This window comes from Sciurus carolinensis, chromosome 17, assembly GCF_902686445.1.
Source record: "Sciurus carolinensis chromosome 17, mSciCar1.2, whole genome shotgun sequence".
NCBI lineage: Eukaryota > Metazoa > Chordata > Mammalia > Rodentia > Sciuridae > Sciurus > Sciurus carolinensis.
The window spans coordinates 24,547,500-24,618,737 of NC_062229.1; the positions used below are offsets into that span (position 1 = coordinate 24,547,500).

A 71,238-nucleotide genomic window follows, 5' to 3' on the forward strand; every position below is an offset into this window, starting at 1 on the left:
AACTGAGCTATCTCCCCAGCCCCTTCTTTTTTTTTTTTTTTTTTTTTTTGTAAACAAATGGGATACATGTTGTTTCTCTGTTTGTACATGGAGTCAAGGCATACCATTTGTGTAATCATAAATTTACATAGGGCAATGTTATTTGATTCATTCTGTTATTTTTTTTCCCTTCCCCCCCACCCCTCCCACCCCTCTTTGTCAATTTACTTCTTGATCTACAAAGCTTAAATACTTACTATGTGACTCTTTACTGAAGAAGGATTGCCAGTCCCTGAGTTGAAGCTACTTGTGTCAAAATGGACATATCTCACAATTATAGATTTGAGTAACAAATTCAAGCTGCTATTGTGTGTGCGCAGTGTGACACACTCACATGTGAGGAAGAAAACCACCACACCATACTCTGTTACTGCATTTGTAGTTAAAAAAACACACACACACACACACACACACAAGGAGTTTCATAAACATAAAGAAGGGTGGATGCTTGTCTGTGTTGATAATATTCTGTTTCTTAAGCTGGAAGTAGAATCTATGATGATGTTCATTCTTTCTTCATTCATGTGTGTTTTAAATATTTTGTGATGCACTAAAAGCACGCAGACATAAGATGAGGGAAGAATTACAGAGCCTCTTCCAGGGCCACAGTCCACTGGGCTACTGGGTGCCGCTGGGTGGCCTGGCGCTGACTTGGGCCTTTCCTCAGGGATCCAGGAGAGCCTGTGCCTGCGCCGTGGCTGCAGACTGCCTGGGACGCAGCTCTAGCTAGTGTTTCCAGCTTGGGTCTGAGAGAGTGAGTGCTGTCTACCCGCTAAATGCTGCAAAAAGCCTCATCCAGCGAAGGAGGCCATGGTTATCTCAGGGAGCAGAGGAAACACAGGACTCAGATGAGAGAGAGTTTATTGTGATTTGGGGTTTCCTTTGAGCCTGGTTTCCTTTTTGTCCCTGCCCCCTTATACCTGAAGGGTCTCAGAGAAGTTGGTCCAGGGACATCAGACACACTCTCCATTGCCACACAGGAGAAGCAGGGAAAGCCACGAGGAAGGAAACCACATGTGTCGGTGTCTCCCGGGGCCAGGATCCAGTTTGGGGTTGCAGTGGGGAGGCTGGCCAGCTGCTCCTGCCACCAGCCCGGGCGCACGGAACACTAGCCCGAGCTTGCAGTTCTCATTCCAAGGTGCTGTCATTGGGCTGCTCTACTAGGACACACTCCTCTAGGACCAAGGCACACCTTCCACCCCAGAGAGAATGTTCTAGGACAGTGGAGGAATTAGTAAGGAGACTCCATGTTGTACCCTAAGCTAAGTAAGTGTTCAGTGACTCTTTCTCAGTAGAAAGGACACAAAACTGAAATGAGCTTACAAAATTCTTTAGCTCTGAGAACCAAGAGGCATGAGACCACAGTCATGTAGGTCATTCTGACCCAGTGTGGCAGGTTTCTGGTAGACTACTTAATGCTATGAAGTGAATGAATAACCTCCTTACAAGTCTTTTCCTTCTTACCGCGTTTCCTCACTGGAGCATACAACATAAGTGACCCACTGCTGATCAATAGCCTGTGTTATTATTGTCAACTGATACAATTATAAAAACCAGTTTGCAGTTTCCTCATTCTCTGCCTTTTTAAAAATCCCAGGCCTATGGGACACCATTTGGAGGAGTGTCAATTCTAAGCTGTGGAAAGTGGATCAGCCCCTGGTCATTGGCTGACCCTGTGGTGTTGGCAAAAGCCAAGCCTGGGGGCTGGGGAGATAGCTCGGTCGGTAAAGTGCTTGCCTTGCAAGCACAAGGCCCTGAGTTCAATCCCCAGCACCGCAAAAAAAAAAAAAAAAAAAAAAAAAGCCAAGCCTGGGAAACATCCCTTGCCAAAAAGGCAAGGCTGTTAGCACTCGGCTAACATCCCAAGGATGTTGACACTTGGCTCTGAGGTTACCAGACATTCCTGGACAATGGGCTTCCTGGGTATAGCAGGATGATAACAGGATGTTCCTAGCACTGCAACAGTCGGATAGCTGCAAAAATTTCTAGCTCTGTAACTTTTAGTGCACAAAGAACCTCTTGATAACTCACAAGCCTTGAACAATTTACATTGTCCCTATAGTTTAACTTCCTAATTATAAGACCCTATAAAATAAACTTGTGGAGCTAGTTCTGGGTCACTGTTCCTCCATCAGAGTGCAGTGTCCCAGCTGGCTCCAGGTCTACTTGAAAATGTCTCTGTGTTTTCTTTGTCTCTCTGTGTTTCCCATCTCCTGAGGCCCCTGCTTGAGATCCTTTGTTAAGGCTGTGTGAGTCACGACACTAAGTGTCTAGAATTTGTCCCCCCTGGGTAATCATCCACATATTGGCTGGAATAAACTTTATCTTTATACATGGTGTGCCTCAGCTCACCTTCCAGGTTGACAACTCAGGGAAGGACAAACTTGGAGAAGGTTCTGACTTATAGGGGCATGGTCAGGCTGGTCCTGGCCTGGAGCTGCTGGACCAGCAATAGGCAATCCTGGATTGAAAACCAGTGGTCTGGGTATTTCGGGGGACAAGAGGTCTTCTTAGCAACTGAGCCATGTGGAAGCTTGCAGAGAGGGTGTGGCAGCTCAGTATGGTCCGCTGGGAGCTGCAAGCTGGGCAGAAGCTTACAGAGAGATGTGGACAGCAGCCATGCAGAGAACACAGGCTACTCTGGGACCCTGGCAGCTCTGTGTTGAGAGGGTTGCTGAAGAGTTCTCAGCACACCCAGGCTTTAGAGTGCCCTGTGGGTCTCCCACTGCGCTGCCCTCTGCTGGCCCATGCTGGACACTGCAGGAGTACCCCTTCTTGCAATGTCCTTCCAGCACCCTCTACCCAGACAGTTATCTTTGTGCTCATTGTAAAGGACAGATGCTTCAAGAATTCATGCCAGAGCATATATACAGTTAAGCACCACTTAAGACTGGGATGCCTTCCAAGAAGCACTGTCGTTGGGTGATTTCCTTGTGTGAACTTCAGCGTAGCCTACGACATGGCCTCTTGATACAGTCAAGTAGGGAAAACACAAGGCCTGAGAGTCTGCCCTGGCAACACAGCATACTGTTTGGTAGTAGGTCACCTTGATCCTGCTCATGGGGCTGAGCCAGACTCTCTTGACCCCATAGCTTTCTTTAGCCCTTCAGGTGGACCTTGCAGGAATTGAGGGACTTCCAGCTCAAACACCTGCAATTGTAGGTGTGGGGCAGGGCGAGTCCTCAGCCAGGCCCCGTGGTCCAAGCAGAGTTGTGAGAATGCAAAACCCTGCACTCATTCCTTCCCCTTCCAGGGCGCAAGCCAACCTCGTCCTCGCCTCCCCTTTCTGTCTTTCTTCTTCTCAGGGCAGCCACAGCCCTGAGAAGATTCCGAGGAAGGTTCTCTGGCACATGTTTTCTTCTAGGTTTCTACCTGTGCCCCTTCTGAGGGAAGCATGGAGAGTGGAGTTCTGGTGTCTGTCTCTCCAAAATCCTCCTGGTTTCAGTCCATTCTGTTGCCTCCATTCCCTCTGGGGAGAAGGAGCCTGAAGTGCACCCCAGGCATCCTCATCCTCATTGTTCAGTGGGCTACAGCACATGTCTGGCCCACATCCAAGGCTGCTCCAAGCGTCAGCCTGAGCAGTGGTGGTTGAATGGTGGACTTGACTTTGCCTTGGTTTCTGCGACCAGCAAACAGTGCACCAGCAAAGTAGTGCATCATAAGCAGCTGGCATTACAGCAGTGAGCCTGGATGTTGAAGCTTGGAGAAGATGGCTCTGCATGTGTGAGTGTCAGGATCCAGGGGAAGCGAGGATGGTCTGTGTGAATGGCTTCTGTGAGGAGTGAGGGGCTGGACAAGGGAAGAATTTGGTTTGAGGGCCTTCTAGGGCTGGGGTGCCTCCTGTGGGCTCCTATAACTTTTCCTAGGAGCCATGTTGGGGCTCTGCTCACTCCTCCCTCTCCAGCCTTGGCCTGTGATCTCAGAGTCCCTGTGATTATCATGAAGTGAGTACATGGTCTCTCACTGATGGTGGCAGCTGCCACAGAACTGTGGGTTCACACCCACACCACACTACATCCTCTTTCCTGGCCCTGAGGAAGAGCTTCCCACCCCGCCTTCCCTCCCTCTGTGCTGGGGAGTTTCTGCTTGTTCTTGCTTCCCAGCAGGGAGCTCTGCCTTGCTCCCAGTGAGCAGCGTCTCCCAACTCTGCCAGCTGACTTGGGTCCGGAGAACTACAAAGCTGGGTGCCAGTCAGCAGACCTTATGATGATCTTCTGTCACCTGCCTCTGGTTTGGCCAGGCTGCACCCCTGAACTTTTCTGCTACCAGCTCCCTTGACTCTTGAAACTTCAACCCTGGATTGCAGTCTAACTTGGTCTAGAATTTAATCAGCAAAGGAAAGGAAGAAGGCTCATTCCCCCTGCCCAAGCAGATGCTGGGGGGCCAGAGGGGTTGCCTGGGTGCTGAAGGTAGGGCTGGGCACATCACCCAGGGACCAGGCTTCTACATCCTGTGAACCTTTCCCCCCAGCCCAGTGTGGGAGAGTTTACCTCTGTGCCCCCAGGCAGTGGTGGGGAGTGGCCAGGAGACAGACAGATTGGGCAGCTCCATGTATCTGCAGAGCACCAGGAATGTTTGCCTTCACTCTTCTTTGTTTCTTTATTTCTCCTGCAGACACCTTTGATTTCCTGCTTCATTAACCACAGGTCACCGATGGACAGCTGCCTTTTCATTTCAGTAAACTCTTTTGTTCACGGAGGCCTGCGGACAAGGCAGAGTGGCCTGTGAAGTAATGAACAAACAATGTCCCACACTGCACACAAATCCTGAGCTTTGTGAAGGTGCCCATTGTCCCTGAAGCCAGGACATTAATTTCCTGCTGTTTCTCTCACCTAGAGGCCACGATGCGGTCACAAATCAATCATAAGTTTAGCTGATACCCATAGGCAAGCTCAGCACCAGATAGGGGCAGTGCAGAGAAACATCTCAGCACCCCCTGAGTCCAGGGGCGAGGATGGAATCATGCAGGAAGGAGGGCAGGTGAACTCCAGTCCCTGAAGGAGAAAGCTGGGCTGCAAGTTTGGCTACATGTGCCACTTCCACACGCACAGGGCGGGAGAAAGGTTAGAGTCTGACTCAAAGGGTGGATAGGAAAGTTGTGGGATCCCAGACTTCCAAAACATGAGGACGATCCAGGGACGTGCTTTGGAGTGTCCCAGAGACCCCCTGGAGTTGGACATGGTATGTGCATTGTCCTAGGGAGGGAATGGACCATGGTCCAGAAAACAATTTTCACTGACATTCCAGACCTCTCCCTTGGCTTCTGCAGGGTCAGTGCCACCCTGAGTGGCAGCCAGGGAGCTCATTCCCTCATCTGGGTGTCCAAGATTCGCCAGTCTCTCTACGTCCAAAACCCGTTTCATTCCGTCTTCCCCATTTTGGTTGCTGCCACTCCCTCCTCCCAGCCTCTCCTCCTCCACTCCTCTCCTTCCCAGCCCACACCGTTCCACCTTTGGGATGCCTAATATCCAATCGGCCTCATACTTCTCTACTACCATCCTCCTCTAAGTCCCTTCCTCTCTCTCCTGCGTTACCCACCAAGCCTTGAGAACTGTCTCTCTGCTCCTCTCTGCCCCTTCCTCTCAGAAGTTCTGTTGCTTACCCACAAGTTCCCACAAATCCTGCCCCTCGGATGCCTCTCTCAGTCACTTGGTTCCAGCCCAGTCCACCTTGGGGAGGTTGCTGGAGGATGCCTGTGGGGGATGGGGGAGCTCTTCTTGCCTGCTTCAGGTCCTGTTGTTCCTCCTCCAGAGCTGTCACAGGTGGAGGGCAGAGCCCTGGGCACCGGTGTGGTCCTTCCTGTCTCTTGAATCGCTGTGGTCATTGGACATTCTCATCTCCGATAGTAGAAACTACCTGCTCCCTTATCTGTTGCCCTTAGGGGCAGAGACTGCGTCTGACTCACACTGGTGACCTCAATGCCCCACAAAGACCTGGCCCAGAGCGAAGCCTCCATGAGGATGTTCTCAATTTAGGGAAAACCCCTCACCGCCAGGAGTCAGGGAGCCTGATTCTACCTTCCCCCTGGAGAAGGTCTGGCTAGCCTGTATGTGGCCCTGGGCTCAGAGACCCTGTTTGTAAAGTGGCAACAAGGAAACGTTCAGGTCTGAGAGAGTTTGATTATCTTGGTCAAAGTATGTCTTAGGAGCAATCTCAAGCCAGAATATTTCCAAATATCCTGGAAATTGCTCACTTTTCTGACTCTTTCCTCCATTTCCAAATAGCCACCAGGTTCTGCCACATCTACCAGGTGCCCAGTCTCCCCGCCTCACTCCCCCAGTTCCTCATTCTAAGAGTTGTCTTCTGCTCTAGGTCTCATCCTGGCCTTTGGGCTTCCATGTTACCTCCTGTGTGACTTCCTGGTGACTTCCCGATGACCGGGAGGGCTGGTGAAGACCCAGGTGGGACTGGGCTCACCCCTTGGATTGACACTTTCCATGGGCCCGCCCATGTCTACTGCTGGGCCTGCAAAGAGGTGAAGTGCATCGCTTCCCCCTACTTACCAACATAGTGACCTTCAGCTCCTGGGGAGGAAGCTTCCTTTGAAGCCCTGAGGACCCCGGGTGGAGAGGTGTGGAGCAGAAGCAGGACTCAGGGTCGGGAGGCAGCTGCCTGGGAGACAGGTTAGATAGTGCCATGAGGAGTGCTGAGGCTGCTGGCTGGAGAGGCGAGGGGCGGGGAGACCTGGTGGCCGAGAAAGAGGTGCAGGTCACAAAAGAGAAAGAGGGAGCCACAAGTTTACAGATAACAGGGTAAGAGTCTGGGAGACGGAGGTGGGTGTCCAAAGAGAACAAGACAGATGTCTGGAGTCAGGACGGGGGCCAGACTGCTTGGTTTAGTCTCAAGAGGGAGACTGTGCGGAAAGTGGTCCCCACTCTGCAAGACCCCCCTCTCCTTTCCTGTCCTCCCTGTAGGTGGACTTGCCTCTCTCCATTCTGTCCCCACACTGGATCAAGCCTCATCTGGAGCCTGAGGAAAGGGACCTCCTTGCAGATCCTCAGGCACTCTGTGCTGGGACTGGTTTGTAAGAGGGCTCAGAAATGTCTGGAAACAATGGTAATAATATATATATTTACTGAGGTTTCAAAATATGACTTGATCTTGTGTTGAACATCCTACTTTCATTCATGTATTCACTCAAAAAATATTCATTGGGCTGGGGATGTAGCTCAGTTGGTAGAGTGCTTGTCTTGCAAGCACAAGGCCCTGGGTTCAATCCCCAGCACCGCAAAAAAAAAAAAAAAAAAAAAAAATTAATTGACCATCCCCCATATGCTAGGCACTGTTCTAAGTATGTTTATGAATGACTTCATTAAATCTAATGATTTTATGAGGAAAGTACTTTATTCCAATTTTAAGCACAGGGAAACTGAAGCTCAGGGCAAGAGGTAGAGCTGGTTGCAAACTCCCATTCCTGTGATTTTTTTTAACCATGCTGGTCACTATCCCTGTCTTTCAGGGCAACAGACCATCTTGTGAATGAAATAAGGGACAAGGAATCACCTGAATGTTGGTGCAGCTTTGGGTTGAAGAGGATCTAGGCTACATCTGGACTTGTAAGAACTGAGGGAGGAGAGCAGTGGGCTCATGGAGGGAGATGGTACCGCCGAAGAATACTTAGAGGATACGCATCAGTCAGGAAGAAAGAGACTGAACCAAACAAACCGACAAAACAAAACAGAACAGAACAAAACAAGAACTAAAGACATGAGCAGCCCCATCACAAAAGAAGGTGTTGGGCTGGGGAGATCGCTCAGTCAGTAGAGAGCTCACCTCGAAAGCACAAAGCCCTGGGTTCAATCCTCAGCACTGAAAAAAAAAAAAAAAGGGGGGGAATCATAATGCTCCGCCCCAACACGAAAAGGTGCTCAACTTCATTAGTCCTCAGGGAAAGCTCAAATTAAAATCATAATGCAACATCATCGCATTCCCTCAAAGAGTGGCTCAAATGGGAAAGATAGAGAATTCTAAGTGTTGACAAAGATCTGGAACTCTCATAACATTGGTATGAGTAAGAATTGTCACGACTACCCTTGGAAATGTGTTTGACAGAATTTTCTAAAGCAGAACATATGCACACAGCTGTGCAAGTCTACTCAGCACTATGGTAATAGCCTCCAAGTTAAAACCACCCAAGCATTGAATGGACAGATAATGGACAGATATGGTAGAGTCACATAAATAAAAACTACCTAGCAATGAGAATACAAGAACTATTTCTACACGGAACAATGAGGGAGAATCTCATAAGTGAAATTTCAAATAAAAGAACTTAAGTACATTCTATACAATTTCATTTATAAAAATTTCCAACAAATAAGAAATAATTCATTGTGTTAGATTGCAGGACAGTGGTTATCTTTGGGTAGCAGCTGGGAAAAGGTTTGTGTGGGGTTTCTGGGGGCTATTTCTTGAAATGAGTGCTGTTTTATAGGGAGGTGTTAAAAACTTATAATCCATCAAACTATATATTTATGATTTGTGAATTTGTTATATTACATATGCTATATATACATATGTATGTTATACTTTAATAAAAAGTTATTTTCAAAAGCCATATATTACCATATTAGAGACTTGATTAGCGCACACACACATACACACACACTCAGAAATATAAGCATTTGAAAATAAGTCATTGCAATTCATCCCACAAAAAAATCAATTATCTCAATAGTTGCTGAAATTCAACATTCATTTATGTTCAAAACTGGGTATCTAAAGAACTTTTTAATCTACAAAAATCTACAAGCCTACAGGAAGCAGATACCATATTTAATGCAGGAAATGTTGAAAGCTTTCCTTCAGGAATCAGTAACAAGACCTGAATGCGGTTATCTCCACATCTATTCAAAGTCGTACTGAAAGTCCCATCCAGTACAAAGTTATTGGAAAAAAGTAACAGAGCTCTTATTATTGTGTTCTTGGAAGTTCCCAAGTAATTAGACTTTACAGGTGAATTGAACAAGGATGCTAGAACTGAGGATAATACAAAAAGCAGTAGTAATTATTACTGTTTTCTAACAGTAGCAATTTTTTTAAAGGAATGAAACTTTTTAAAAAAAATTTATTTTTAGTTGCTGATGGACCTTTGTTTAATTAATTTATTTATAAGTGGTGCTGAGAAGCAAACCCAGTGCCTCACACTTGCAAGGCAAGTGCTCTACCACTGAACCCTAACCCCAATCCCTAACAGAAGCAATTATTACAAAGTGAAATCAAATTAGAAAATTGAAAAAGAATGATCTCATGAACATAATTTTGAATGAAAGAAATCAGATATGAGATGACACATATTGTATGATTCATTTTATATAAAATTCAATCTAGGCAAAACTAAACAGTAGTGTTAGAAGTTAGGGCCGTAGCTCTCTTGGCAGTGGGGAGTGGAGAAGGGTGTGGGGTTTGGGTGAGGTATAAGGGGCTCCTGGATGTAGGCCATGTTTTCTTTCTTAACCTGGGTGTTGGCTACATGAGTGTTCTCTAGGAAATAATTTATTCAGTTGTGCATTTATGTTTTCACATTTTTCTAGGCGAGAGGTATTTTTTAAAAAAGCTAAAAAAGGTTGCTTGGCCAGCATGAGTTTAGATGATCTCTAATGGTCATGTGGTTACAGGGTAGCAAGGTCAGTAGGAGCAGAGAGGAGATGAGAAGAGAGTTGTGTGTGTGTGTGTGTGTGTGTGTGTGTGTGTGTATGTGTGTGTGTGTAGACAGAGATCAGAAGTAAGTGACTGACATCTTTGGGGGTTTCCCCAAAGAATAATGGGGTGTTTTCTTTCTTTTTGTAACACAGGAGCCTCATAAAATAAGTTGGATAATATTTCTTTTTTTAATTTTTGGAGAGATGGTGTGAAATTAGTAATGATTCTTTTTTTTAAATTTATTTTTATTGTAAACAAATGGGATACATGTTGTTTTCTGTTTGTACACGGAGTAACAGCATACCATTTGGGTAATCATACACTTACATAGGGTAATGGTGTTTGATTCATTCTGTTATTTTTTCCTTCCCCCCCACCCCTCCCACTCCTCTTTTCTCTCTGTACAGTCCCTCCTTCCTCCATTCTTGCTCCCCTCCCACTCCCCCATTATGTGTCATCATTTGCTTATCAGTGAGATCATTCATCTTTTGGATTTTTGAGATTGGCTTATCTCATTTAACATGATATTCTCCAATTTCATCCATTTGCCTGCAAATGCCATAATTTTATTATTCTTTATAGCTGAGTAATATTCCATTGTGTGTGTGTGTGTATATATATATATATATATATATATATATATATATATATCACAGTTTCTTTATCCATTCATCAATTGAAGGGCATCTAGGTTGGTTCCACAATCTGGCTATGGTGAATTGAGCAGCTATGAACATTGATGTGACTGTATCTCTGTAGTATGCTGATTTTAAGTCCTTTGGGTATAGGCCGAGGAGTGGGATAGCTGGGTCAAATGGTAGGTCCATTCCAAGTTTTCTAAGGAATCTCCACACTGCTTTCCAGAGTGGTTGCACTAATTTGCAGCCCCACCAGCAATGTATGAATGTACCTTTTTCCCCACATCCTTTCCAACACCTATTGTTGCTTGTATTCTTGATAATCGCCATTCTAATTGGGGTGAGATGGAATCTTAGTGTAGTTTTGATAGTAATGATTCTTTTAAAAATGTTTGTGAGATCACCTGAGTCTGGAGATTTATTTTTTGGGGAGTTTTAAAATTATGATTTTAATTTATTTAGTAGTTAGACTTAAGGCTACTGAAATAATTTGTTTCACTTGGGTGAGTTGTTCTTGTTCTTTTCCATATACGTTATTCAATTTCTGTGTGTTGAGACATTTGTAGTAGTCCTTGAACTGTCCTTTCATTGTCTTAAGGATCTATAGTGATGACTCTTATTTCATTCCTGATATTAGCAATTTCTCTCCTTTCTCATTTTTCAGCCATGATAGAATTTTGCAAATTTTACTTATCTATTTAAAAATGAGTAAAGATTTAATTGATTCTTCCTCACATTTTCAATTTCATTGATTTCTGCTCCTTATTGTTGTTTTTCTTTTGCATGCTCATTTTGCATGCAAAATGAGCTTATTTTGCTCTCCTTCTTCTGACCTCTTGAGGTGACAGTTTAGATTATTGATATAAAGCTCATCTTTCTTTAATGTAAAATTATGGCATTTCAGTGCTATAAATTTTCCTGTAAGTACTGCTTTAGCAGCATCCCAGATTTTGATATGCTGTGTTTTTATTATGTTCAATGTATTTAAAATATTTTTCTTTGAGACTTCCTCTTGACCCATCGATTTTTTTGAAAGTGTGATTAAAAAAATTTTTTTTTGGTTGTTGATGGACCTTTATTTTATTCATTTATTTATATGCGGTGTTGAGGATTGAACCCAGTGCCTCACACATGCCAGGCAAGTGCTCTACCACTGAGGCACAACCCCAATCCCATGTGATTTTTTTTTGTTTCTAAATGTTTAGAAATTTCCCTGTCATCTGTTTGTTATTAATTTATGGATTGACTTAATTATGATCAGATAATACATTTTGTCTGATTTCAATTCTTTTAAGTTTGTTGACATTTCCAAGATGTTTTATGTTCCAAGATGTGGTCTATCTTGGCATATGTCCTGTGGGAACCTGAATGTGTACTGTTGTTGGATGGATATTCTATAAATGTTGATTAGATCCTATTGATTAGTGATATTGAATTCTCCACTTTTGTTGACTTTCTGTTTCCTTGTTCTATCAATTTTTTATAGAGGGGTTTGAAGTTTTCCAGGATAATTTTGAATCTTAATAGGTTGCAATTTCAATCTATTAAGGTTTTCTTTGTATATTTTGCAATTCCAACTTTTGATGCATACTTGTTTTGGATTATTAGGATTTCTTGGTGCACTGACTTTCTTATCATTATGCAACATTTATCTCTACCTATTTTTCCTCTTGACAATGGGGATTGAACCCAGGGGTAGTTAAGCACTGAGCCACATCCCCAGCCCTTTTTTGTGTTTTATTTCTCTCACTGAGTTGCTTAGGGGCTCACTAAGTTGCTGAGGCTGGCTTTGAACTCTCAATCTCCTGCCTCAGCCTCCTGAGCCACTGGTATTACAGGGGTGAGTCGCCACCCCCAGCTCCTCTCTACCTTTTATGATTTTCTTTCTATGAATTTAACTTTCTCTGATATTAATATAGTCACTCCTGCTTTCTTTTAAATGAATATTTATATGCTCAATGTTTTCCTATCTTTTTACTTTCCCCCTATGTTATTACATATTTTATTGAGTTTCTTTTAGGTAGCTTATAGCAGGCTTGTGTTTTTAAATATACTCTTCCAATCCCAGTCTTTGAATTGGAGCATTTAGACGACTTACTTTTTATGTAACAATTGACATGTTGGTGTTATTTTTGTCCTATTTTTACATTTCACTATTTCCTTTTTCCTGCTGTCCTATGGGTTACTCACTCACTTTTTAGAATTGAATTTTGATTTATCTGTGGTGATTTTGAGGGTAGATTACTCTAGGTTTTATTTTGTACAGACATGATTTATCACAATCTACTGACATAATATGATGCATAACAGACCTCAAAGACAACCCTCATTCTGCAGCCTATAAATATATTATCTGACATGACAAAAGAGAATTTGCAAATGTGATTAAGTTAAAGATGTTGAGATGGGGAGATGATTCTGGATTATCTAGGTGTCCCCAGTATAATCACAAAGGTCCTTATAAGAGGGAGGCAGGAGGGTCAGAGAGGGGGACAGAGATGTGATCATGGAAAAAGAAGTGGGAATGACATAGGCCAAGATTCAAGGAACACTGGTCCCCCTCTAGACGCTAAGAAAGGCAAAGAAATGGGTTCACCCTAGAGTTTCTAGAAGGATCACAGTCTTGTGTGCGTCAGTCCACTGAAACTGCTTTCGAAACTCTGATCTTCAGAATTGTAAGATATTACATTATATATATCTATTTATTTGCAGTATTGGGGATTGAATCCAGGAACCTTCCACCACTAAGCTACACCTCCAGTCCTCTTTCATTTTGAGATAGGGTCTCACTAAGTTGTTTAGGGCCTCTCAAAGTTGCTGAGGCTGGTGTTGAACTTGTGATCCTTCTGCCTCAGTCTCCCAGTCTGTTTTTTTTAAACAATATATCTATGTATCCAAGATCTGTATTTAGCAGAAGGAATAGGAGAGATGTGCCTTCTCCATCTTGATCCAGAGCCAGAGGGTGGATGCACTAGTTTAAGGGACTGGTGGGGCTTCCTGGTTGAACTGTCCTGTTCACTATTGAGTCCCCCTCTCCAGAGAGGAGCAGAGCAGAACAGTTTTCAGCACAGAGAGGGGATTACTCCAGAAGAGAGAGAGGATAGAGGAGGAGAGTCCTCAGAGACAGGTCATAGGGAGAAGAGAGGAGGAACAAGGAAAGCTGCCTTGGAATCCCTGTTGGCTCAGTGGTTTTGAAGGATTCCTCAGGGATCTACTGCAGTGGGGGAGACAAGAGGCAGGAAGAGTGGTCAGAAACTGAGGCAGGAACCCAGGGCCATCTTGTGACCAGGGAAAGGAAAGGAACAGGTGGGTACCAGAGGCAGGATGAAGGAAGAATTGAGGGCACTTGGGAGCCAGATGGCACCCAGTGACCGAGAGATAAGGGATTGGTAAGGACACAGAAGTATTGACCTGGACAGCCTGAGGGTGGCCCCAGCCCTGCCCAACAGAGAAGGAGGCCTGGGGAGGAAGATGAGATCCAGAGAGGGAGGAGGGAGTTGTGGAGAAGGGTCAGGAAGGACTGTGCAAGCAGAGAGAAGCTCTTTGATTGCTGAGTTCTCTTTACAAATGGGGTAACATTTGGCAACCACATTATTGGTTCAGAGCCCAGCTTACCCCTAATCTCTTCTGACAACACAAGCTCTGGGGAGGTCAGCTGTCTTCACAAGAGGCTCAACCAGGTGGCTAAAATTCAAGTCTTTTCCAAAATTGACTTTTCTGGAAGTTAATAACTCTCTTGGGGATGACTTTGTTGAGGATTAGGGTTTGCTCAGGGGATCAAGGAAAGGGGATGTCTTCGTTCCATTAGATGAAGTCTGGGGTCCTGTTTAACTCTGCTGGTCCTGATACTCCCCAAGGTCGGGAGGAAGATGAGAGGGTCTTGCCTGTTAGACCTCTCTGCAAGACTCAGATTGGGGAAAAGGAAAGATGGGTCCAGTTCCCCCTACTCTTCTGGAGCTTGACGTTTTAGCTACTCCCACGGGGGGCTTCTCTCTACTTCTGCCAGGGTGAGAAGGCTCTCATCAGTTACAGTTGCAGCCAAAGGATTTGAGCAGGTTCTCAGCCTCTCACCCACTGTCTTTCATGCTGAGCTGGTCAACAAGCTTCAGTTAATTACCCCCCACCTCCACCAGGGACAGGCATTTCGGGGGACCCTGGGGATGCAGAGGTGAGTGGGCTACAGTCCTTCTCCTCTGGAGCTTGGAGTCAGGGGTGAGTGTAGGGTCAGGGTTAAGCAATAAGCACCATGAAAGAGGAGGTTCAGCCTCCAGGGAAAGGCATCCACCATACTTGTAGGCACATGTATTTAAGAGGGATGGGGGTGAGACAGGAGGCTAGAGATGGAGAAGGAAGCCAAGAGAGAAGGGGAGAAGGGGAGGCAAGGATTAGAGGTAGAGATACGGATAAGACCAGATAAGACTCTGAACACACTAGAAAAACTGGGTGCCTGGGGCAGCTGTGTGCTCTGTTTTGGCACATGACAGGGACTCATCAGCGTCTGCAATATCAGGTAGAATTTGCCTGAGCTGAGCGCTGCATAAGCATCTCAGTGTCGGGTTTTAACTCCACCTGGCTTGGCGAGACAAGTACCATTGTGTCTCAATTTTATACACGGGGAAACTGAGGCTTAGTGGGTGGAAAGACTGGCCTGGGCCCAGGGGGTTGTTTAGGGGAGACCTGGTTCAAACCCAGGCATCCAATCCCGCCGCTATATTTCTCATGGTATCTCTTCCCAGCCTCTGCACCCGCTGGGCTATCAGGTGAACAGAGGAAGGTGGGGAGAGGAAGTCAGGGGAGAGGTGAGGCCTCGGAGGGTGGGCCATGCTCCACCTGGAGAAGCAGTGCTTCACCCATGCGGAAGGAAACCCGATGCTCCTGGCTTTTCTGTGTCCATCCCAGCCTCCTTAGTGAAGGGTCCTCCTGACCTTGTCCTCACAGGGTGTAAAAAGCAGGCCCAGAGGCCTCCAGCTCACTGGAGGAGAAACCCTGCTCCCTGGCCAGAATGCAGCCCAGAGGAGGGTCAGGAAATGGGCCCAGGCTGGGGCTTTCCCTGGGCCAGGACTTCATTCCTTCTGGGAAGAAATTTTCATGACTGGCCCTAGGCCAGCTACTGATGCCCTCCAAGCTGCCCTTGGCTGCTGACTTCCTTCCCAGAAGACTCCCCTGGACCTGACCCACTGCACATTCTTCATCCCAATAGATGTGGTGATTACGCGCTCATGTAGTTCAGATTTCTGCCAGGGACATGGGGTGCTACCCTAGCCCGGAGAATTGAAATCTTAGCACTGGGGAAGGGACGGGAAACCTGAGATGTTTCCACCACTGGGGAGTGCTTGGCAGGTTTTTTTTTGTTTTGTTTTGTTTTTAAATCAGCCCAGGAAATTGGTCCCTGTGAAGAGGGACCCCAGAGGGCAGAGGGTCCTGATTATGAGGAGGATTGGGCAAGCAGAGGAGGAGGAAGAGGAACAAGAGGGCTGAGCCAAGAAGACAGAAGCTCTTTGTCTATAAACTGGGTGACATTTGGCAACGAGACCTGTTGGTTAACAAACCACTGTTTTCCTGCCTGTTGCCCTTCAACTGAGCTTCCCCCTGATGGCAGTTCCCCACCCCTCCGTCCTCCACATAGACATGTCTATATACCCCAGGGCCTTTGGCTCTACCCAAGGGACTGACGATGCTGGGCCACGGGCTGGGGTGTCTTCTGCGAATCATTGTGTGCGTGATGGAATCTCTTGAGAACTTAGGGTTGATAAGGAACAGGGAGCTCTCCATCCATCTCTTTCTCCTTCTTGCCCATTCTCTGCTGTTCAGATGACTCGCAAAGGAATGATCAATGCCAAGGCACCAAGTGCCCCAAGGAGTCACTGGATGGATTTCTCCATCTGTCATTCACTAGCTGTGTGACCTTGGACAGGCCATGTCGCCTACATCCACTTGTCTGAGAAGTGCTTGCACAAGGATCGAGAGCAGCAGATATTTGTGGAAGCGGTTGGATGTGCCTGGCCCACTGAAGGGGTACAGTCCTTGCTGGTTTCTTTACTGTTAGGATTCACAAAGCAGAGTCTATTCCTGGGTCGTGGTCTTGGTCTCTGCATCCTGAGCTGTTGGTTACCAGTCCCTTTGGAATAAAAAGCCCCTGGCTGAGGGCTTAATGGAAAACTCAGGGATGTCAGTTCTGCCTCTGTGTCTCATTCAGTTTGTAACTACAGGCAGTTTTCAGACCTCTGTCTTTAGAATGGGAACCGTAAGCTGCAGTTAGAGTCATGTGAAATGGTTCCTGACAGCTGTCTGGAGTTAAAAGCACCATCCAAATGCTGAGGACTATTTTCTCTCTCTGCTAGGGATGGCAGAGCCAGGTACATATGAACTTACCCACACTTAACATGGGCACCACGTGCCACCGAATGATGATGAACTCAGGGAATGTTATGCTGATGAGCTGCTCTCATGGGAAAAATCCTGTTCTCTACCAGTTGCTAATTTCCATGGTGTGAATACATCCACCATGACTGATTTCAGGGTACCCTGGCTTGAGCCACCAAGCAATCCCAGATATTCATTCCACTGCGTCAGCAGTTGGTAACCTGCACTCTACCTACCTTCAGGCTGTTCAAATCTGGCCCAGCTCCTGGCACATGGAAGGTACCCCACAGACCCAGGTTGAATTTATGAATCCGTGAATAAGGCCATGAACTCAGGCTCTGGGGTGGGGGCTTAACCAGTCCTGCCCTTTGTTGTTTCTCAGGCTCTACACAACACAATCTTTTGTCCCCCTCTAAGCCTGTTCCTCTTCCTCACTCATTCATTCCTTTGACTGGTAGTGATCATCAACCGTCTACTGCATGCATGGAGCTAGATGGTGGAAAACTTTTTTTTTTTTTTTTTGGTAACAGGGATTGAACCCAGGACTGCTTAATCACCAGGCCACATCCCCAGCCCTTTTTAATATTTTATTTAAAGACAGAGTCTCGCTGAGTTTCTTAGGGCTTTGCTAAGTTGCTGAGGCTGGCTTTGAACTCTCAATCCTCCTGCCTCAGCTTCCGGAGCTGCTGGGATGACAGGCATGCACTATGGCGTCCAGCTGGGCAAAGGTTTTTGAGGAAGCCTTTGCAGCTCTTTGTTTGGTGGGTTTGGTGGGAAGAAGCAAGAAATATGAGAGAAACCAGGCTGAAGGGAACATAGGAGTTGCATTTTAGATGTGTTAACATCCAAGGGACCTTCAAAAGTCTCTGTCCAGGGGCAGGTGGACACATGATGTTGCGCTCAGGGTAGAGGGGGAGGATTCTGTTTATGCCAGATTTTCTGACTGAAAGTCCAGAGCGACATTTTGTTGTCCCTCAGATAATTGATAACTGGGCTCATGTTCCCAAACCTTCATCTGGTTGTCTCTTCTATCTGGAATACGCTACCTGTAGGAATCCTACCCACCCTTCAGGTACTCAGATCAGATTTTATTCCTCAAACTCTTCTGGAGTTCTCGTGATGGGGACCACTTGTTCCTCCTCTGGGATCCCACCTGGCTTGGTTTATGCTGCACACACCTCCACCTCCTGAGGGCAATGGCAGACCCCTCTTTTCTGTGTCTCTTGTGGCATGAATGAATGAATGGATGATTGGATCAGAGTTGATAACAGGCCAGCAGAACTTCATTTGTCTTTCTGCACATGCATCTTCTGATCAGCTTCCTGAGGCTGGAGGCTGCTCAGTCCTGAGTCTAGAGGAGAGCATCCCTGCCCTGGGACTGGCACAGCGATCCAAGAGGAAACAGACTACCTTGTTGCTTGACTGGTCCTGCCTCCAGGAACCCCCTCAGCTCAGACTCTTGATTGTGGTTCCAGGTTCTCTGTTCTCACCAACACTGTAACATACATAAGAGGGTGTAGGGACCTCTGACCTCCCAACCCATCTTTTTTTTTTTTTTTTTTTTTTTTCCTAATTTGCACTCAGAGAAAGACCTGGGTTGTAATGTTTCTTAATTCTTTTATAATCATGAAAAGGCAAGGCCTAGTTGCTAATTCAGGTACAAAGATGCTTTAGCACTCCTGAGAATTAGTCAATTTTGCATTTCTCCATCATTTTTTGAAACGGCTTATTGCAATTATTGATGAAAGAAACTTTTAATGTTGCAATATCTTGTTTCCAAATGAGAGATCCTGATCTATCACCCCCAAATCCAGCAGGTAGTTCTAGCACCAAACCCCAGACCCCATTCTTGTGCTAGGCAAGCAGGACCTCCAATCAGACTGTATCTTTGTGCCTTGGTGGGATCCACATCCAGGGATGGAGAAGCCCCACACTCCCTTGATGGCCTCTTAAACTCAGGCTGGGTCTGTTTCTCCAGGGCTAAGTGCCTGCTGCATGCCTACCTATGGCAGCTCCGGCTTCCTGGAATATGACCCTTCTGCTCCAGGAAATATTTCCACTACCGAGAAGTAAGCGGAGTCAAGACCTGTCTTGCAGGACAAGCAAATTTCAGAGTCACATATTGGCTAGACTGAGCCACCTAGAGAGTTGCTCCAGTGACCTGTGACTTCCCTCAGGGCTAGTTTCTTTACTTCTTAATTCCTAGGCTAAGTTCACCTCTGTACATGCAGGGTTGCGGTGTTCTTGAGGAGGCCCCCAAGCGTTCCACTTCACGCATGAGCACTCCTCTTTAGGTGATGCTTCCCAGAAGGCACATTTAGTTTTTTTCTAATTAATGACATGCCTTTGTGCCCTGAGCTCTTGTGCACCACTCAAGTGCATTTACAAGTGGCATTCTAGCTTTTGAATTTAAAAATGGCTTCACCCCAAATATGAGATTGATAAAAATGAGATTGAGGTGCCCATCTCACCTCTCAGTAGTGCATAAAAAGGAAGGAAGCAAAGAAGAAAGAAGCAAAGAAAGGACAGACACACGGAGAGAATATGAGCCTGAAAAGAAAGAAGGGAAGGAGAAGAGGAGGAGGAGGAAAGAGAGTCAAGCCATGGGGCACAGTCCTCATTGGCAAATGAGGTGACAGAGAAGCCAGCAGTGGGTGGTAGGCATTCTCCTCTGGGTTCCTGGCTCTGTTTTCTGGGAGTTGAGAGGGATCCCCGGGAAACCTGCGTCCCCCTCGGGGCAGTCTGTATTGTCCCTGTCAGCTTTCCCCGGGCTACTGCTGACTTGGAGTCTGGGCAGTCCTCTTCAGCAGCCGCAGGTCACTGCGGAGCCAGGGCGGAAGCGAAGCCACCTGCGAGCTAACTGGGTCCTAGTTACTTTGGACACTCTCACAGGTGTCTCAGTCTCACAGGGGTCTCAAGGAGCTCCGCAAATAAAAGCCCCTTTGCTGCGTCCCGCCCTCCAGAAGACACTGAGACCAGAACAAGCGAAAGACACAAGAGCTGCGACTCCCCAGGGCTTGCAGTGGGAGAGAAGGAACATCGCCACAGGCCGGCGAACCAGGGCGACGCGCCGTGGGAGCAGGCTGGGTCTCCTCTGGCTGTGCGGAGTCGCCTAGGTTCCGGTCCTACCTGCCCCCGAGGGCTTTTTGGAGCCCGACGCCTCTGGGAACAAGTTACCTAGTGGGGAGGAAAGGAGAAGCCTATTGGGCAACAGGGCGGGGCCCCGGTGAGGTCACCAAGCCTGGATAAAGGGGCACGGGGAGGGCACGGAAGGCAGAGCCTTGGTTCTCCAAGTCGCCTCAGGTCCGCAGACATGAGGGTCCTCTTCCTCGCCCTGCTGTTCCTCGCGGCCCTTGGTGAGTGCTGGGGCGCGCACTGCGGGGACGATCGGCCTCCAGGACGCTGTGCGCTTTGGCGATGGGCGCGCGGGTCCTTGCGCCCGCAGCCAGGAAGGCTGGGGACTTGTGGGATGGGTCCCGCCTGTCCCCGCCTGGGGCAGTTTGGTCCTGGACAGGCCCAGTCTGCCTTAAGGAAGAAAAGGACGACCAATATTTCGGGGAAGGATTTGGAGGAGTGGTGAGAGCAGAGGCACAAGGATGACTGGTACTCCTAGGCTTGGGGTTGTGCGATTGCCTCTGTTCTCTTACCTGCCCCTGGAAATCCGGATGGGGTATGCATAGGCCTGCGCAGAGCTCCCAGAGGCTTCCGGGAACATTGTCTTCTTGTGTGCACCCATTGTACTGTTGCACATGTTTTATTCAGGAGGAAAGTGAGGCTCAGAGAGGGCCAGCGATTTGCTTAAGACACACAGGACACCTGAGTTTAGATCCTAGCAAGGACTGTGTGACCCTGGCAAGACAGAGCCTCTCTGAGCCTTAGTTTCTTCATTTAGAAAATGACTTAACCATCTTTTCCCAGGGTTATGAGGCGGAGGCAGGGTACCAGTGCTAGGCTCAAGTGTATGCACACGTCCCTTGGCAGAGGGGGGAAAGGAGTGCACACCCCTCCTCATGAATCTCTTGTGTGAGAGGGGAATGACTGATTTGCCTTTGAAATGTACCCAGAATGCAAGTGGCTCAATAGAAGGGACCAAAGAGAAGGCTCTAAACATATGTTTTCTGCCAGGTATTGGAGTAGTTCCTGAGGCACTTTAGGGGGTACTTAGTGGGGAGCTTCTTGCAGTGCCAGAGGGGAGAGTCCGAGGCAGCGGCAGCAGAAAGGGCTGTGCCACGCATCAGGACTAGGCAGTGGGTAGGGTGGAGTGGAAGCCCAGGGGTCCTGCCTCCCAGCTCAGTGCTGGCTTCTCCTGTCTTAGGGCATCGACTTGGGGCTGGAGCTTCCTGAACAGGAAGCTGGTTGTGGTGGTTAGAGAGCAGTGGTGATGGAACACCCTGAAACCCAGGGAGCATGAGCTCATCCCGTGTCCCTGTCCTCCTGGACTCTTTCTCCAAAGACCTGCCTGTGAATATTGGGTTATCCCTCTCTTCTCAGACAGACTGGGTCTGGCCAGGACCAAACTATCCTCTTCCCCTTATGCTCCTTCCTGTGCAAGGGCTGCCTTGAGAGGGGCTGGGCAGGAAGGAGGACTTGCTTTCTTGGAATTGCTCACTGGGTATGGTTCAGGACTCTGACTCTGTTGCACCACTGGGCTCCATTTTTATTTGGATTTTTGGTTCTTTTGGTCCCTACAGAGAGGTCTGTAGTTTAAATCTTATAATCAATGGGATGGTGGCCTGCACTCCAAAGTGCCATTGAAATCCTCCTCATCCTTGAAGATGGGATTCCTGCTCTGCTCCCGGGGGTGGGTGTCCAGGCTGGCAGGATTCTGGTGGGGTGGATCCAAGCTGGATCCTTTTTTATTTTGAGACAGATTCTCACTAAGTTGCTAAGGCTGGTCTTGAGCTCACTATCCTCCTGCCTCAGCCTCCTGAGTCACTGGGATTACAAGTGTGAGCCATCACGTCTGGCACGTTTTTGCTATTCTAAATAATGCTGCTATGAATACTAATGTATGAGTCTTTATGTGGACTTTCTTTCTTCTTTCTTCTTCTTTTTTTTTTTTCCTTTTAGGTATATGCCTACAAGTGCAATTGTAGGGTCATATAGTGACTCCATGATTAACATTTTGAGAAACTGCCAACCAACCCGTTTTCCATAGTGGCTGGCTACACCATGTTTCACTTTTAGCAATGCCTGAGGGTTTCCATTTCTCCAGAGTCTTACCAACATGTGCTATTGTCATCTTAGGCATTATAACCAGTCCAGTAAGTGTGAAATATTACATTTAAAATTTTGTATTTTCCCAATGACCAATAATGTTGAACATCTTTTCATGACTTATTAGCCATTCATATATCTTCTTTGCTGAAAGATCTGTTCATATCTTTTATCCATTAAGTATTTGATTTTTTGATGTTATTATAAATAAAATTATATTCTTAATTTTTTTTTTTTTTTGTACTGGAGATTGAACCCAGGGGCACTTAACCACTGAGCCACATCCCCAGCCCTATTTTGTATTTTATTTAGAGACAGGGTCTCGCTGAGTTGCTTAGGGCCTTGCTAAGTTTCTGAGGCTAGTTTTGAACTTGCAATCCTCCTGCCTCAGCCTCCTGAGCCACTGGGATTATACGTGTGTGTCACCGCGCCCAGCCTATGTTCTTAATTTTATTTTTAGATTTTTCAAAACTTGGATGCAAAATGTGATTGATTTTTGTATATTAGTCTGTTACCCCTTGACCTTTCAGTACTTATTAGAATATAATGGTATTTTGTATATTCTTTAGGATTTTTCTACATAGAGGATCATGTCATCTGCAAATAAAAACTGTTTTACTTTTACCTTTTTAATCTTGATGACTCGCATTTCTTTTTCTTGCCTTATTGCTGTGACTAGGCCTTTCACATTTTAGCATGGTGTTCACTGTAGGGTTTTCATAGATATCTTTTATCAGGCAACCAGATAAGCTAGCCTGATCTAACCTCCTCCCTAACTGCAGGATATAGCACCAAGTGATCTTGAAGGAGAGTCAGTCTTTTTGCACAGAGGCAAATGGCAGCCACTCAGACATGGTGACCCATGTGACCCTGCTTGTTGAGCCAACATTCACTGTGGTTGCTGATAGATTCAGGTGTCTTTCACCTTGTTCCCTAGCATCTTCTGGGGAGATGCTTTTAGACACCACAGTCAGCTTCCTTAAGAACCAGTTTATTATCTGCCAAACTCGAGTGATGGTCTCTTTCCTGCCCACCTCCCGGGTTCAAATGGGACAAAGCAGCTAGAAAGATTTCATAAACTGATTTAAGGGATGGATCGTGATCGTTTTTTCAGGGATAGCAAACATGTCAAAGTCATAGGAAGGAGAAGAACCTGAGGCTCTGTTGCCTTTAATTTATTGAGAATCACAGATCTCTGACCAGGGCAGGGTTCCTGTTAGTCCAGCAAGATGTCTCCACTCGAGGAAAACAGCTGGACCTAGCCATGGAATGCAAAGAGATGTGGAGCAGCTGAGAGCTCAGGGTCTGGAAGACTCCATCAGAGGATGACGCAATCACCTCCATGGACATTGGTGGAGCCCTAATGCCTTGGCCTCTTTCCCTCAGGAGTATGTCTGGCTGCTCCTAGGAAGAACAACGTTCGATGGTGTACCATTTCACAACCCGAGGCAACAAAATGCTTCAAGTTGCAGAGGAATATGAGAAAAGTGGGTGGCCCCCCTGTCTCCTGTATCAAGAAGAACTCCTACCTTCAGTGTATCCAGGCCATTGCTGTGAGTCAGTGCTGTGGGTTGGGAGGAACCAACCTGGAGGGAGGGAACAGCAGGGGCAAGAAATGGAATGGAATAGGAACTGTGCTTGTCCTGCTCCTGCTTTGTTATCGGTCACCTGTAGGTTGGGGGCAGTTTTGGTTAATAGGAGCCTATAAGAAGAAACTGGTGTCAAGAGGCCACATGTGCGGCCACTGAAGTCTCAACATGCATGGTTAATAGCTATTCAACACTGAAGCGAAAGCAGTCGTATTTGTTTTGTAACACGGGCAAAAGTCAAGGTTACCGTGAAGGGTAAAACCTCCAGAAGGATCGTTACCTTTAAGCTCTTGAGAAATAAACCTGTCAAGGTCATACATAAGTGCCACATCACATTGCTGGGACAAGGGCCTGCCAGGGCACTGGGCATCAGAAAGACATTTTCCCCAGACAGATTCAGAGAGAGAGAGAAAAGGATATCCTGAATTGTGCATGGTTTCTGACTCCTCTTGTTTGTTGAGATATAGTGATTTCTAAGCTGAAATGATTGTGACTCACTCATTCAACCGATGTGCTCTGTTGCCAGCTGTATGCTACAGTCATGCACATCTGTCTCCAGGGCAGAGTGGACATACCTAGTGTAGGATTGTTTTATAAATAAAATAGAGTTATTAGAATTCTTAGGGGAAAAAAATCTCTTTGGATCAATGTATTAGGCTATTGTTTGATACTGTGTGAATGGACCCTTGCTTTATTTAAATGAAGATTTTAATATCTGAATATCTGTGAAACTGGCCACAAAATCTGCCTTTTTAATAAGAGCCCCATTTGAAATCCGTATCACATACCATTCATCCAAATGCAGTTGAGATAGATTAAATGGCTAAAAATAAAACATTATTGACATTCGAGGGGACAGATTAACTAGCAGAACTACAGGGAGAATAGAAATGTCTTAGCTTGTAAACATTGGCCTAAATCGTGAATGAAACTGACATTTTAAAATATATAAAATAATTCATAGCAAATAAAAACATTTAAACAAAAACTTAGAAAGCACCAGCATGAATGATTATGTACTGGCTCTGACAAATGGTTACTATTTAAACTGGATGATGAACCAATTCAAACTTTTTTCCTACAGAAAAAAGACATGAACATTGCATTAATTACCACGTGTCCTTAATAATCAGACCTAGGCAATTTGTTAGTGCTTGGATTTTCTAGAGTAATAACAGTTCATACACTGATATCCTGTCCTGCTGGTGATTCTACAGTGACCCTGGTCCTCACAGTTGCATGGCCATTATGGATCTTCTGGAAGACAGAAGGGTAGCTGCAGCCAGGACTTTAAAGAGAAACACGCTCGCTGTCATGGTTAATCCCACCCTACCATGACTATCCTAAGGATACAGGTCAATATAGGGAAAAAGGCAGAGGGCAAAATATCCGTGAAAATAGTTTCACAGTCTGTCAAAAATTAGAAATAGTTCTAAAATTGGGGGAATTATGTAATAAATTTTGGACCATCCACATTATCATAAAATATTGGACTAGGGTTGTGGCTCAGTGGTAGAGCACTTGCTTAGTGAGGCACTGGGTTCTATTCTCAGCACCACATATAAAGAAATAAAATAAAGGTCTATTGACAACTAAAGAAAAAAATTAAAAAATATACAGCCAATAAAATCCATAAAACTCTTCAGAAGTAGAAAAGCTATTCAGTTTTAGATGTCCCAAGTGGTCCACAAAATGTTATCGATATCAACCACATGAATAGGTGAGCCATGCCGAGGGGAAGAACATGGCTGATTACAATCGTCTTAAGATATTGTCATAGTTATATTTTCTGTTCAATAGAGAATATAAAAAAAATATGAAGCATCTAGAGAAGGCATCTAGAGTGAACAACTTTGAAAGAGGGAGCGATACAGGTGGGCAGGCACGTGAGGAAGTGGGCGTCAGGAAGTGGGCATGAGCCAACCTGGGAGCTAAACTACTTGGGTGGTGCTCATCGCCCAGAAAGAGGGACCCTTCTCCCACAGGACATGTGGACATGATGGAAAGTGACCCTTCTGAAGACCCTTCAGTCACTTTCTGAAGTCCTGAGATCCCTCTTGCTCTGCTTTGGCTGGGTTTTCTCCTGAGCTGGTCTGTTGTCTGTTTTCTTTCAGGAAAATAGGGCAGATGCTATAACCCTCGATGGCGGTTTGGTGTTTGAGGCAGGGCAGGCCCCCTACCAACTGCGACCTGTAGCAGCGGAAGTCTATGGGACAGAAGCGAGTGAGTTGTCTGCGGGTGGCTGTGGCTTTAGCTTGGGCTCTGTGGAGTCAGGGCAGGTGAGCAGGCTGAGTAGGGTCCTGCTTGGCATTGAACTTCAGGGAACCGAGTCCCTAGGCTCTTTGGGCTGGATGAAGGCTGTTCTTTCTGACACTGAGCTGAGAGGGGCAGAGGAATCACGTCCCCCTCCCTACAGGGGCTTGATAGGGGTGGGTCATTTTTCTCCCTCTGTTTCTAGAATAAGACCTTTCAATTCTCTGCCCCTCTACAGAACCTCGAACCCACTATTATGCTGTGGCCATCGTCAAGAAGGGCACCGGCTTTCAGCTGAATCAGTTACAGGGCCGGAAGTCTTGCCACACAGGCCTTGGCAGGACTGCTGGCTGGAACATCCCCATAGGGACACTTCGTCCATTCTTGAACTGGGCGGGGCCACCTGAGCCCCTTGAGGCAGGTAAGATGGCTGGGGACTCGTGAGTGATCTCGGGCAGGGGTGTCTCCTCCGTCTAGTTACCCGTACCGGCCTCTTTGGGATCACATAGGTGACTGTTGGGTAAATCAAGGTCAGAGAGGCTGACCACTGGTGGACGCTCTGGTGGAGCCCAGCCACCCACAGCTCTTGAGGGGCAGCTGCTGAGTGTGCTCTCAGCAAAGGTGTATCTCCCTGGCTCCCAGCCCCATGCCAGAGGCTGTCTGTCCTGCAGGGTGGAGGAAGGGGCCCTGGGACACAGCTGGGAGGTGTGGGTGCTGTGGCCAGGGCTGGTTTCATCAGGGGTCCACTTCTCTTTGTTTGACAGCCGTGGCCAGATTTTTCTCAGGCAGCTGTGTTCCTGGTGCCGACGGGACACGTTTTCCCAGCCTGTGTAGCCAATGTGCGGGGACGGGGGCAAATAAATGTGCCGCCTCCTCCCAGGAACCGTACTTTGGTTACTCTGGTGCCTTCAGGTGAGTGACATTGTCCTCTTCTCCTCAGTGACCCAAGGGCACTCAGTATCAGGCTAGGAGGCCTTCCTTGGGCCCCAATAGGCTCAGCCTGCTGGCAGGGACCACAGAAGAGACAGAGAACCTGAGTCCAGAGCGGACCCTGACCTAGTCCAGTGCATGCTCTTCTCTGGCCCCACAGCCCCAGCCAGGCCCCCACCTCTAGCCAACCTGATAGGAAGTTGCCTCAGCGGTGGCCTGTCCATCTTCCCAGAGCCGCCCAAATCTGACATGCTCCTTTGTTGACCTGGGTTCTCCTGCTGCCTGCTGACCCCTCCCCTAACCGCGGTGGGATTGAAGGAGGCTTACTGTGAGATGTCCACTCTCAGGCTCCCAGCCGGGCAGGATGGCTGTCCACCGTATCCGGGCTGATGTCATCCTGCCCTGCCCAGCCTCTCCCCAGCGTGGAGGGGAGAGCTGTGCCTGATCTGTGCCCCACTCCCCGCTTCCCCTTTCCCAGTCATCCTCTGGGGCTCAGGCATGGCTGCAGAGGGCACTTTCCTGGCTCCCCACTGGCCAGGATACGTTTGCACACTCAGTCCTTAGGGAAAGAAACACATGGCCAGCCAGGGATACCAAGCCTTTACCCTCAAGGGTAGAAGCTTCGCAACTCTCTTTTACGTAGAAAAAGGAAGTTGCACCCTTTCAGCCCTCAAAGTAGAAGCTGGGGGTCTCTAGTTGGCACTGGAGCCTTTTTCAGAAGTTACCTGGAGGTCCTGCCTCGCAAGAAGCAGAGGCCCATAGGAGCCAAGGCCAGGGCCACACTTCCACAGGGAGGCAGGGGTGGGGGGGAAGGGACCCCTGGGGCTCACTCTTGGGTGCTTTCTCATTTCACAGGTGTCTGAGAGATGGGGCTGGTGATGTGGCTTTTGCCAAGGAGAGTACCGTGTTTGGTAAGAGCCATGGCTTCTCCCCCTTTTATCTTATTTCATCACCCTGACTGTTCCGTTAATTAGATTCCTCAGCTCATGGCACACTATATCAAGGTTCCCTACGGACACAGCTCTTATTTTATGTTCTTTCCTATTTTAAACAATCAGCGTTCTTTCAATCTCCCGTGATCCCCTCTTTCTCTTTCCCCTCACGGAAGCCCATGCCGAAGTGTCTGACATGTGTCCTCCAGGATGGACATGGCTTTCCAAAACAGACAGTGCTGGTTTGGGTCTCCGGGTTCTGAGTTCATACACGAGTTACTGAATGTTAGAAATCGAGCTGCCCCTGAGGTTTTCCACTCAGCATTTGGGTTTAGAGATGGATCCATGTTTTGGCGTATATGTGGTTCTAACAGGTGAGGGACGTGCCACCGAGCACATCCACCAGATTTTTACCTCTCTTGTCACCCTAGTGTGGACAGTCAGGCACGTGTCTCCTCCTCTCTGGCACACACAGCTACATGTATGACCTCCTACTGTCTCACAGTAAAGCATAATTGCTGGGTACGTATAGGCTGATCACATTCTATTGAAGACTACCAGGGACAAGCCACCTCGTTCCCCAGGACAATCGCCGTGGTCCATCTGGTTGAGTCATCATGAGGGTCTCTTAGGGTTTGTGTTCTCATCAACCCTCTGCAAATATTCTCATTTCCCCACAACTTCAATTTGAGTTTTTTCATGTGTGTGTGTATGTGTGTGTGTGTGTGTGTGTGTGTGTATTTTCTTTTGTTGTTGTTCCAATGAAGGTTGTAAAGCTATCTCATTGTTGGTTTAATTTGCACTTCTCTGACATCCAGTGAGTTGGTTGTCTCAACATATTTGTTGGTAATTTGAGCTTCCCTTTCTTATTTTATAAACTTTGACACTTGCTACTGAGTTACATACCTTCTTTCTTCATGGTTTCAATTCAAGTGTAGGAGGCTTTCTATTTAATTATCAAACCAGTATTGTTTTTATTTTAGGAAGATCTTTTCTCAAAAATCTGTCCATAGTTATACATGACAGTAGACTGTATTTTGCCAAATTAAAGAACAAATGAATAATTTAAAACAGACAAACAAAAAACCCCAAAAAACCCAATTCTAATGTCTAAAGTTCCCGCATTCCGAAGTCAAATATAAGTTACTGCATTAAAAAATAATCTGTCTGTAGCGCCCTCGTTGGAATGCAAATCTTTCATATTGATAGACTCAAATCCATCAGTTTTGCCCTGTTGGCTTGTGGTTTTGGGGTCTTCTAAAGATGCCCATCTTCACCCTGAAAATCACAAAAATTTCTCATGATAACATTAAAGATTCCCCAATCCTATGCACATATGTTTGTCTATATACACTACCTAGAAAATCAGGCATGGATTTAGCTTAGCTTTTCCCTCTTTATAAATGAGATGATTATAGCGACAACTATAAAAAAATTCCAGTTTTTCCCTGCACGAGGTGCCAATTCCACATTAAGTTTGCATATACCCACGTGGTTCTGTCTCTGAGCTGTTTCGTTTATGGGTTTGTTTACATGTTCCTATTTCCCTGGCTTACAGAAGGGTCTCACTGTCCGGTAGAGAGAGGGACTCCCCCCCCCATCATCTTGCTACTCCTTTTCAATTATTCTTAGTTAAAATTTTAGAGTTATGTATGAGTTTCTTAAAAATTTATACTTTGATTTTGATTGGGATTATATAGAATTTAAGTTGATCCATGAAAAATGGACTTATCTGTAATGCTGAGGTGTCTGATCCATGATGATGTCAAATCCCCCCATCTGATCACACCTCTTTTTCTATCTTTTGATAGAGTGTAAATGTTTTCTCACTGTGTCATACAGTTTTCAGTCTAATTACCAGTTGGTAATAAAATGTTTCACGTTATTTTCTGCTTGGTTATTACTAGTCACACTTGAGTTTTTGTAGGTTGATCTTGTAACTCGTTCCCCTTCTAAACTCTCTTGCCCTAAATTTTCTGCTTCCTCTCCTTTTTCTCCTCCTTCTTTGTTTGGTACTGAAGATTGAACCTAGGTGTGCTTCACTGAGTCACATGCCCAACCCATTTTATATTTTATTTAGAGTCAGGGTCTCACTAAGTTGCTTAGGGTCTCACTAAATTGCTGAGTCTGGCCTTGTACTTGCGAGCCTCCTGCCTCAGCCACCCAAATCACTGGGATTACAAGCGTGTACCGCAATGCCCAGCAATTTTCATTATTTAGTATAATTTTGCTGTATGTATTTTGATTAAAGATATTCATCAAATCCAAAAACTTTACTAAGCTCTTTACATTACTAATTTCCTGAAACTGAATCACCGGTAGATGTTGAGCCCACGTACTTTTTTGCACCTATTAAGATTGAGATGACCTCATGGTTATCCTTTAACCAGTCACTGTGGGGAATGACCTTGGTCACTCTTTTGACCACAGAATCAATTGATAGATGTTAATCCTGACCTGTTAGCGTTTTAAAAACTGTTAGATTAAATCAGCTAACGTGTTATTTGGGATTTAAAAAAATTTTATCTTCTTTCATTTGTTCTAACTAGTTGTACATGACATTAGAATGCATTCATACATTTTGATAGATCATACATAAATGGAGTGTAGTCTCTCATTTTTCTGATTATACATATTGGGATTTTCACGGTTATTTTCACCACTAGGTCTGTAATTCTCCCTCCTTTCCTTCTTTCTCTGACACTGATGTCGAGTTTGCATGAATCTCATGAAATGACTTGGGCAAGTTTCTGTCACTGCATATTCTGAAGCAGCTTATAGAGGCTATAGACGAACAGTTCCAAACTCTGGCTGAACTCCTAAAAGCATCCTTTTCCCTTCTGTGAATAACCCCGGTGGGGAGAGTGACTCAGCTGCACTTTCTGCCTGAAGATATTTTGGTCACTTTTACTTTTTGCAGTGATGCTGGGAAGGCAGCTCCCTCTGGGCCTGTCTCTTGTCCCCAGGCCCAGCTGCCCACCCCAGCTGGGATCTGTTCTGCCTCTGGCCAGGCAGCAGCCACAAGCAACCCCAGGGCAGCCAGTGAGCCAGTGTGGTCCAGTGGGAGGACTGTGCCTCCCCTGGCCTTTCTGCCCTCTGGGGACTCTACCTTTCAGGTGCTCTGGAGTAATTCTGTCTCTTCTCTTCTACGGGACGAGGGCTCCTGGTCGTAAAGAGTTGGCTCACCGGGGCTGCTTTCCATTTCTCCCCTTCCCCCTTCAGAGGACTTGCCAGACAAGGCCGAAAGGGACAAGTATGAGCTGCTGTGTCCAGACAACACCCGGAGGCCAGTGGATCAGTACAAGGAGTGCCACCTGGCCCGAGTTCCTTCTCATGCTATTGTGGCCCGAAGCGTGGACGGCAGGGAGGACCTCATCTGGGAGTTCCTCCGCCAGGCACAGGTGGCCCCACCTGCAGTCCTCCTCACCTGCTTGGGCTTGGGGTGGGGAGGAAGCTTCCTTCCCTCACTGCTGCTACTCTCCAAGCCCTTCTGTGGCCTCGGTTCACTGATTCATGGGATCGCTGGCCCAGCCTCTGCCTTGGACAGAGGAAACCATGCAACCTCCTCAGTATGACGGAGTGACAGCGTCGCGGGCTGCAGCAGAGGCAGGGAGGGCAATGCAAGTTCCCAGGACCTAGCAACTCTCCAGAGAGCAAGCTGCAGCTGCTCTTATGTCTCTGGGATAGCTCATCCCTCTGCAGTCATTTCATGAGGGTGTCCGTTGAGGTCCCCACCCTTAGACTCATCCCAGAGTTCCAGACTCATTTTCAACCTTTAGTTATTTCCTTCTTACTTATGGCTAACACCGTAATTCTATTTCTTCTTAATTAGGAAAAGTTTGGAAAAAACAAGTCATCGGGCTTCCAGCTCTTTAGCTCCCCCCCTGGGCAAAAAGATCTGATGTTCAAGGACACTGCCCTGGGGTTCTTGAGAGTCCCACCAAAAATAGATGCTGGGCTGTACCTGGGCTCCAACTACTTCACTGCCATCAAGAACCTGAGGGAAAGTGAGCAAGCACCAGGCTGGGCCCTGCGGGTGGCTGGTGTGGGCCCTGAGGGTGGGTGGCCTTGTGGGTGGAGTGGCCAGGCTCTTCCTCTCCCAGCCACTGTGAGGTCTTCATCTTGGCAGCTTTGACGAAGGTGTGGGTGGCTCCTGCCCAATAAGTCAGAGCAATTTTGAGGTGTATCTCCTAAAGAAAGTCCTGGCCACTGGGTTAATGCTCCCGTATGCCCCTGCATACCTCAGGATCCCCAGCCCAACAGGAAAATCAGTCTGCCTTCTGTGAAGTGAGAAATAGGAATGTGAACCAAGAGAGACAGGGCCCCTGTGGCATGACTCCAGAGGCCTGGTGGGACCCTGAACTTGGCTGGGGATACTGCTGTGGGAGAACCCAGCCATGGCTCTTCCCCCACTGGGGGTTAGGGGTGGGAGCCTGGGAAAACCAGGAGGCTGTACAGTATGTAGTTCACTATGGGACCGTGGTCCTTAGGGGAAGTCAGGGGCTAGAGGTCCCCCAGGCCACCTCTTGGGATGGACCCAGCCCTCTGAGTTTTTGTCCAGAGAGAGAGAGAGAGAGAGAGAGAGAGAGAGAGAGAGAGAGAGAGAGAGAGAGAGATATCAGGCATATTATTACCCTAGAGCGATGGATGGATTAGAAGCCAGGGACACTCCTCAAAGGAATGGAGACAGAAACACAGTGAGCTCCTCAGGGCCTGGAGCCGCGGCTGGGGAGATGAGAGCGGGGCCTCACGCATGCCCAGGAGGAGGCGCTCCCGTCCCAGGAGGGTGTGAGCAGGAGCTCCGCTCTGCTCCGAGGGTGGAGCTGGGGTGCAGGTGGTGCGGGTGTCCCTGGCAGGGCTGGGGGCTCTGCTCACAGGCTCTCATACCTCCCGACAGGTGAGGCAGAGGTGGCAGCCCGGCAGCAGCGGGTGGTGTGGTGTGCGGTGGGCAGCGAGGAGCAGCGCAAGTGTGCCAGGTGGAGCGAGCTGAGCACCGGCACCGTGACCTGTGCCTCGGCTTCCACCACAGAGGACTGCATCGCCCTGATCCTGGTAGGTGGCCTGGTCACAGGGCGCGCTGAGAGGACCCGGGCCGTGGGCATCTGCTTCCAGTAAAGCGGGTGCCCCAGAGGCCACGGCAGGGCACTTCAGGGAGGGGACGCCCAGGGAGGGCGCTCGGGGCCACACCTGTGGGGCTAGGGCTACGTTTACCAGGTTTTAAAAAGCAGTTTTTGTGCGGGTTCCACCCTGTTCATTATAAGAGCAATTTTGGATTATTGTGGGTAATTTGGAAAGTATGGAAAGATGGAATGTAGAAACACACGCACTCACAAGCACACTCACACACACAAACAACAACAACAACAACAACAACAACAACAACAACAACAAAGTGGTTTCATATCCAGATAGCTACAACTGAAGTTTTGATATTTCTCCATCTGGAATTTCTCTGGGTTTTAGGGACACGTACCTGGTGATCCAGGATTTAAGCAGTGATGTAGTTTTTGAGAGCTTTTCACTAAGCAATAGATCATGGGTGTTTTCCCACAAGAATCCTTACTCTCTGGAACTTAAACAGTGATTTCAGAGTATCTTTTATCTGGGCTCAGTTTTGTCATGACCCTATCCCTTTGAGTCCTTTACTTTGCTATTATCAATAATGCTGTGATGAGAATTCTTTTTTTTTAAATTTATTTTTATTGTAAACAAATGGGATACATCTTGTTTCTCTGTACATGAAGTAGAGGCATACCATTTGTGTAAACATACATTTACCTAGGGTAATAGTTTTTGATTCATTCTGTTATTTTTTTTCTTTCCCCCCACCCTCCCACCCCTCTTTTCCCTCTATACAGTCCCTCCTTCCTCCATTCTTGCCCCCCTCCCACCCCCATTTATGTGTCATCATCTGCTTATCAGTGAGAACATTCGTCCTTTAGATTTTGGGATTGGCTTATCTCACTTAGCATGATATTCTCCAATTTCATCCATTTGCCTGCAAATGCCATAATTTTATTATTTTTTTAATGGCTGATTAATATTCATATATATATATAATATATATATTCATATATATATATTATATATATATATCACAGTTTCTTTATCCATTCATCAATTGAAGGGCATCTAGGTTGGTTCCACAATCTGGCTATTGTGAATTGAGCAGCTATGAACATTGTTGTGGCTGTATGAGAATTCTTGAATAGAAATCTTCATCCACATCTACAATCATTGCAATAGAGGTGTAAAAATATTATTACTGAGCCAGAGAGAGAACTTTACAATCTTGGTGAATCTGTTTCCGTGTAGAGCGTGGTCTTGTCCATTCTGATGGTGAGCCAATTGAATAATTTCTGTTCTTTTATGGAGCACCTTCTTTCTGTGTTGCACTTTACTTATTTCTTATTTTTATTTTTGGTACTGGGGGTTGAACTTGGGGTGCTTGACCACTGAGCTGCATCCCCAGCCCATTTTAATTTTTATTTTGAGACAGGGTCTCGCTAAGTCACTTAGGGTCTCACTAAGTTGCTGAGGCTGGCCTTGAATTTGCGATCCTCTTGCCTCAGCCTCTGGAGATGCTGAACTACAGGCGTGTGCCATTGCACCTGGCTATGTGTAGCACTTTGAGTGTGTGTGTTAATGAGCTGGCACCAGAGGAACCTGACTGTTCCCATCTGTATCCCCATGAGTGAGGCTAGTCTAGGATGGTGTCCCAGGAGTACCTGGATATAGGAAGGGTCTTGCTCAGAGGACAGAGGGTTCCTGCAGCACGTCCTGGTTTTTCCAATCGAATTACCAGCATGAAGTCACCTGGGGGCTGGTAGAGAACAGTGCCCATGATGGTTCCTTTGGTTGTTCAGTTCAAACAACCTGTTTCACTGGGACACCTGGCCTAAGGCCATCCCGCAGAGCTGTAGATGGCAGCCTGGGAAACAGCCTCACTGCTGGCCATCTGCTTTGCCTCTGCAGAAAGGAGAAGCTGACGCCATGAGTCTGGATGGAGGGTTTGTCTACACTGCTGGCAAGTGTGGTTTGGTGCCTGTCCTGGCAGAGAACCACCGTAAGTTAGTGGCCCCTCTTGGTTGTGGGCAGGGAGTGGGGGGAGGGAACCCCACTCACTGAATCCAGAGGAGAAGTCCAGATGGACAACTACATTCAAACAGAAGAAACGGAGAGAGAATAAACAAAAGGGGTCGTGTTACCCAAAAAGCTTATTGCACTGTGAATTGGCAAAGCCCATCTTATTGGTTTCCTCTTCTTATTAAAAAAAAAAAAAACACTTTTTAGTAAAGTATTGTGCACATACGGAAAAGTGCACAGAAGCATACACCTTCTGACCCCTGCCCCCAGCCCCACTGCACTGGCACCGATGTGAAAACAGCAAGTTTCAGAAACCTGTGTGTCCTGCTGCCACCAGTCCCCTTACCCCTTCTAGGCAGCCATTCTTCTGATTTTAAAACAGCGTCACTCAGAGCTGCCTACGGTTGCACAGAGAGCGTTGCCTGTCTGGGGTCTCCTGCCCAGTGTTTGTAATATTCATCCGTGCAAATGTGCAGTGATAGATTCTTTGTTCTCACTGTTGCATAGTATTCTACTGTGTGACTCTACCCAGAATTATTTGTCCATGTCAACGTGGATGGCATTGAAGTAATTTCCAATCGGTGGTCATTGTGACTCATGCTCTATAAACACCAGCATCTGTGTCTTTCAGTGGAAGCCAATATTTATTTCTGCTGCATGGAAATGCTGGGACCTTTTTGATTTGATTCTGTGGGATTTAAAAGGGAATTTAAAAGTGTGTGACTTCTCAATAAATCTAAGTATTTAAATGATTTGTTCATCCTTGTTCTTTCAGCATCCCAAGAGAGCAATGATTGTGTAAATAGACCGGCAGAAGGTGAGTTGGAATCAGTCACTTTCAGGGTCAAGAGCAAGTCCTTGTTGCTGGAGGGGACGTGGCAGGATCTTGATGAAATTCATGAAAAGAGATATGGCCATAGAAATCATTATTTAGAGATACAAATAATTCACACAGGAATAATTATAATTAATGTTTAGATTACCCTTCACGGCAGTGGATAACTTTGCTCCAGGGGATAACTTTCATATAGTCCCTTATGGTACCTGATTAAAGGGAAGGAGCAGTGTTACTTTCCCTTCTCATCGATGAGAAAGGAGTGGCCCAAAGACTCCCGAGTGGCCAGAGAATTAACAGGACACATGATCTTTCCTTTGCTTGTTCAGTTCAATCTATTTCATTAGGACACCTCGCTCAACAACTGGAGGTTATTCCATGGCAGATCCTGGCTTTGAACCAGGGTCTCTTGTGCAAATCTGGTGCCCACCACAGCTGGTGCTTGCTCAGCTTTGGAAGCCTCAACTCTTGTCCTTGGCAGGCGAGATGCACTCTAACAGGAGAGGACGGTGCCCTCCTGAACTCCCTCACTGTGCAGGGCTGGTTTGGAACTCAGCACAGGGAGACATACTCTCCTCCATCTATATAACAGTTAATCTGGTGGCAGTCACTGTTCCCGCATGATGTGTACAGCAGATTGTGATTTATGCATTGTTGGGGCTACTCTTGCTGTTCAGGGTTTATTGCTTTAGTGACCCACATGTGAAGGTTTGTAACTCAGGGACTTCTTGTGGCTGGCTGAGGTCAGCACCCTGCAATCACTTAAAGGATCAGGTTTTTTTTTTTTTACTATGTCATTTCAGAGCGCAGATCGGTCTTCCCCTTGCAGTGTCGTAAGCTTATTTGGGTCACCTAACAATGCCACTTATTTGGGGGATTCATTACCCAGTGATGCCTCATGACCTGTGTTGGCCTGGGTTGCAGAGAGCTGCTCTAGAATGCACACTCCAGGCTTCCTGGAGGTTAAGAGGTGCTCTTCTGTTGTGCCAGGGTATCTCGCCGTGGCGGCGGTCAGGAAATCAGACGCTGACATCAGCTGGAACTCCCTGAAAGGCAGGAAGTCTTGCCACACTGCTGTGGACAGGACCGCAGGCTGGAACATCCCAATGGGGCTGCTCTTCAACCAGACAGGCTCCTGCAAATTTGGTAAGGTGCCCTGCGGGTGTCCTGGGAGGGCCATCTTGAACGGCCTGGTAGGCACCTGGTGCTGTGGAACCTCAGGGAAGGCGGCCTCCAGCAGGGGACTTGCAGGCTGATGGAGGCCCGCAGGTCTCTTTTGGTAGAATCGAGTTCTCCCTGTGGCCACCTCCTAGAGTCATGGACACGCAGAGAGGTTCCCCATGCACCTCTTTCCAGGTGCCGTCTACTCCACCAAGATAAAAGACTGTGGTACCTGGCTTTTTCTCTGCACCATAAGAATGTACGTAGATTATGAGAAGTACAATTTTTTTTTTTTACCTCTTGGAGCCCCAGGTCTAAATTCCTAATAGACCCTGGCTTTCCATCTTGGGGGAAGGCAACCGTCTGCCTCACAAAAGGCGATTTCTGTTTGTAAACAGAACTGACTTCCTACTCCACCCTGCAAGACCTCCAGGGCCGGGTTCAACCTGCTTCTGGGGTCTTCTCTGCCCCCCACATCCCACATGCTCCTTGGGTGGCATAAGCCATGCCCTATCTGCTGTGGACATGGTGATGTGGAGATGAGTGGCCCATTGTCCCTGTGGCTCACCTCTCGTGTAGGTGTCTCCTAGAGGGGGGGCCTGGTGGTGTTATTACTGGGTCTTTGGTCCTGATGGGGGCAGCTTCATGCACCTCTGCCCCTCCCCAGAAATGCATGCTGTGGCTGCTCATGTCAGCCTCCATGGTGGCCTCTGTGCCGTAGGACAGCAGCTAGGATGTGGTGGGAAGCTCCCAGCTTTTCCTGAGGCTGACCCATGATGTGACTCTTCCAGTGCCAGGGGCTGCAGGTATCTGATAATGGGTGCCACTTGCTTAATAGAGCAGGGCTTGTCACCTTTGTTTCCTCATTCCTTGGGTTAAATCACATCATGGAGTAATTCAGATTCGGTTCAGCTGTAAGGAACAGAACCCTCCCCTCCTAATAGCAGAGACCTAACCAAGACAGAAGCCCAGAGGTGGGTTGTCCAGAGCTAGTGCAGTGACACATAGGGTCAGCAACCTGGCTTCAGACATCTGGCTACTCTGCCATATGTGGTTTCCACTGTCTTTTTAGGATGTTTCCAAGGAGCTGGCACCCAACACTCTTGCTCAAGTGTCACTGACTTGTACCTTGCCACCTGGGCATACCAGCCACAGGGCACCTGATAATTCTAGTCTTTATAGCAAAGGGTCCAGAGCTCAGGAGAAAAGCAGGGTTTCCATTGTTGACAAAAAGGAAAAATCAGATTCTGGAGTAGGCAGTCAGCAGGCTCTGCTGCAGATCACCTGCATGGTCATTAGCTGAGTCCCCAGCTCGAGACTGTGATGCTAGGACCCTCTGCAGTCATGACTTTCTCCTTCAGCCTCAGTCAGGTTTCCCATCAATCCTATAGTCTGGGGATTTTCGATTTCTGGTGGGCCCTTGGTTAGTGGTAATATGTCACCCACGTGACAGTGAATGTGTTCTATGTGTCCTGGGCCACCTGCTGAACTGAAGCCAAGCTGTGTCACCTGTTAGGTAAAGACTGTGTTGATTCAGGTTGGAAGAACTGACTTCCCTTGTTTCTTCTGTTCAGGTGAATACTTCAGTCAAAGCTGTGCCCCAGGGTCTGAATCTACATCCAATCTCTGTGCTCTGTGTATCGGGGATGAGAACGGTGAGAATAAGTGTGTGCCCAACAGCAAGGAGAGATACTATGGCTACACCGGGGCTTTCAGGTGAGTCTGTGACAGCTCTACCAGAAAGGTCTGGTCTCTCATCCTGCAACATATTGTCACTGCAGTTCTAAGGGTCCAGGTGTGGCCTGTCACAGCAGAGCCAGGAGCCACCCTATGGGTCAGCAAATGGTAGCACTAGTGAGGGCTCCCTCCATCACACCCGGAACCTCCAAGAGTGGAGGCTGGACCAGGGCTGTCTGACCTCAGCTCTGCTCTGCTCCGCCCTGTGCTCTGAGCCAAAGTCAGCTGCAGCAGACTTCAGTATTCTCAATCTCAAGATCAAAGGGTTGAGTGTGTGTCTTCAAGTACTTCCTACAATTCAGTGTTGTGAGGGGGAATTCTCTTTCCATGGCCACCACCCTCTCTCCTCTCCAAGGTCACTAGTGACTTTGGCCTTAGAAATGACAAAAAGAAAGAAGTATTGCAATGTTAGTGAAGTGAAAAATCCACCAAAAGATAAGCTTCCAGAATGCACAAGTTGTAAGCGTAGGGTGATTCATAACAACCTTAATATCACAACATGTTTATAGTTTCACTGCTTCATGATGGTGCTTTTTATTGATTGGGAGGGTGTAAAGAGGCTTTTTCCCTGGCCTCTTTCTCCATTCTCTTGGTATATATGTCACCACCAGATGGCATCATGGGTCTGAGGAAGATTGGTCAAATGATAGCTTTTGATATGCATGCAGTAGCCTTTGCTGTAGGAATTGATGATCATGAAAGCCACATTCTGACTTGTAAAATTCAAACAAACAAAAAATGTTTTCTGAATGTACAAAAAATATCTTTAAGGTACTAAGGTTTTGCAAATGGAAAAGTTGTAATGGGATTCCACTCAGAAAATACTGAATAGATACATGTCTGAGAAAACTGCAGTGAGTCATGTGATCCTGTTTTCTTTTTCTGGACCGTCAGCCAGGTCTTATTCCACTGGAATCATCTGTGTTTTGATATTCCCGTGTGTACTAGAAGAACCTGCTTTGTCTTTTCAAATTATATCTAGAATCTAGAAGGGGAAGAATTTATAACAAAGTAATTGAAAGCTAGAATCAGAGGTTTCATTTGCCCTTGCATTTATAATTAATACCCTATTATAGATGGTTCTTTTTTTCTAGTCTCTCATACTGGCCCCTGTCCCTCTCCCAACCCACATCTTCTTCTCTGTTAGCATCCAATAAGGTTGTGTCCTATTCAGTGCTTACATTAATAGGACTATGCAAGCATGATTATCATATCAAATATGACATAGGGTAAGATTGTATTTCCCTTATTATGCAAAGTTTTTGTTTACTGTGGAGTTCATAATGTTCCCTGTCTTATTTGCTTAATTTTTCTGAGCTTGCTTTATTCACTCATTCAAATTCTCTGCCAGTAATGTAATCTCCTACCCAGGCATAAGGTGCACACACGCTGGGTGCTGTCTTGCTTTCATCATGAACTTGGAAATGTTGCTCCTGCAGAACTCACCCTCCTGCCACAGTCTGGATCAGGTGTTCTCTAGGTCACCTTTACATGTGTGGTCCTATGAATCCCCTTGGCCATCACCTGGGATTTCCCTCTGTCTTGATTCTTGTAAGATGTCCTGTTTCCTGGAGGTCATAGTGTTACCTCTCTTGGTCTTGTTGGAACAGAGCACACCCACCCCATGGTCAAGATGACCATGGGTGAATAGGAATTGCTATTTTTTGAGTATTTACATGTCTGACATCTTTATTCTACTTTTGAGATGATTTCTAATTTAACTGGGTAGCTAGATTCAGGTTGAAAAACTTTTTCCCTAGGAATTTTAACAAGATTTCTATGTTTGAGAAATGGCAGCATTAGGTTATTTTCACCAAACTTTCCTCCTAAAAACAGGCAAAAGTGCTGGATCGAGCACATACGCATATATTCAGACACACAAATTCTTAAAAGCACTGAATAATTGACAAAATAATAAGGAATTATCAGACTAAAATCTAAGGAGGCAAAAAGGAATTCAGAGAGTGAAGTGGAGTCACTTTTATCCTTATTCTGATGTACTTCACCCTAAGAAATTACCTACATCCTTAAGGTGAGAGAACCAAAAGTAGCTTCCTTGTCCATTCTCAGTGGATTCTAAGTTGCCTGGAAATTGAGAAGAACACTGAGGAACTCTATCTCTGAGAAATTTAAGCCATGAACCAAATTTTGCATGGATTTGCAATTAAACTTTTGCCTCCTAGGATGGTCCTGAAATTAACTCATAAATATGTATTTTTAAAAGTGGTTCCAGATTGATTGTCTCTCTAGGAACCTGTCTGGAAGACAGAATCCTCAGGTTAGTTCTTAAAGACTACTCAAAAATACTCTTTCAATGGCAATGAGCAGTACACAGTAAAAAGTTACCATAATAGTATTACTGAACACATAAAAGAAAAAAAAAAAAACTGCCTGATACAAAATTCAACAGAAAAAGTATTTTAAAAAAGGAATAAGTAGAACTTCTATAAAGGAAAAAAATACACAAATAAATATGAAAGAAAAAAAAAATGAACAATGTGATCCATTAGTTTAGCAGGAAATAGTTAAAAAGGAAGTTAGTAAGATGGAAGATATATAAAAAAAAATTATCCGGAATGTAGCATAGGAAGAACAAACAATGGAAAATAGAACAAATCAAAAAATTTAAAACCACTAATACATTGTCTTATAATTTCTAGGGTTGCTGTTGAGAAATGAGGTGTCATTTTCGATTACTGGTTCTTTGTATATGACTTTCTTCTTGAAAATGTTTTGAGCTAATTTATATTACAAGTTTTTCGAACCTTAAGAATGACATTTCTTTATGTGAGTCTATTCCTAATTTATTGGATTGGGTTCTTGGTTGACCATTTCATCTTGAAACTCAAAATATTTAGTATGGGGAAACTGTTATGTCTTTGACAATTTCCATCCTTCTATTTTCTCTTTAAACTTTAATTTTTTTGGATTGTCATCTTATTTTCTTATTATTTATTTTTATTATCTTTTTCTTTATTATCTAGCTTCTGGGATATCAGCTCAGTTTAGTCTTATATTGTTTAAAAGAATTTTTATGATGGTTATTCTTTTTTACTTTCTAAGAACTCTTTATATTCTGACTATTCCTTTTTAGAACTTCCTATTCTTGTTTTATGAATTCTTTTTTCATATCTTTAATAATATTAATTATAGTTTTAAAAAGCTTTATTATCTCCCTATATTGTTTCTGTATCCTTGGAGTGTAGTTGTTTTGATTTCCACTTTTTGTGGTCTTCCTTCAAATATCTGATGGCCTCTCACTGTCCATATTAAGAGTGGAAAAAGGAAAAAAAGAATAAAGCTATGCAGCTGGTACTGGTAGTTCCTATCAGTTGCCAATCTTGGCAAGTACTGGGCCTTACTGTAGGTAACTGGTTTGTGTCATTTCATTGTGAGCAACCAATTATCAGGTTCTATGGTTATTTTTCTTGAGTCGATCAGATTCCCCAGAGAAAGGACTCTACTGCCTGCTTCTTGGGGAGAACAGCCCTGACAACCAGCCTTCTGGAAACTGAATGGAGGAAAAGGGCTGTGACTTAATCTCCCAGTACATAGATTTTTCATTTCCCTTTGTTCGCAGTGTTGTGTGTCTGCCTTCAGCTGTTTGATTCTCTAGACGGTAGTACTGTTGAGGTTCAGCCTCCCCAGTGGACAAACCCTACTCCTTAACCAGGGTGAAGGAGGCGATGCATGGGATGTGAGGGTGCCTTCCCCTCTCAGCCACTTTCACTGAAGTCTAAAGCACCAACTGCCATGCCCGCTGGAGCTCCGCAGTGTACATCAGCTCTCTTCTGAGTTTGCTGTCTGACTTCTGAAGTTTATTATCTTCTTTCTCTCTCTCTCTCTCTCTTTTTAATGGGTTTATGGCTTTTAAAAAAATCTCATCGATGTCATTTCATTGGGACTTTAGATGAAGGGAGGGATGTGTCCCATCTGCCATCTTAAACCATAAGTTCCTGGAAAATTCTCATCTTTTACATGTTTACTTTCATGTTTCAGTTTTTGAAATGCATATTATAAATATTTATGAAAACTCTGTTTCTCTTTTCTTATAATGTATTTATTTTCTGAAACTTCTCAGGTGCCTGGCTGAGGGGGCAGGAGATGTTGCATTTTTGAAAGATGTCACTGTCTTGCAGAACACTGATGGTAGGTGAAGATATTTCCCTTCTTCTTTCAAAACAGAGTCTTTGCCATCACAACACACCCTAGTGTTTAGTTTTGCAGCTGAGGGGGCATTATAGCATTTCCCAGACTGACTGAAAGAATTAAAAAATCTTTACTTTAGTTGGCAACATGATCCCATCCTTAGGTGACACAGCAATTGTGAAGCTGAATTCACACACACACACACACACACACACACACACACACAAACACACCATACTCAGTAGCAAAGACCTCCCTGGCTTTGTCTAAACTGAAGAAGCTCACCATTTGCCTGCACCAGATCACACATGCCTAAGAGTGCGGATAATATGGGTTTAAAATGGGAAGTTTTTTGAACACTGGCATGATACCACCTGACCTCATGTGATAGGTCACCATCAAAATTCAGGCACACTTAGAAACACTGTATAAAATTATCTTCAGTTCACGTGCATCATGGGTATATGAAACATAAATAAAGTTTGTGCTTTGGCTTGGTCCTATTCCCAAGATATCTCATTCTGCATAAGCAAATATTGCAAAAAAAAAAAAAATCCCAAATCCAAAGTATTTCTGATCTCAGGCATTTTGAATAAAAAAATTAAAAAATACTCAATCTGTTTTTTTTTTTTTTTTCGGAATTCACTGGAAAATATGGCCTAAGTGGAGGGTTTTCTCTAAAAACAATTGAAAAACTTTTAACATCTTTATTGAGATACAACTTACATATTCTAAATTCCTCCCATTCAAAGTGTGCAATTCAGTGGTCTCCAGCACAAAGAGTTGTACAGGCACCAGCAGTGCAAAGAACAGCCCCATAAAGAACCCCCTACACCTGTTGGCATTGCCCCCTCCACGCTTCTTCCGCACTGGTAGATCTGCCTCCTCATGCAAATGGAATCGTGACTCGTGGTCTTTATGATGGCTTCTCTCACTCAGCGTCACGGTTTTGAGACCCATCCATGTGTGACCTTTGCCTCTTTTTATTGTTGAATAGTATCCCACTATGTGACACAGTGCTAATGGTGGGTGTGTCTGAAGTTTGAGACAAAGCTTTGTCTCTCTCCTTGGCAGCACTAAAGCCCCCGTAGTTTGCAGAGGTCAGTGGGATGGTCACACCCACCCAGAATGACCCCTTGCCCATGCAGGGCAGCTGTGACGGATACTACCTTCTCTCTCTTGCCAGGAAAGAACCCCGAGGCATGGGCTAGGGACTTGAAGCTGAATGACTTTGAGCTCCTGTGCCTCGATGGCACCCGGAAGCCTGTGACTGAGGCTCGGAGCTGCCACCTGGCTGTGGCCCCAAATCATGCTGTGGTATCTAGGAAAGATAAGGTGGCACGACTTGAACAGGTGCTGCTGGATCAACAGGTATGGACTACCAGGGCCTCTGGCTCTTTCTTTACTGTGTGGGCTCCTGTTAGGTTGGGCAATTCCTGAACCGGGTGCCTCAGCCCGCACAAGCCTTCTGAGCCCCTCTACTTGACCGTGGAGGGAGCGGCATTTGCTCCACTACCTAGAGTCTCAATGAGAACCACAGAGGCTTCTGACTCTGAGCTTTCTGGGACCAACTTGACTTCTGCCTGAGTCTCTGCTCTTCTGGGTTTCCATTCCCTGTGTGGCTCAGAGACAGTTACTGTCCTTTTCCCTTCTGTTGTCTTGGGCAAACGAAGGAATCTTCTTCCCACTATTCTCAACGGACAGTGGTTAACCCTGACAGTTTCCTGAAGCTGCGCTACTGAATAATGTTCTGGACAAGGTCCCTGAGAACACAAACCCAGAGCCTTCTCCATAGACTTAGGGCCATCAGTGTGAATGTGATTTGAAGGAGGCCGGAAAATCTAAGATTCTGTAATAGAACTTCTGTTTTTATATCACAACATCACATCTCCAGGTGTGCTTTAAAGGCAACAACCCTGGGTATGGCGAAGGGACTGTGTGCAGCTGAGGGAGGCTGAGCCTGGGGCAGCTGCCTGGGCAGTGACTGGAAAGACTGACTCTCTGAGAAAGCTGACCTGTTAGAATGTTCTAGGTGATCAGTTTGTGGAGGGCAGATCTCCAAAGTCCTCAGCTGTCATCTAGTCACCTGCCAAAAGGTCTATGGAAAGAGGCCACAGATTTAGAAGGGAGGAGAGGTGGCAGGAGGTGAGATCAAAAGTGGCGTGAGGCCTGGACACGACCCAGGGTAAGTCTGTGCCCAGAAGCGTGGGCAGGGGAGGAGAAGCCAAGGCAGTGGAAGGACTCTAGAACCTGGCTACTTTGGCCCCATGTTTTTTCAGGGCTGGTCCAGGATGGAAGAAAAACTCTTGGCCTTCCCTCTCCGTACATCCTCCCGTTTCCCTAGGCCACTCACTGTCTGACCTTTTGACACAGGCTCAGTTTGGAAGAAATGGCAGTAGGTGCCCAGGAGAGTTCTGCCTGTTCCAGTCTGAAACCAAAAACCTTCTGTTCAATGACAACACTGAGTGTCTGGCTAAACTTCATGGCAGAACAACATATGAGAAGTATTTGGGACAGCAGTATGTCACAGCTGTTGCTAATCTGCGGCGGTGCTCAACCTCTGGTAAGTGGACCCTGGAGAGCATCACTGAGAAACCATTACTGGTAAAGGTCAAGATCTGAGGTCAAATGCATTGTAGGAAAACAAATTCTCAAAAGAGTCAAATGTAGGAAAACCTATCAGCCAGGGAAATGTACCAAGCATTGAATCCTCTAAAAATATTTAGAAGATATCCCAGAGTGTTGTAAGGCTTCCAATGGTGATTCTCAAGTTCCAGCAAGCTTGACACCCCTGTGCAGTGGTCAAACAGATTTCTATTCCTGGTCTCTCACCCAGAGAGACAGAGGCTTTGGGGGTGCTGTGGTCCAGGGACAGCCTAGGGGCAAGAGTTCCTTTATCAGTTGTTCTCAATTCAGGACAAATTTGCCAGCAAGGGGAATATTTGGCAATGCATGGAGACTTTTTTTTTTTTTTTTTTTGCGGTGCTGGGGATTGAACCCAGGGCTTTGTGCTTGCAAGGCAAGCACTCTACCGACTGAGCTATCTCCCCAGCCCATGGAGACATTTTTGATTACTACAGTTTAGGAGATGCTGCTGATATCAGATGGGTAGAGCCCAAGAATGCCACTAAACAATGCACAGGACAGCCCCCACAACAAAGCATTATTACCAGGCTCCAAATGTCAATGGTACCAAGTAAGAAATCCTGTCTAGTACTGAGCCACATCTCAGGTCATTTGATGCAGAGGAGGACTATCCTTTGATAACTACATCTGTAGGATGATTCTTGTGAGCAGGCAGCAGAGGATTGTGCAGACTGTGTGCCCTTGGGGGCTGCTGTCTGTCCCTACTGTCATCGTGGGCAATTCTTAGCACTGTGACTCATGCAAAGTGGGAGCTTAGGCAGAATTTGCAGATGGTTGCAGAACACGGTTGCAAACAGATTTGCATAAATGGCTCACTTTTTGGAACTTAGAGGACCACTAATGTCTTTTGAACCTGAGAGTGTGACAGCCTATTCACTTGGAGACAGTGGGGAGGGTGTGGCAGTGTCAGGTCAGAGCAGGGGAATGTCCTGGCTGTTAAGGGCTAGACATGCCTGTGTTCTCTGGACACTGCCGTTGCTAGGAGAAGAGGTGGGCGAAATGTGGGAGAGGCCCACACTGATTCATGGTGGCAGGAGAAGGTGGAGGAAGCTGTTCCAGTGACCTCCTTGGGTTACTAACTTAAAGAATTTATTTAAAACATCTGTTTCTGAATCTCCTGCTGTGTTGTGTCCCACAGAGCTCCTGGAAGCCTGTGCTTTCCTCAGGAAGTAAACCCCAAGAAGACAGACCAGCCTCCCCAAGGAATCTGCAGCTCTTCAGGGTCCTCAACCCCAACCCTTTGTGTGCAGATCCTTGTCCTTTCCTGACGGAGGGGATGAGGTTGGCCAAACCAAATGCTTTCACAATTCCCTGTTGTCATTCTTAGGAAGAAATAAAATTAGAAATGTTTTTGGTTTTCTCTCTTTGTAAAGCATCATCCATTTTTTTTCTAGAATATTGTTCTGAAACCATGTCCCTGACTAGATGCCTACATGGGTGGCCCTTTCCCTCCAAGTGCCTTTTCTTTCTCTTGTAGTTTTGGGCACAATGCCCAGTGGTCTGGAATCTGGGGACAGGCCAAGTGACTCTTTTTCCCAGGGAGATCTGATTTATTCACATAGTTGTCTCTGCATGTGTGTGCCTGGGAATCTGTGTGCCTGCAGACTCATGGGCATGTGTGTGTCCAGGTCGTGTGCACACGTGTGTATGTGTATGCCTTAGCATATGTGTGCATACATGAATGTGTGTGTGCGAGTATGTTTTCAAGGTAAGGCAAAAATAGAGGCTCTAAGAATCCAAGGATGGGCGAAAGAAACTGGATATAAGAAAGATTTGTGACTATTTGGTATTTAAAGTAAATATCATCTGGTATAGTAAATATGTAAATTTGGACCAAATAGGAAATGTGTGAAGACTTCTACCCCTTGGCTTTATTGGCCTTTGCCCTCTGGCTAACCTCTAGTTACTAGCTTTCTACTCTCTTGTTCCAGCACCCCAAGCTCTTCAAAGCATGGTCCAAGCTGACCTTCTTCACTTTCCTCCTTTTCATTCTCTCTCCCCACCTGCGATTTGCCTCTAACCTATACACCGTCCTGAAGTGGTTCGGGAAAAAGACGCCATGTCTTTCCACTGTCAGGTGAGGGGACTGCAGCTGTCTTCCCCTGGGCCCTCTGCTGCTGACCCTGCTGGCCTGGTCCTCCTGGGAGCCCATCTCTGTGCCATGACACCCTCTCTTCTGAACTTGCTAAGTCCCTAACCTTTCTCTAAAGTTGGTTCCTCTCCTAGCTTATTTGCCATGTTTTCTGGTGTTTGTTTTACTCTTTCCCTGTGGTCCTGTGAATTCTACAACACAAAGTACCCTGTGGAGTCAGAGTAATCCAATACCTACCGAATAAAAAAATTCCGTGAATTTCAAACAATTCCAATGGATGTTTCCCCACCCAAGGGTTTGTATACCCCTTCTCCTGTGTCATGAACTCTTTTTACCAATCTGATCATAAAGTCCAATTTACCATTTTTCATTGAAAGCAATCTTTATTTCTTATATCCATAAAAATTACTGGACTTAACTCATTAACAACCAGGAGAAATGAAGGAGCTGAGGAAGGGTGTGGAAATTGATAGGAGGTTTTCGGAGTAATTTCAGTTGCGCTCCATGCATCCCTAGCTCGTTCCATGTCAATCCCTCCCTATTTCTTAATCTGGCATCAAACGTATGAAGAGCAGTGGAAACCGATCAGACACTCCACATCGATGATTATGTAGAAAGCATTTGTATAAAATGCAAATGTGAAATATTCCATCAGAACAGGGAATGCTGATGCTAGGTCATCTTCTTCAAAAGATATTGGATTCACTAGTAATTAGGCAATCATTTTTCACAGACTAGTTAGCACAATTTAAAATTAAATGATTAAAGATATTCATATATTGATATGGAAAGATGTGACGGAACAGCTAGAGTTATGTAGTATTGGTAGAACGGTATATTTACATGCAGCTTTAGGAAGACCATCTAGCCATGCCCATCAACATGTCAGATAACATTTAAAAAAATATATTCATATCATGCTGCATAATTCTGATTTTTTTTTGAGAAAATTCTTGTAGCCATCAATTCCAGTTTTATCATGGAAAAACTTGCAGAGTTGCATGATGAAGTATATCTAAGGAAGTTCATTTTCTGTACTAAGGAACATGACATAACGGTTACAATATGTACAGTCAGAAAAATGAAGCATTTCACTCCATTTATGTATGATCTATCAAAATGTATAAATGCATTCTACTGTCATGTACAACTAATTAGAACAAATTAAAAAATGAATAAAAAACATGAAGACCATCCACGTGTAAGAACACAGGTAGATCTCTAAGATACATTAACACAAATTCAAGAGTAGTACATTCAATACGAAAATTTCTATGAAGAGTATCTATCTCCCTACTTTTGCAGAAAATGGTAAACGAGACAACAATGAAATAAAGTGACATGCATCAATGTTCATAGCTGCTCAATTCACAATAGCCAGACTGTGGAACCAACCTAGATGTCCTTCAATTGATGAATGGATAAAGAAACTGTGGTATATATATATACAATGGAATATTACTCAACTATAAAGAATAATAAAATTATGGCATTTGCAGGCAAATGGATAAAATTGGAAAATATCATGCTAAGTGAGATAAGCCAATCTCAAAAAAACCAAAGGACGAATGATCTCGCTGATAAGCAGATGATAACACATAATGGGGAGTGGGAGGGGGCAAGAATGGAGGAAGGAGGGACTGTATAGAGGAAAAAGAGGGGTGGGAGGGGTGTGGGGGAAGGAAAAAATAACAGAATGAATCGAACATCATTACCCTATGTAAATGTATGATTATGCAAATGGTATGCTGTTACTCCATGTACAAACAGAAACAACATGTATCCCATTTGTTTACAATAAAAATAAGTTAAAAAAAGAAAGAAAGAAAGAAAGAAAGTGACATGAAGGGCTCCAGGGGACAAATGGAAGTGGAGAAGAGGGAGGCCACTTATCTGAATTCACCTTTTTACGTGGCACCACATTTTGGAAGCAGGTTAATGTTTTATAACAAGTATCCAGAAATGGTGAGAAAATATGCCAAAAGTAAAAATTCAAGTAAAAACAAATGAACTGAAACACAGCATAACATAACCATTACAAAAACAGGGAAAAGGGAGTCCCTGGAGCCTTGGAGCATGGTAATGTAACTAGATGCCCTCAGTCTAGGAAAAACAAGAAGTGCAACCAAGTTCTGTTTGAAGGTGATCCGAGTGTAGCAATTCTGAAACCTTTTCATGTGTGTGTAGGATTGAGAAAATGAGTGTTGATTTTGGGACCTACAGTTACCATGAAAGAAGGAAGACAGGACTATGGGCAAAGTGAGGCACAGCCTGTCTCTTGGGGGCGGGATGGTTAGTATGGACTCAACCACATGTTTTTTTCTTTTTCTTTCTTTTTTTGGGGCGGGGTATTACAGATTTACTAATGAGAAGACTGGAACTTGGGAGGGTTCTAAACATTTTGCTTAGTTGGGGCTTCAAAGTTAGTATTCTCCATTATTATTATTTTTAAAAGTTTTAGTTGTAGATGGGCACGATACCTTTATTTTTATTTATTTATTTTTATGTGGCACTGAGGATCCAATCCAGTGTCTCACACATGCCAGGCAAGGACTCGACCACAGAGCCACAATCCCACTCCTAGTATTCTCCATTATTACCATTAGTTGCAAATGCTCATGTGTTAATACTGATAAGTAGTGAGATTTTACATATTTCATCTTTGGAAATGTTTTTTTTCACATAGGTGCTGTCAAATACTGATATAAATTTGCAAACATGATTTCTTATTATGCATTTTTGTCTGTGGTTTGGATCTTAAATGTCCCCTGAAGACCTGGTTACCAAGTGTTAAACACTTGGCTGCCAGCCGGTGGCACTATTGGGAGGTAGTGGAAACTTCAAGAGGTGGAGCCTAGTGGAAGCATGTTAGGTCACTGAGGCGTGCCCTTCAAGGGGATTTTGAGGCCCTGACCTCCTCCTGTCTCTCTCTCTCTCACTTCCCAGCTGTGATGAAGTGAGCATCCTCCTCTGCCATGTACTCCTGCCATGATGTGCTGTTCTGCCACAGGCCCAAAGCAACAGGTCCAAGTGACCAGAGACTGAAATCTCGGAACTCATGAGCCAAAATAATTTTTTTCTTTTTTATAAGTTGTTTATCAGACGTATTTGTCACAGCAATGGAAAACTAATGCAATATTTATTACCTGAAAAATATTTATGGAATTCTTTGAGCTTCTTTTCTGTTTCTTTCTAGTATGACACATCATTAGACTTGAGGTCACTTCCACTTGAAGTGCTTCAACTTCACAGTTTAGTTGATTTTGAAATATGGAAATCTCCTTTGTCCTTGCATTGAGGTCTGAAAAACACTAGCACTGTAGTCTGAGCTCAGATAATAAATGGAATGCAAACATATATGCAAAGGGGTATCTCATTTCTTATGTTAACTTGACAGCCTGGGAAGCACATAAGGCAGATAAACATTCTTATGATTCCAACATTTGTTATCAAATTTACAGCAGTATGTTTCATATGTAAGGGCTGTTCTGCCTTGTGATTTTATGCTAAATTTATTACAAAACATAATCAAGTCTTCAGAAAAATCTAATTTCCAACCATTTGGTATTCTAGAAGGCAGATGAGTACAGTTATTTTTTTAAGTTTAATTTTTTAATTGCTCATCATTTAAAATTTTTTTTTTATTTTTACAGACTGCATTTTGATTCATTGTACAAAAATGGGGTACATCTTTTCATTTTTATTGTTGTGCACGATGTAGATTCATACCATTCTTAAAATCATACATGTACTTAGGGTAATGACGTCTGTCTCATTCCACCATTTTTCATACCCCTGGTCATTTCTCTATACATAATCTAAAGTTTAATTTTTTTCTGACTGCTGCAATCAACTATGATTTAATTAACTAATCCTAAGTATATGGCTTTCCTTGCTTGCCTAACAAATGAGCCCTTCAGAAAATCATTTTCAGTTTCTGTTTGAGTGAAGAATTTGTGATGAGCTATTCCACTTTAATATTTCTAATTTTTCTGACTTTTTCCCCTGTGAATTGGCAATCGTGTGTTGAGTGCTTAGTGCAGACATGACAACACACATCATGTTCTACTGGCATCACATCTTGGGACCATTTTGTGTTGCAATAAAAGAATTCCAGAGATTGGGTAATATAAAAAGAAAATACATTTATTGTTCACAGTTCTGGAGATGGAAAGTCCAAGGTCAAGTTAACGGGTGTCTGGTGAGAGCCTTTGTGCTGTGTCACCTCATGGCAGAGATGGCAGGGCAAGATGGTCCAAGAAAGCAAGGAGCTCATCTTGCTTTATCAGAAATCCACTCCTGAGATAACTAACCCACTCCTGGGTAACCAACCACTCCTGTGATAGTAGCATTAATCCATTCATGATTAAGGAATGAATCTCACCTTAGGAAGCCTAATTACCTCTTCCAAGTTCCATCTCTTAACATTTAGTTTCCAACACGTGAACTTTGGGGAACCCATTGGAACCATCCCACGTAATAAATTTGAGGCTTTGCCATGTAATTTGGTAACAATCTGTGCATCATACTGTCATGATAGTGTGGCATTCAAAGTCTACTTCTCTTTTTTCTTGTTTTCACTTGATATACACACACTGGTTACAAACATAAAATGAAGTCTTGTGGAATGAAGACATGTGTCCCCCTGAGAGTGCTGTTGCCATGGTTGGTAATGCACCAAGCAGCAGCAGGAAGCCAGGAGAGTGGCACATACAGTCTGTCATAACTCCTAGCAGCCATTGGCCATACATATGTAAATGAACATGGCTGTACTCCAGTAAAACTATTTATGGGCCCTGAAAATAGAATTTCATATGATTTTTATGTGACATGAAATACTATTATTTGATTGCTTTCCTGTTTAAACATGTAAAAGCCATTCTTTGATCATGGGCTACAAATGGGTAGCAGGCTAGACTTGGCCCCTGGGCAGTAGTTTGATGACCTCTTTTCTAGTATTTAAACATTGGTCACCTGTCTCCTTCCTTCCACTGTCTGAGGTGGGCTAGACTCCCTGATGTGCCAGGTCCAGTCCTAGAGATGTTCTACAAGCACGACAGTGGTGACCCTGGCCCCTACTGCACTGTTTTCTGGGCCTGCAAAGGCTCCTCTGCAGCAACACCTCTGTTGTCCAGGCCCCATCCCGCTGCCCACTGTGCTGGTGTGCATGGGTGCAGTGGTGCCCTCTGCAGGAGCTCCGGAGCTGCCACCTGTACCTGCTGTAGGGCCACTGCCAGGTGCTCTGGTGCAGAAGGACTAGCCTAAGAGCCTGTGGCCTCCTGCCCAGCAGTGTGGGTTCACTTTTGAGGGAAAAGTCAATCACTCCATGTTGCTGCAAACCTCTTGTCACGTCACTCCAGGAGGGACGCTCTGCTCTTAGGTCTGGGGAAAGTGGAGTCCCAGCCTGAGGTGATGCCTGGTTTTTCTCAGGGAATTAGTTTTCACCTATGAAGGGCATTCAGAATCATTTATTTGACCGTTGTTTTCAGAAATAATCAGGCCTGTCCTGAGTGGGCAAAAGAAGTGGCCTGGGCAGTGGGACATCCGGTGCCCCACGCAGCCCTGCAGTGTATGGCTGAACAGCTGTTCCCTATCTTCTCTGGGTTCACCGCGTTGTGGGTAAAATGTGGGTCTTAGGTCTGTTCTGTCTACAGCTCCACTACAGATTGAGTTTGACCTCAATTATTAGAGACTGGGGAAGAAGAGTCTTTCAACATGTGTCCTGTGGACAACTGCTGTGGACAGGACGTTTATGTCCTCCCCGATTCATTTGTCGAGACCTAATCCTTAATGTGACGCTGTTAGAAGACCTGGTCTATGGGAGGTGCTTAGGTCATGAGAGTGGAGCCCTCAGGGTCAGGGTTAATGACCTCACAAAAGAGGCCCCAGAGAGCTCTCGCTCTCTCCTTCTACCACGTGAGCTTACAGAGAAAAGACAGCCATCTATGCACCAGGGGTAGGCTCTCACCAGAGACCAGACCTGCCTGAACCCTGATCTTGGGTTCCCAGCCTCTTGAACTGTGAGAGACACAGTTCTGTTGTTCCTAAGCTGCCCAGTCCATGATGCTCTGTTATGGCAGCCTCATGGTCTAGGATTCCAGCCTTTTCTCTTGTTCTTATTTAGACAGTATCAAAGCCAGTTTCTCCTTCATCTGTGTGTCTTAGGAATTTCTATTTATGCCAAATAGGTCAAAGAAGGATTCAATGAATATCCATATATCATCCATCTGGATTTGACAACTGTTAGCATTTTGACTTATTTTCCTCTTTTCTTCTGCTCTTCCTTTGTATGTAGAATGTGTGTGTGTGTGTGTGTGTGTGTGTGTGTGTGTATGTGTGTGTGTATGTGAGACGGAATGATCTGAATATAAGTTTTAACCACCATGACATTTGTTATGGACCACAGGTTTGTGGCTGCCCTAAATTCATGTGCTGAAATCCTACCCCCTAAAGTGATGATATTTAGAGATGGGGCCATGCAGGGGGTGACTAGGTCAGGAGGTCTCTCCCTCATGATGGGATTAGTGCTCTTATGAGAAGACAAGAGAAGGTTTGCTTGCTCTCCCTCAGTCATGGAAGTGGGAGTGGGGTGTGGTTGGGGGAAAGACAGCTGTCTGCAGGTGGAAGTGGCCCTTTGCCAGCACCAGGTCTCCTGGTACCTTGATCTTGGACTTGCCAGGTTCCAGAACTATGATAAGTAAGTGTTGCTTGAACCACTGAGTCTATGGAATTTTTGCTGTAGATGCTTGAACTGTCTAGGACAGCATTTCACATCTAAATTCTTCAGCATGCCTCCTCTAAGAATAAGGGTATTCTCTCCATCACCAAAATCTCACTATCATGCTTGAAAATGCAAATTCCATGTCATTTGATTTCCTGCTCATGCTCCTATTTCCCCAGTAGTCCTAGGATATCTTTATGGAATTTTTTTAGAACTAGGTCAAGAAACCTACATGATAAGCCCTTCTCATGTGTTTTCCAATCCTGTCCCCTCTCTCCCACAAATAACCACTATCTCGACTTCTCACACCGATGACGACTTTGCTTTTGACTTTGATGTAAGGGGGATCATACCGTATAGATTCTCCAGTCTGCTTCTTCCTGGTCGTGTTGTTTCTGCTGCAGTTCCTCCAGCTGTGCTGTATGTTTTCTGTTTAGCACCTCAGCAGGTAGAGACAGTTCCAAAGTTTTCTGCTTGGTCCTCACCGTGGGTCAGAGAACCAATATGGGGATTCTGCAAGTTGCTGAGTGTCTGTGCTTTAATAATGTATCTGGAACTGGGGAAATAACTTAGGAGGGGCTCAGAGACCTCTGGGCCCACCGTAAGACAGACCTGAGCTAACCTCCAGTACATGCAAGATGTAAGCAAGAAAGAAGTCTTCAGAATAAAAACAAGACAAATGTAGGTGAAAAACAACCTGTATTTCAAACTTTCCTCGGGACTCTGGATCTCACCATGTGAGGGTCAAGGTTAAGGGTCTTGTCTCCAAACTCTGAAGGAACTGGGATTCCTCAGTGTGACAATCACCCTGTGGCAGTTTAGGAAAATGAGAAGAGGGAAGTCTTAGCAGGCTGTCACCTGTCTTGTGGTGGCAACCGCCTCTTAAAGGGAATCAAGGGTCATTTATCTTTGCTGAAGTCTAGACTGGCAAAAAAGGTTTATTTAAAAAAAATAAGCATATGTCTTGGGATAAAGTTTGTCAGATTTAGCAAAGCAAACTTAAATTACAATTAAGTTTGAAGTTTAGATGAACAGTAAGTATGCTAATTGTTGTTCATAGGATGTACTTACACTAAAAAATTACTTGTTACTTAACTAAAACTGAATATAACTGGACATCCCAAAGTAGTTTACAACTTTGAATTGTATTGTTTTTCCATTCACTATATCTGTTGTGTTTCCCAGTTTTTAATTGGTTCCAATTGTATCCGCAAATACAACAAATTGAGATGGCTAGGTGTTTTAGTCTGCTGTAACTAAAAGTCTCAACCAGCACAATTATAGAGAAGGAAAAATTTATTTGAGGGCTCACAGTTTCAGAGATCTTAGTCCTTAGAAGGCTGGCTCCATTCCTCAGGGCTCAAGGTGAGGCTGAACATCATGGTGGGAGAAGGTGGCAGAGGGAAGCGGCTCTCATCACATGATCTGGAAGCATAGAGAGACTCCACTCTCCAGATGCAAAATATCTACCCAAGGCCACGCCCCAAATCCCACCTCCTCCAGCCACACCCTACCACTTCAATTAATCCCATCAGAGATCAATTCACTGATTGGGTTAATACTCTTACAACCCCATCATTCTTCCTCTGAACCTTCCTGCATTGTCTCACATGTGAGCTTTTGGGGGACACCTCACATCCAAACCATAACACTGGGGGATGGTTCAGGAGATGTCAGTCTTTCTCTTATATGTCCCTAACCAGAATTACCTTGATCTAATAAGATTTTTTTGGCACTAGAAAATAATTTACAGGCAAAACAGAGGCCCTGTGAGTTTTCTTGACTGTACTGGCCATCTCCTCTTCACTGTTGGTTAGGTTTTTGAGGCAGGGTTTGTGGCAAAGTGGGAAAGCCTGTGCTATTTTTATCTTTAGGGAACTGACAGAGGGGAGGAGGCCTAGTCAGATCATTAATGCTCCAAAGACACCGTGTGAGTGTTAGGCCACCGTCTCTGGCTCAAGTCTCGTTCTCCTCGCTTCTCATCAGTCGCGTCTCACCTGAGGCCACCGTCCCAGTCCTCGTACCTTTACTCTCTATGGGCTCCAAGTTATCATTCTGAACATTCAGATGTTGGCTCTTTGAGTTTGTTACTGTGTCTGTAAGTATCAGAAGGTGAGGTCACTTCCTCTGAGATTTCTCTCCTGCGTATAATAGGAGAAGTCCATGAGAGTCCAGGCCTACTTCTTGAAATTTGTGAATTTCTCTCTTCCTTAGCTGTCTTCTCATCCGGAACTTTTCCAACCCTCTTTTCATATCTGCTGGGGTACTTTCTTCCCCATTCTCTCTCTTGACTTTTTTTGTTCTTCATTTAAGGCCATCTGGGAGGAGACCAGCTCCCTGTGGGGGTCTTCCTTGCTATTGCCACTCCCTGGTCAGTGGCGGAGGTGGGAGGGTGGTGTCTGTGGGCATCCTCTGTGTCACGTAGCAGCTCTACTTGAGAACGTTAAAAAAAAAAAAAAAAAAGAATCCAGGCCCTGGATCTCCTCGGCAGATACTCCAAGACAACTTGCACCAATTTAATGGCATGACTGGAGGGTCCAGAGGCTTTTTGAAAATAACCATATTATAGTACATAGACGTAAGCCATGTATTCGCAGTATATTTGGTTAGTTTTTTACCTATATGTGTGCCATGAGACCCTCAGTACAATCCAGATGGCAAACATATCCATCATCCCCCAGATTTCTACTCCCTTCTAATCAATCCCTCTCCTCTCCCAGTACCCCCAACATCCTCAGCAAATGCTGGCTTGGGGTCACTATGGATTAGCTTGAATTTTTAAAAATCGTATACAAATGGAATCATAAAATAAAAACTCTTTAAAAAGATAGGTGGCTTCCTTCACTTAGCATTTTGAGATTTCATGCATGTTATGTGCGAGTCGGTAGCTTGTTCTTCCTTACTGGTGCAGAGTATTTCATCATAAAGATACGCTACTGCTTACTAATGTTTGTTGGTGGATGTTTGGACTGTTTAAATGCAGCTGTCATGAACATTCATGAACAGGTCTACGTATGGCTACTTGTTTTCGTTTCTCTTGGGCAAATATTCATCAGTGGAATGGTTTAACTTTTTAAGAACCTTCCAGAGTTTTCTAAAGTGCTTGTACCATTGTACACTTGTACCAGTAGTAAATGAGAATTCCAATTTCTCTACGTTCTTCTGGAAATATTTGGTGCCATTTTGAATGTCACCGTTGGTTTCCTTCTTTCTTTTTTTTCTTTTATCATGGCAACTAGCTTTCACTTTTGCAATGGAGGGTCCTTTGTTCTGGGAAGGACCCTGGGTGACGTCGCCCAGTGACACCTGTTACCCATGCTCACTCCAGCTCATCTTTTTCTTTTTCCTTCATAGTGCTGTGGATGGAACCCAGGGCCTCATACATGCTAGACAAGGGCTTTAGCACTGAGCCACAGCCCTAGCTCCCCAGCCCAACGCCAGCTCATCTTGAGGCGCCCATACCTGTACTCCATCACAGCCATGAAAAGGTACACGTGGCTGTAAAGCCTCAGTGAGTGATGCAAGGTACCAGAGAGGGCGTTTGCTGGTGGGCTGAGCAAAACCGAAATAATTGACATAAGTCATTTTGTTTCTTTCCCTAATTTCTCTGCAACTGACAGCCATGTCTTTCCTCCCTCCCTCCATCGTAGTCCCCACCAATGCCTCCTCATTCCCCATTACATTCCCAAACAATTTGCCCTTAGCTCTAAGTTCCATATTATATTTGGGACAAAACCAAACCCCTTAGCTGAGTTCCTTTTCGCTAGATCAGAGGTTCTCAGTGAGGTACCAAGACCAGCAGTATCCACATCCCTTGGAAATTTATCATCAATGCACATTCTCAGACCTAATGGATCAGACACTTGGAGCTGGGGCCCAGCAATCCATGCTTCAACACAGGGGTTGTGATGGCTGCTCCTGCCTGGAACCACTGCCATAGAATTAGTCTGGGGCCACTTATTATTACCTAAGTATGGCACTTGAGAGTCTCATCCACTATCCCAACAGGCTTTTCAAATACTTCACCTAATACAAATAGGGGGATCTTCAGTTAAGGAGTGACACACAAAGAATTCCAATGCTTGGAAAATAAAATTTTCTTCACCTTACAGTATCAATACAAAGTAAATATCCTTTCACTGTTTTGAGACAAAATAAAGAAAGCTTTTTGGTTGACCAAAGATTTGGCCTTTCAATGGTTTAGAGATCCCTATTTGTACCCACCAATTGAGCTTGGAAGGCAGGAGCCTCCTGTGAAGGAGGGATGTGGATCTGCTGCTTTCCGCTGAGGTTCCACAGTATGAACCTACGACCTGTTGCCAGAAGGGAGCTGTGTGGGCTGCTGCTGCGGATCGCAGCAGGAGCAGGTGACCAGGCGATGTCTTCAGCAAGTGTCATGTGCCTCCAGTGTGCAAGGAGGATGCTGGACCTTCAGGATGAGGCCCTGTCCCAGGTCACTTGTCTGCCAGACCCAGCCATTGACCAGGCCTCAAGGACCAGGGGTGGGATTAGCAAGAGACCAGTCAGTGTGGAATCTGGCTCTGAACACCGGTCAGGAAGGATCCTGCCTTCCAAGCTAAATGCTCGAGATCGAACCACACTTACAGAACTCAGGGTCCTGGGGGAGGGAACCCTGTATGAAGAGCTGGTTTCCTGCTGATGTGGCAGGTGGGGGCCTGTCCTGTGCTCTATAATTCAGCTGTAAAAAGGAAGTGGGACATTTTGTAGACAGGGGCTGGTGAGGCCTGAGGTGTGGGTTATAATTAAAAGGTCAAAGCATTAGTTTTGTTAGACCTTTCTAAACACAAGTTTGCACTTACTGTTATTACATTTCCTTAAGGTTCCCTTGCCTTCATGAAAAAGTTGGATGAAATATTTGGAACCCTGAAGGCGCATGGGTTTGGGAGACCTGGGGGCGTTGGGGTGCTGAATAACCAAGGGATCTTGGAGAACTACCACAGAACAGGTCACTCTACCTTGCTCTCCGTAACCTCCAGCTAGCCAGTCCTAATCGTCTGCAAGAAAAAGTGCCTGAAAAATTTTGGAATGTGCCCAAATTGGTTTTTAAAAGCTAGGATGTATTTCATGCATTTTGTTGGATAATTTTTGATAGTTTGGCCTGTTTGGATAAAGCACATAGGCTCTGTGGCAAATGAAACCTGGGTTTGTGTCTCATCCCTGATGCTCTCCAATTGTGTAAACTTAGAAAAATTTCTGAGCCTCAATTTCCTTCTCAGAGAAACGAGATGAATCTGCTCCACCCAGACGGGAGTGAGGGAGTCCAGTGATGGAGCGCACATTCAGAAAGAGCCTGCGGCAGTGCCTGCACAGATCCAAGGCTTAGGAAAGGTTCTTCACCCACCCTTTTTCTCCCGTATTCTATTTAATATACAAATGTGTAAAAAATATTTGCACAAAACAATGGAAAGAGCGAAAGTCCACATTTATTTGTTCCGCCGTTGGTGCTGGCTGGTTCACATTTCAGTGCAATATTCTTGATCTTGCCTTGGTGTACCTGGGGCAGACCCCTCACTGGGTTGAAGCGAGGTGTCCTTACACCAAGGGAACAGGCTGCAGAGGTATCTCCGAAATGCCCTGTCCAGAAACACATAGAGAAGAGGGGTGACGCAGCAGTGGGCAATGGCCACGATCTCTGTGACCTGGACGCTGGTGTCCAGCTTGTAGCTGCTCTTGCAGTCGTGCAGGGAGAGGCGTTCTTTGAAAGCAGACAGGAAGAGCGCGATGTTGTAGGGTGCCCACATCAGAAGGAAGACGGCTGTCACAGCAAATGCCAGCCTAGAAAACTCAGACGGACTCTCCCTGAACCTTCGGAGTCTTCCCATTCGCACGTAGCAAAATAAAAAAACAAAAAGTGGGAAAACGAGCACCAAGATGTTCATCTTCAGGGTCAGAAAGTGCTTCCAGAAGGTTTCATCAGCTGGCAGAAAGTAAGATCTGCTCAAGGAGCACCACTTGTATTTCTGGAATTCCATCTGAGGTTCATAAAACACACATTCAGGCAAAGTGACCAGAATGGCCACTACCCACATCAGGACACTTGTCATCACTGTGCCCGGCACTGTCTTGGAGGCAGGACATCTCACGTGGAAAATCACCACGTACCTTTGCACCATCAGGAGGGTGTTGAAAAGTGCCTCACTGAACACACTCGCCGAGCGGAGTCCAGCGAAAACCCGACACAGGGCATCATCCACGCTTCCGCCCTGCAGAGCAGTGTGAGCCCAGAAGGGCAGGGAGAGCAAGACACCCAGACTGGAAATGGCCAGGTTCAGAAAATAGATCTTCTCCACCTGTTTCAGTCTTTTATATTTGACCAGGACAAACACAACCAAGGCATTTTCCAGGAGACCGGCCACAAAGAGGGTGCAGCTGAGCTGCAGCACCTGCTGGGCAGAGAGCACTTGGGCTACGAATCTGTCACATGGTTCCACCTCGTCGTTCTTCAGATCCACCTCGATGAAGACGTCATACTCGTCATCCTCCGGGGCCGCTGTGTAATTATCCATTTTCAGGCCGCCTGTGGAGAAATGAGAGGTTATTTCCTCTGTATGATTCCAGAGGAAACCACAACCAGGACTGGCACCCACACAGCCGCGCTGTCCCCTTGCTGATGCTTTATTCTAGCCAGAGAAGGTCTACGACCCAGAAGACTGAATGAAACACTTCTTTAACACGTGCCCACCTCCCGGGGGACAGCGGCTGTACTCGTCTGTCCCTTAAGTACTTAGTGGTGTGCTAGGTGCCACCGGGCATTAAAGTAGGCATGACATCATCTTCACTTAATTTCTTCTGGTAGCAAGAAGGCTAGCCTACTTGGAAACAATAGCTAAGAAAACATACGATTAAAGAGAACCCAAGACGGTAGCTTAATGGCAAGAAATTGGCATAGGTCTTAATTTCTATGTGTTCCAAAAGTTTGCTCACCCCTGAAACAGCTTCCTGTGGCAGGCTGAGATGTATTTCTCTCGAAGGAGATAAACAAATGTTTGCAAAAGTGAAACCATGCTGCGCATCCCCATGGACGGGACTTAGATGACTTACCACTTGACTGAGTTCCTGGGGGAGGGGCGCCGGCTCTTGACCCACCATCCGGAGAGCCGTGGGAATTCCTGGGGCAGAGGGAAGACTGCTTCCTTCTGAGCAGGCTGATTGTGACCTTCAGGGGCAAGAGGAGAGGCTGTTATTCCCTTGGTGGCTCTGCCCCTTCAGTCCCAGATCTCAGGGAGCAGCTGAGTTCAGCAGCAATTGAATGTTCCCCGGGCCTCTGGCGTCTCTCAAGAGCCTCTGAAAGGAACTGGGAACTTGTTTCCTCCTCCCCTCTTCCCCTGCACCCCACCTTTGATTTCCCCGCGGCCTTTAGACAGCTGTCCTTCTGCAGCGGTAGATAAGGGAACTAAGCTACTGCTGCTTCCAGTGATAGTTGACCAGTGACGTCAGGGTGCTGAGAAGCACCGAGACCCCTCTGGCTTCTGATGTCAGCACTCTGAATAGGTGGCAGCTGCCAGGGGAAGAGCATGTCTTTAGTCACCAGGAGTGGAGACCTGAGGGTCCTGACCCTCCAAGACATCGTCTTGTCCCTTCTGGCAGGCGTCCACTCTCCACATCAGTGCCAAACCTGCCCTGAGAGCCACCACCAGCGGGGTGCGTTTGGATCTTTCTTGCTGTTTTTGAGAGGCACCGTGTGCTTTGGCTGAGGGTCTAAGAGGGAAAATGGAAACCACAGAGTGAAGTCAGTTGGGAAGGAGGTTGGGGACCGAGATGGGGTGTCAGAGCCTGTGAGTGCAGGGCTGCCTAGGCATTTGTGTCCAGGACATCAAGGAGCGCTGCAAGCACCCGGAAGCCCTCAGTGCCGGGTCATCTGGGGCAGCTGACCCTGCTCTGTGAAGAACCCAGCGGAGGAAAATCCCATGTGAGATCATGGAGGTGACTTCAAGTCAGGTGGGAAAGATGGTGAGGAGGATGAGCCTCACCTCAGACTGAGGCTGCGGGTGGAGAAAGGAAAGAGGAAGGAAACTGAGGGAAGGGCCAGACCTGCAGTGCTGGGAGGGACCAGGGGATGGCATGGAAGGCGGGTGAGCTGAGAAGAGGAACTTGAAAGAACTGAAAAAATGTGGATGCACTTCTGTCGGGTCAATGACTCTTGGTACCTGGGTTCCACCTGATTTGGGAAACAGTCCTACCTATAAGCCTGGCATTGATGTCTCTGGTTCAGTGACATCCTTTATATCACTGAAGATGCATCTGAAGTAGCAGTGGTACAGGACAGTGTACCTTCAAAATAGGAACAGATTGAGAGAAAGATAAGCATAAAAAGAGCAGGGCAGGGGGCGAGGGAAGAATAGAGTTACTTTAGATTAGGTAGAGGGAGTACAGGGAGGGGAGGGGTGGGGGTAGGAAGGATAGGAGAGTGAATGGACATTATTACCCCATGTACATATAGAACTATATGACGGTGGGATTCCACATCATGTACGACCAGAAGAATGAGAAATTATACTCCATTATATATGATGTATCAAAGTACATTCTACTGTCATGTATAAACTAATGAGAACTAATAAAAAATAAAGTACACATCTCTACACGCACACACACAAAAGTACATGGTACTTTTTTTGCGTGTGGTGCTGGGGATCAAACCCAGGGCCTTGTGTGTGCGAGGCAAGCACTCTACCAACTGAGCTATGTCTCCCACTCAGTGCCTAATACTTTAAACAGTAAAATTAAGTGCACAGGTTAGCAACAAATTCTGATCTTCTGACTCCTTGGCAAGTTTTTTTTCCCCTCCCTCTTTTTTGTACATAATACTGTCCCTCATTATTTAATATCATCATTAATGTAATTATTATTTTCAAGAACATGAAAAATATTATCACCAAAAAAAAAACAAAAACAAAAAACACACCAAAAAATGGAGCCCAGACAGATGTGTGATTGGACATCAAGCTTCAAGCATAATGATGGTCACAGCAGACACAGGTTGGAGCAGCGGGAAGCCGGACTGTGAGACCTTCCCAGTGAGTGAGTGGTGTCCCCAGAACCTGGGAACCTCTGACCTCCTGCTGGTGGTGGCTGTGGTTCTAGGGTAGGAGGATTACCTCCTTCTGGGGTCTCACTGCCTCCTGCAGCAGGTGACTTCCAACCACACCAGGATCCTGGAAGGTGGATGGCTAGGTAAGGGTGGCTCAGAGGTCAGTCACAGGCAGGGGAGGGCGAGTCAAGTCAGACTTGAAACTTGAACAACCTCATGAGTATACACATTGCTCATTAGATAGTGGACGGGGAAAAAACAGCAGGCAGGCACTTCATACACTACATGTCACAGAATCACGTGAGATTTAAAATTTTCCAAACTTTCCCACTCTAACTTCCCAATTAGTATGGCTTTCACTTTCAGTATTGTTTTGTTTTGGCTTGATTCCCAGCGTTCTGCTTACTCACACTCAGGCCCTGGGATTCCTGAAGCTTCTTCTAAATTGGTAGGAAGGAGAGGCTCAGAGATCTAAAGCTGAGGCACAAGGAAAGTTCCATTTACCATTCCAATATCTGGAACCAAATCAGGCTATTGTATTAGTCAGTTCTCTGTCACTGTGACAAAATACCCGAGATAATCAACTTAAAAAAGAGAAAAGTTGGCTCATGGATTTAGAGCTTTCAGTCCGTGGTCACTTGCCCCTGGGGCCTTTGGGGCTGTGGTGAGGTAGCTCATCCTGGTAGGAAAACAAGACTGAGATGGCTGGAAAGTGAAAAAGAGAGACAGGTTCCCTTCCACTGAGCTCCACCTCTTAAAAGTTCTTCCACTTTGCCATAGAACCACAGGTTGTGGACCAAACCTTCTACATGTGTGTGGCCTTTGCAGGGGGGCTCACCCAAGCATAGCAGCCATCCTTGCTGATGAAACTCCAGCACATTCTGTGGCTTTGGCCTATGGCTCACAGACCTTACCCTCGAGGGTTTGGGTTCTTCCTTATCATGGCCTTCCGTCCCAGTTTTGGCTAAAGAAGCCATCCCTTCATACTCTGGCTCCCGGCTTCTTGAATTTCACCCATTCGTGCAACAAATATTTAAGAGGGTCTTGCAGGTGCCAGCTCTGTTCTAGGTGCTGGAGATCCATCAGTGAAGATCACAGCCCCAAATCCCGAACTTCACTGGCATGCACTCAACAGACAAAAACCAAAGAAGTAAGTCAGTCGTAGGCTGGTAGGAAAGAAGCGCCCTGGGAAGAGGATGCGAGGAAGGAGAATGAGAAGGGCTGGTGGTTGGGTAGTCCAGGCAGCCTTGCTGAGAAGGTGGGCATGGGACCATCAGACCCAATGGTTACAGTTTGTTACCTCGTCCTTTCTTGCTACCCAGTTCTTACAGCAGGGAAGCTGAAAACACACTGAGTGATAATCTTAGGAATAATTTTATGGAAGAGGCAGAAATGTTCTCCATATCGTATTGACCCCCAATGAATAAATTTAAAAAGCAGAGGATAAGACCCACGAGTTGTCAATGTGCTGCTTTGCAGCTTCCCATCTTGGTCTTGCTGTGATTCCAGAACTGGACCCTGTGAGCTCATCTCCTTTGCCTGCTGCTCACGAGACATGGGAAGGTTACGGGGAGAGGCAGGGTCTTCAGTTTCTGACTCCAGGATTTGTTTCTGTTTTATTTTTGCCCCTCAAGATGATTTGTGCTGTGTGGAGACCCGGTGGTAACCACTCTACAGTGAATTTGCAGACACCACATGCTGTGATTTGGATATAGTTGGAGAGTGTTTCCTAAGGGTTCATGTGTTGGAAGCTCCATCCTCAGAGTGGTGATGTTAAGTGGGAAAAGTGAGTTGATGTAAAAGAACAAGATTGGCCTCTTCCAGATTTCTGGCTTCCTGTCCAGCCATGTGTTCTCTTCCTCTCCCACACTGATGTCATGACATTGAACTCCCAAACTGTGAGCTTTATTAACCTCTTTTCTTCACAGAGCATCTGACTTTAGGTTTTTTGTTATAGCAACACAAAACAGATGAATACACCACAAGAGGTGACTTGCTATTGAATTTCACTGGCACCTAGTGGATAGTCTTCTACTGAGTTTTGCTGGCCTCTGAGAATAGCTTTCTTGACAGAGGCATGCTGGGAACCCGGAGTGCCCACTTTCTTGTGAATCTCACTGGAACCCTTCAGGCAGTTTTCTGCTTACCAGCACCAACGTGCAGCACCTCAGCAAATTTCTTGATCACACAGTGGCTCACAGCTGTACCCTCTCCAACAAGGTCTGCATCAACTTGGGGAGGGACGACATCTTCCAAGCTGTTCCTTCCTGTGTGCCCCGCCTCTGCCTAGAGGTGCTGCCTGCTTCCTACATCTGTAACCCCTTGTTCCTTAGGGTTCTCCTTATTCTTTTAGTGATTTATCCCCTCATTACATTTAATGTCCATTGTTCAAATTACTGGTGTGGTTTCTGTCTGTTTAATTGACACATATAATATTAAATTTAGTTCAATGGCAGGATGGGAGAAGGCTAGGGTGACTAATGCTAGCAGAATGTTATTTTCCAGAGATCTAGCTTGACACTGAGAAATGGATATGAGAAATGAATTGTTTAAAATTCTGATAATTTAATCTGTTCCTAACAACGGCTTCTTCTGATATCAGCCCTCTCAGATGATCTCTATTTAATTTTCATTAGCAAATATTACAACATTGCAGAAAATTAGGAAAGTATTGGGGAAAGAATCTATGATAGGGATATTTCCAAACAACAGCTATTATAATTTTAAAATATCTTTGCTTTTGCTTTTTTTTTTTTTTTTGATACTAAGGATTGAACTCAGGGGCACTCAACCACTGAGCCATGCCCCGACCCATATTTTGTATTTTATTTAGAGACAGGGTCTCACTGAGTTGCTTAGTGCCTCGCTTTTGCTGAGGCTGACTTTGAACCCCTAATCCTCCTGCCTCAGCCTCCCAAACCTCTGGGATTAGCGGTATGTGCCACCGGGCCCGGTTGATTTTTTTTTTTTAGTTGTAGATGGACACAGTACCTTTGTTTTTTTATTTTATTTTTATGTGGTGCTGAGGCTCGAACCCAATGCCTCACGTGTGCTAGGCAAGTGCTCTACACTGAGCCACAACCCCAGCCCCAATATCTTTGCTTTTTGAATTGAAAATGTGTGAAAACTACTTTTAGGAGACCACTAATTTTCTACTGGATTAGTGGTTATTGAGTATTAGAGTGAAGGAGTAAATGCCCATGAGTTTCAATTTTAGGAATTCTGAGTATAACTCATCCTTCCTCCAGATTTTCTCCCACATTCTGGCTGATGCCTAAAATTCCACCTTGGTATTTAAATCTCGTAGTAGCTGGGATTCCTGGGAGGGCAGCAAAAGAGAGATGATGCTTCTAAAATAGAATGATATCAATACTTGACCCTGGAAATACAGATTTTATATGTACTTATGGGGAGAGAAATTTTTAACTATCCCCTAAAACAGATATTTTTGTGATGCAAATTGAATTTATTCTGCAGTATGCTAAAAGATGTGTGCAGGGGACTTGCCTAAAATATGTTTTAAAAATAACTGTTTTAAACAAATTAAGCACGTTTCTTTATTACAGGACTTCTCAAAGCTCTCACTATGCTGATGGGTATTATGATGCTCCTTGGAGAAGGACAAGGAGCCGCGTTTCCCAGCTGGACCCCCGCTTTTTTCTTCTCTTTACTTATTTTTAATGGACGAACAATAATTGTGTAGGTTTATGAGGTACCATGTGATGTTGAGATCTGTGTTAACATTATAGAAACAATCAAACTAATTAACATATCCTTCGCCTCACCAACTTAACACTTTTTTGTGGTGAGGATCTTAAAAGTGTACTCTTCGAGCAATTCTGAAATATGCAATATGTTATGTGATGAACATGCAGCGCAGCGGATCATTCCAACTTCCTGATCCAGCCTCTCTGGGATTTTGTACCATTTGATCCTCTTCCCTTTCCCCACCTTCCCCCCTGCTCAGGCCCTGGTAGCCATTTTTCGACTGTTCAGTATGAGATTGACTTTTTCAGATGCCACCCGGAAGTGAGATCATACAGTGTTTGTATTTCTGTGCCTGGCTCCCTGTTCCCACTTATCCTGGTGCCCTGTAGTCCCATCCCTGTTGTGTGTGACAGAATTCCCTCCTTTGTTAATGCTGTGTGGTATTGAACAGAGGAGCTCAGCTACCTCTTTATGTACTGATTTGAAGAGGGATTTCTGGGTCATAGGGTCAAGCTATTTTTGGTTTTCTGAGGACCCGCCATACTATTTTCTAATGTGGCTGTTCTAATTTACATTCTCACCATCTCCTTGCCAACACTTGCTATCACTTGTTAACAGCTAACAGGAGCGAGGTCATGTCCCACTCTGGTGTTAACTTGCATTTCCCTGATGATTAGAGATATTGAACAGTTATTCCTGTTCATTTACATCTTCTTTTGAGAAACAGTTGCTCTGGTCCTTTGCCCATTTTTGAATTAGGTTCTTTGTTTTCTACTGTTGATTTGCTTGAATTCCTTATATATTCTGGATCTGAGTCCCTTATCTAGTGTGTGATGTGCTCATCTTCACTCCCAACCCATGGGTCCCTTCCCTCTGTTCACCATCCCCCTAGTGAGGCAGAAGCTTTTCAGTGTGGTACCATTATGTTTGTCTGTTTTTGCTTTTGTTATCTGTGCTTTTGGAGTTTTAGAGGTCATTGCCAGACTAAGGTGGGGAGCTGTGCCCCTGTGTTTCCTTCTAGCAGCCTTAGAGTTTCAGGTCTGATGTTGAAGACCTTAGTCCTTTTGAGTTGACTTTTGTATGTGGCATGACAGAAAGGTCTAATTTCATTCTTCGTGTGGTTTTCCAGTTTTCTCAATGCCATTTCCCAACATCCTTCCCCCCCATTTTTATTTGCTCATTTATTTATTTTACTTTTTTTCATTGTATTTGTTCTGTTTCGTTGCACATGACAGTAGAATGCATTTATACATTTTGATAGATCATACATAAATAGAGTGTAATCTCTCATTTTTCTGATTATACATATTGCAGGATCATATGGGTCATGCAGTCATACATGTACATGAGGTAATAAAGTCTGTTTCACTCCGCTATCATTCCTTCCCCCATACCCCTTCCCCTCCCTTCACTCTCCTCTACCTAACATAAAGTAACTCTATTCTTCCTCATCCTCCCTGCTTATTGTGAATTAGCTAGTTCTGGGTCACTGTTCCTCCATCAGAAGACAGTGTCCCACCCACAAAAAATATAGTAATCTCGTACTAGACAAAGGGCCCAAAACATACATTGGAGAAAAGATAGCCTATTGGACAAATGGTGCTAGGAAAACTGGAAATTCATATGTAACAAAATGAAATTAAACCTCTATCTTTCACCTTGCACAAAAATCAACTCGAATTGGATCAAAGATTTTGGCACTAGAACAGAGATCCTATGCCTAGAAGAAAAAGTCGGCCCAAATATTCATCATGCTGGCTTAGGACTTGACTTCCTTAACAGGACTCCTAAAGTGCAAGAAGTAAAATTAAGAATCAATAAATGGGATGGATTCAAACTAAAAAACTTCTTCTCAGCAAAGGAAACAATCAATAATATTAAGAAAGAACCTACAGAATGGGAGAAAATCTTTACACACACACCTCAGATAGAGCTCTTATCTCCAGAATATATAAAGAATTCAAAAACTTAACACCAAAAAGCAAATAACCTAATCGATAAATGAGCTAAGGAACCAAATAGACACTTTACAGAAGAAATACAATTGATCAACAAACACATAAAAAAGTTCATCATCTCTAGTAATTAGAGAAATGCAAATCAAAACTACTCTAAGATTTCATCTCACTCCAGTCAGAATGGCAATTATCAAGAATACAAGCAATAATAAGTGTTGGAGAGGATGTGGGGAAAAAGGCACACTGATACGTTGCTGATGGCCCTGCAGATTGGTGCAACCACTCTGGAGAGCAGTATGGAGATGCCTCAGAAAACTTGGAATGGAACCACTATTTGACCCAGCTATCCCACTCCTTGGTTTATACCCAAAGGACTTGAAATCAGCATATTACAGTGATACAGCTCCATCAATGTTTACAGCAGCTCAATTCACAATAGCTGAACTATGGAACCAACCTAGATGCCCTTCAACACACACACATATATACACAATGGAATATTACTTAGGTTTAAAGAAGAATGAAATTATGGCATTTGCAGGTAGATGGATGGAAATAAAGAATATCATGCTAAATGAAATAAGTCAATCTCTCAAAAATGGATGAATGTTTTCTTTGATAAGGCTGAATGTTTTCTCTGATAAGTGGATGCCAATCCATAGTCGGGGGTGGGTAGGGAAGAATGAAGGAAATTTGGATTATACAGAGGGGAGTGAGGGGAGGGGTGGAGTGGTGGGGATGGAAAGGATGGTAGAATGAGACAGACATTATTACCCTATATACATGTATGATTACATGTGTGACTTGGCTCCATGTGCAGCCAGAAGAATGAGAAGTTATGCTCCATTTGTGTACAACGTGTCTAAATGCATTCTGCTGTCCTATATAATGAATTAGACGAAATAAAAAAAGTTAAAAACAGGAAGAAGACCATCCCACCATGTGGTTTTGGGTCTTATTTTTGCTAATGTGGTTTATCACATTGATTCACATCTGTTGAACCATTCTTTTATCCCTGGGATAAATTCTGTTTTGTAGTGAATGACATATTTAATGTGTTGAATTCAGTTGACTGAGGATTTTTGCATCTATATTTATCAGGGATATTGACCTGTAGTTTTCTTTTCTTATAATGTCCTGGTCTGACTTTGATATCAGGGTAATATTGGTCTCGTAAAATGAGTTTGGAAGTATTCCATCCCCTTCAATATTTTGGAAGAGTTTGAAAAGGGTTGGTATGAGTTCTTTAAATGTTTTGTTAAATATAACAGTGAGGTCATCAGGTCCTGGGATTTCCTTTGATGTGACTTTTTGTTATTAATTCAATCTTTTTACTTGTTACTGATCTGTCTAGACTTTCTATTTCTTCCTGATTCAGTCTTGGTAGATTGCATGTTCCTAGGGATTTATCCATTTCTTTTAGGTTGTATAATTTTTTTGAGTGTGTATAGCTGTTCATAGCAGTCTCTCATATTTCTGACATATCATTCATCCTCTTTCATTTCTAATGTCATTTGAGGGACTGGGGTTGTTGCTCAGTGGTAGAGCTCTTGCCTACCATGTGTGAGGCACTGGGTTCAATTCTCAGCACCACATATAAATAAATGAATAAAATAAAGATCTATCAACATCTAAAATATTTTAAAAATAGCATTTGAGTCTTCTCTCTCTTTTTTATTTGTTAGATAAAGGTTTGTTTAGCTAAAATTTTGCCAATTTTGTTTATCTTTCAAAAACCCAACCTTTAGTTTTGCTAATCTTTTCTCTCTTTTGTTAATTTCTCCTTTGCTCTTTGCTATTTCCGTCTTCTGCCAAGCTTGGTCTTACTTTGTTGGTCTTTTTCTAGAAAGTTCCTTGAGGTATATTAGATTGTTTATTTGAAGTCTCTCTTTTGTTCTGATGAAGGTTTTATTGCTATAAATTTCCCTCTCAGTACTGCTTTTGCTGCATCCCAAAGTCTTGATGTTATAAATTTGAACTTCATATTTGCACAAGGGTCAGGCTTTGAATTCGCAGAGGAAGTTTCCCCCTGACCACTTAGAGACTAGACAAAAAGGGACCAGCTTCCTGGTTGTCTTCCTCTGCATATGATGAGTTCCTTGCAGTTCACCTTTTCCCAAGTGCTAGCTGTGTGCCAGGATCTGTCAGTTCTAGCTCCTTTCTCACAGAGCCCAAGACTTTGCTCTCTGTCTCCATGTTGATGTTATATTTAGTAGTCTTTTTTAAAAAAAAATATGTGTGTGGTCTTTGGTTTGTCTACATCAGATAGTGACCAAAATGGTAAATATCCACAGAACAGTGTTTCAATGACTATTTGTTGGAGAAAATAATTGATTCATGTCACAGGTAGTTAGTGCTTCCTGTCTTTTAATCTTTCTTTTGTCCTTCTGTATCCACCCTCCACTCTTGTCCACCCTGCTCAAGGGACACTCGCCTATTAGAACAGGCTCCTCTGTTTTTAGTTGTTTAATTGGGCTTGGTCAATGAGGA

At 45.1% G+C, this 71,238-nt stretch overlaps 2 protein-coding genes across 3 annotated transcripts; one reads left to right on the top strand and one right to left on the bottom strand.

The window, feature by feature from the left end:
* The first annotated feature begins 19,882 nt into the window (after positions 1 to 19,882).
* On the top strand, positions 19,883 to 46,577 carry Ltf (lactotransferrin). Its single transcript, XM_047531332.1, has 17 exons — positions 19,883 to 20,038; positions 23,286 to 23,452; positions 25,603 to 25,711; positions 25,980 to 26,162; positions 26,506 to 26,653; positions 27,527 to 27,582; positions 30,826 to 31,004; positions 31,436 to 31,610; positions 32,501 to 32,655; positions 34,579 to 34,669; positions 35,465 to 35,506; positions 36,515 to 36,670; positions 38,260 to 38,401; positions 42,504 to 42,571; positions 43,758 to 43,942; positions 44,945 to 45,134; positions 46,356 to 46,577. The coding sequence occupies exons 1-17, from the start codon at positions 19,996 to 19,998 to the stop codon at positions 46,388 to 46,390; spliced, it is 2,124 nt and encodes a 707-aa protein (XP_047387288.1). The 5' UTR covers positions 19,883 to 19,995; the 3' UTR covers positions 46,391 to 46,577.
* Positions 46,578 to 59,442: 12,865 nt separating this feature from the next.
* Positions 59,443 to 61,619, bottom strand: Ccrl2 (C-C motif chemokine receptor like 2). Of its 2 annotated transcripts, XM_047531920.1 has the most exons (3): positions 61,388 to 61,619; positions 61,093 to 61,207; positions 59,443 to 60,568 (listed from the first exon to the last, which is right to left on the bottom strand). In XM_047531920.1, exon 3 carries the CDS (start codon positions 60,555 to 60,557, stop codon positions 59,505 to 59,507), a length of 1,053 nt encoding a protein of 350 aa, XP_047387876.1. In that variant the 5' UTR covers positions 60,558 to 60,568; positions 61,093 to 61,207; positions 61,388 to 61,619; the 3' UTR covers positions 59,443 to 59,504. The 2 variants fall into 2 exon arrangements, with proteins under 2 accessions (XP_047387876.1, XP_047387877.1); XM_047531921.1 differs by lacking the exons at positions 61,093 to 61,207; positions 61,388 to 61,619 and adding an exon at positions 60,976 to 61,069.
* Positions 61,620 to 71,238: the final 9,619 nt, after the last annotated feature.

Bases quoted from the DNA above. Each gene is read 5' to 3' on its own strand.
- Ltf (XM_047531332.1), top strand. From the start codon at position 19,996: ATGAGGGTCCTCTTCCTCGCCCTGCTGTTCCTCGCGGCCCTTG. The intron at 31,005-31,435 runs GTGGCCCCACCT...CTTCTTAATTAG, and splicing joins AGTTCCTCCGCCAGGCACAG to GAAAAGTTTGGAAAAAACAA. The intron at 35,507-36,514 runs GTGAGTTGGAAT...CTGTTGTGCCAG, and splicing joins TGTAAATAGACCGGCAGAAG to GGTATCTCGCCGTGGCGGCG.
- Ccrl2 (XM_047531920.1), bottom strand. From the start codon at position 60,557: ATGGATAATTACACAGCGGCCCCGGAGGATGACGAGTATGACGTCTTC.